At 37.1% G+C, this 72,089-nt stretch overlaps 1 protein-coding gene across 1 annotated transcript; it reads right to left on the bottom strand.

The window, feature by feature from the left end:
* Window positions 1-38,370: 38,370 nt before the first annotated feature.
* GALR1 (galanin receptor 1) lies at window positions 38,371-49,833 on the bottom strand. The gene is made up of 3 exons (XM_013940311.1): window positions 49,132-49,833; window positions 42,211-42,276; window positions 38,371-38,741 (listed from the first exon to the last, which is right to left on the bottom strand). Exons 1-3 carry the CDS (start codon window positions 49,831-49,833, stop codon window positions 38,424-38,426), a joined length of 1,086 nt encoding a protein of 361 aa, XP_013795765.1. The 3' UTR covers window positions 38,371-38,423.
* Window positions 49,834-72,089: the final 22,256 nt, after the last annotated feature.

Here is a 72,089-nt window from a genome sequence, read left to right as displayed (position 1 = left end):
GTTTTCATATGACTTATGAAGCAAGCCATCACCTTAAAATCTTATGCTTTATGTTGCTGCTTTTCAACTGTTTTTTAAATTCAGGATCAATTTTAATTTAATGATGAATATTCAGTTTGATAGCCTCGTTTTTGGAAACAGAGAAGGCACGTTTCACTGGCATTTCTTAATGCTATGTTTTAATTGATTGGTACTGACCCTGGAGGAATGATATACAACAGCGCAAAGCACACAAAGCAATCAGCATACTTCAGATAATGTAGAAGATATCCATGATTTAGGAAGCCAATTACTTTGGGAATCCCGAGGGAGCAATTTATCTCTGTTATGGTCTTTGATATTTAAAGTAGTAAAATTAACTATCATTCAAAACAGATAGCAACGGGTACCGTTGCACATAACAGGTACAGGTTCTATCAAGCGCTATCCTACCAGTATGGCATAGATCTGAGGTACGGTGTTGTAGTTTATATATTGCAAAGTTGTTGAGGTGCTAGACATATGTTGTATTGTGTGGATAGACTGATCTCACCAAGAAAAGCTTATTTCCACCTCATGTGTTTTTGTAGATTGCTTTGAATAAAATGTTGCTTATGATAATTGAAAGCTCAGATCACAGCTATAATGGAGTCATTCAATACAAATTGCCTGACTCCTGAAAATTTAAATGAGCTTAATATTTTTCTGTGAAAACGTCTAATAAAAAAATTATTAATATAAATATATAAGTGTATAAATCATTATAAGAAACTTCTAAATACTTACTGAAACCTAAATACAATACATTTCTGATGGAGGAAGTCTTTACTACAGTTACAGTAAGTACTTGTGGTCAGATTCTGCTTCCAGTTTCATTGAATGACCACTATAAATCTTAAGTAACTAAGAACAAAACTTAGTTCATGAAATATAGTTTCGTTTTCCACACAGAGTTCTAATATTTGGGGACCTCCATAAAAGGATATAATGATTTTAAAAATAGAAGATGTGAAAAGCACTTTTATCTCAGTGGTTTGAAAGACTTTGGCTTAACACTAAACATACTGAACCCAAGTAGGAAGTAAGGTGGAAAAGTAAGTAGAAAATTATATTTAATTTAATTTTAACAAAAGCCAAAAAAGAGAACTAATGTAAAGACAAAAGACTGAGACAGAATAATAGGTAAAGTGGGATAAGATAATCAGATAACAGAGCAAAATGTTTTAAGGCATTTTCATATTGAAGAGGTTCTATTCAAATTAGTTGCTTAAAATATTTGGCAAGGGAACAGATATTGGCCAATAGCATATTCGCATTGTACAACATTGATAATACATATGATTAATAACTTAGAATTTTAATACTGTGGAATTTAAATTTTCAAATATCTTCATTTTTAAGGTGTCAGAGAACAATCATAGCAGATCTTTGATCTGCATCACTGTATACATGAAAGCTCTGTGCTTGCTGACAGGAATGTCCTGTTTTTTCAGTACAAAGGAGCACATCTTTATAATATGTAATTCCAATATTTCAACTTTTAATATTGTTTATAAAAATATAATATATCTTAATTGTGCCAGCATTCTGGTATTAGTTAAGAATAAGGTTAGCTAAGCAATTAGATATAATGTTTTGCAGATTTAGAAAAGTACTTATATTTATGTCTTCAAAAGGTATGTACTTATGAAATAAAATTTAAGATATACACTAGTACTCAAGGTAGTCAGTGTTACAATAGTCATTGCATGACAGGAAATGAATAACCTTTCTCCAGTACTTAGTAAAATAAAAAAACACTTTGATGAACTGTTAATAACGCAATCTCATTTAGCCAAACAAATCCAGGGATACAGGGATTCAGTACATACCATTCTTTTCACAATATGAGAACATTAAGTTTTCAGGTGTTTCAATTTGCATGTTCTTTTATTTCCTTCAAGAGATGGTAGAAGATTTTGGGTAGGACAACAAAAATGCGTCAGCTTGGCTATGAAGAAAAATAGGTTACTAACTCAGTTTTCCAGCTTGCACAGGCACACACAGGCTTTTTAACACTAGTCTTATGGACGAGCTTTCATTAGAGACTCCATTTGCCTACCTACAGCAAACTCAAATAAGTGCACAAGTTTCAACAGCAATGTAAGGGAAACCTAACATAAAACCAAACTTTAGTGAAGCCAGATCTCATAAAAACCTCACTGATTAGATAATCTAAAATATCTGAATATAAACGTCATATTTTCCAATAAGGTTTTTCTGTTCTTGTCATTCAAATACTATTGCAAAGGTCACTTTATTGAAATTTCATGCCTGAAAAATCTATATCCATTTATTCTTGCCAGGTTTTAGAAATGGCCTTCCAGCCACCAAAATCCAGTTAGCTTAAGGTCCCATGCTATCTAAGTGGTAAAATAAATCAAACGAACTGGAAATCTGTTTTGTATTCATTACAAAATACAATAAATATACAATAAAAACACATGGTTGATACCGAATTCAAGCCTTTTGAGTGAATATATTAAAATAGATCAGTGCTTATTGAAAAACAAAATTATTCATTCAAATTGATTTTCCTTCAAAAGACAAATAAATAAATAAATAAATAAATAAATGAGAGTACAGAGTTGGTGCTTTAACTGTGGTCTGAAAATCCACAGACTTGAAATAAATGTGTAGTGGAAACGATCTTACTTCTGTTCCTTTTTCAGGATGAAGGTCAGCAAGCTTGCTCCTACTAGGCCTATTTGTAGCTGTACAGTAGAAACGAGATAACTTCATGCATCCTAGATGGTTAAATGCTCATAGTGATAAAAATGCAGTCTCTGTCTTTTCTAGTGATGCAGTTTAGAGACGATCCAAATGGCAAGGCTGAGAGAGTTTGAAGAAGTCCTTAGTTTGTTGAACAGCTGCCCCGTATATTTTTGTCTGAAAGCAAAAATTAGACAAATGCAATATGCTACTGATCTAGGATCAACAGAATACACATATCAAGATGTTCATTCAGTATTTTCCCACTTGTGTGATGTTGTAACCAACACATTGAACTGGACAATTGTGTGTTGAAATATGGTACTTGCTGCAGCGCACCTGTGCACGCTAGAGCTTTCATAAGCCTAATAAGCCTTGCAGTTTTACAGACCCCATGCACACTGTTTGCCTGAACAGAACTGAATAATGGATCACTAGTTAATGAACATGCTCCCAAAGAGGCTAAACAAATAACTCAGAGGGACTGAATGCTTACTGAGTGCAACAGCAGTGTTAATGGAGAAGAGGAACATGTCCTCTAGGAAGAGTCTTGTACTTTACCACATTTACCTTACCTTTTCTAGAAGTAAAGGGAAACACAGACACTTCCATCTGAACATGAGGAAATACTTTTTCACTGTGAGGGTGACAGAGCACTGGAACAGGTTGCCCAGAGAGGTTGTGGAGTCTCCTTCTCCACAGATATTCAAAACCCGCCTGGATGCAATCCTGTGCAATGTGCTCTAGGTGACCCTGCTTGAGCAGGGGGGTTGGACTAGATGATCTCCAGAGGTCCCTTCCAACCTCAGCAATTCTGTGAGTCTGTGATTCATATCCTTTCTGAGGGTGGATACCTGCTTTCTGAAGGAGTCATTCTGAAGGACTCCAAAGACAGCCACACTTAGGTATCTTCATCAAAGACAACTGTTTGGCTTTTGCACTTTTTTTCCCCTGAAAAGCCACTCATGGACTGGAAAGAGAGGGAAGGGAGAACTCCTCAGTGTTGCCATGATTTTAAAAAGTGATAGACCCAAACCTTTTTCTGCTTGCTAAACAAACCATACAGATTATTAGGCTTCTGAGGAACAAGTATCTTAAATGAGTTAACTTCAAAGTTACATCTGTTTACATCTGCATCATCCTTGGCCAAGAGTCTCCTAGTCAGTGTTTTATGTCTATCACAGTGGGTTTCAGCATATTTTTGGATCCTCTGGTGCTTCCATAGTGAAAGTTCAGCATCTGTCAAAGAGGTATTCAAGGGAGGGAGACTGTTCTGTAAGAGTAACATGGTCAAGAAAGAGCAAAATACATCTCTCAACTCCAGATCTGAAATTGCTACTTACAGTTATGCAGTGGCGCCCTACTACCCCCACTAATAGTTATTTTTTCCTTGATTTCAAAATCTAGGTCCATTCACTATCTCAAGTTTCATGAGTTTCCAAAGGGTCCTATTTTCACCACCCTTAGTGTGCAGTATACGCTATCTTCCTTCATACTGGTTTTTAATCATCTACTGTAACACTAGAAGAAAAGGAAGCAAAATGGCACCTGCATAGTCATACCTGTATTTGATTCACAGGGTAAAAACTCTTCTTACTTTTACCTTACTGATCAAGCAAGAAAAGGCTTCCTAAACGAAAATTAATATAAAGAGAAATCAAGTATATAGGTAGATATAGATATTATACAGATGTAAAAAATATAGATGAGCAAGGTTGAATAGAGATAATATTTCTAGTAAGGCTGAGGAAGATGTTCTCCAAACAAAAGCTAAAAGATATCTAGAGGTTTATAACCAGTTTCTGAAAGAGAAACCAACAAAAAAGATATATTAACTCGTAGTCAGTCAGAAGTGTTAGACAAATGGAATTTCTCCTGAAAACAGAAGTGTTTGGTAGATGTATTTCCAAAGATTATTGATAGTGGAATTGTTTTTCTTGTGCATTGCAGGAAATTGTGCCTAGTTTAACAGAGCAGTAAGGAACTGTTTAACATGTACTGCAGATTCTTCACTGATATTGATGAGCATGCCGAGCTGGAAATGTAACAAATTACTCCCTTTGGACCTAAACAAAGCAGCTTCCTCACCCCTACATATTTTCTTTTCTCCTTTTTCCCTTAAGATTTCAGTTCATCTCTAGGAAATGTCCAAAGAATCCATTAGCCATCTCAGAAGAAATTGTGGTATCATGCAAAAAATGGATTTTTATACAAAAATGTAGGATTCAAAACTTAATTGTGCTAATATAAGCAAAACTCAGTATTTCTAGTCTGTTAGAAGTGTGCAGTCTCAGGGACAGCATCAGGAGGCAACCCTAACACCTTTCTGTGAGCTCTCTGATAACATAGCTTCCTAGCCTCTCTCCACTGCTCCACTTTGGCAAATTATCATATTCATAATAATTATCATATAACTATTATCATAACCATGTTATCATTTTATCACTGATTTCTACCTGGTCATTCTGCAAATGAAAGAGCATGTATGCAGCCCTAAATTTTTGTAAGCTCCTATAATGTTCAAAAATGGCAAAATTAGAACTTACACCTTTCCAAAAGCTAGAATTTTGCTGTAACTGATACCTAGTGCAAAACTTCCAATTATTTCAATGGCAAAGGACAAAGATCAGTTAGTGCATTTTAAAAATACATTTGGAAATTTTTTTGAACTAATTATTTCTCCAAAGCATTAATTCTGACCTCACAGAGAGAAAATCTTTCTGGTACTTACAGTTTCACAGTTTTTATGCCTACTCCAAAAAAAAATATGTATTTGTCTCAGGAAAATCCTATTTGTGTGTTTTTAATGAGCAATCACGTGGACATGTTTGTTTGACACCACTTGTGAAAAGTACATTCAAATGTAGTAAGCCACTCAGGTACTGTCAATGAATACAAGGTATCAGACACTACTTAACTTTTCACTGTCAATATATACATTAAAAATCACATAAATCAGCAATTCCCTGATAAAATCCCTGATTTTTTTTTTATAAGGAAATGCATCTATAGCTGAGGAAATACATCCATAAATACCTAAGGTAATGATACCCTTTGGTGATAAGCAGTGGCAAAAATTGGTTTTGGAAAAGCAAGTACTCCATTAAATTCTGAGTTCTGAGTTTCCCTTTTCAAAATCTGATTAGAAAAAGAACCAGAAATAAAGCTGTGGTTGCCCCCCTCTTTGAAATACTGCTTTTAAATAGATCATGAAAAATGGTCCTATATCTGGGTGAAAACAAATGGTAATAAATCTCACTTTCTTTACAGTGAAATTTTCCCAAGAGATAAACATAGAAATACATTGAGAAACAGTGGATGGAAATGCCTTACACATATCAGAAATCTTTGGATTCATTAAGAACTTCCATCTGCAACACTTTACAGTCCATAGGGATGCTTTACTTCTATAAACCCTAAACACATCATGCATATGATCACCGCAACTATGTGTTTAAAACTGTTGTAAACTTTCTTTGCCGCAGAAGATGTTTCAGATCATCTCACATTCAGATACCAGTGAAAAAATATTATAGCTACACTTTTCCTAGCTTGCCTAGTTTTGAAAAAAGAACTTGTATTTATCAACCTACATATACCTACTAACTGAAAAATTTTGATTGCAAATATTAAATTAAAATATATTCTAACCATTTAAGATGCAAAACATTTACAATCTGGAAATACTGCCTCCAAATATTTGCCTCCAAATATTGGCAGGCAACCTCTACAAAGCTTTTTGCACTGAGATGCCCTTTAAAGAATTGAAATTATGTTTTTATAGGCAATAGTCATTAATCAAGGAATTGTTTCCAGTTCCCAGTTCTTAGCAGATTCTAAATTCTTCATAAGAAAGGAAGGTAAATCTTTGTATGGATAATCTTTTGGGAATGATTCATACGAACATTTTCTTTTAATGTATTAAATGCTCCCATATTTACAGACTAATCAGTCTTAAAATACTAGCAGGACACTATAGTAATGGGATTTCAAGTCTTGTACTGATCATACTGACAGAGAGAAAGTCACAGCAGTGACTGTCAAAATATAAGCCTAAATAAATATATCTGTGAATCCCATGAAAACACTTATCCATACAATTGTAAAAATAATGCTGTTAATGTAAATGGCTGCTAATTAACATCAATATATTCACTTGAGGGCCTTTAAAACTTTCCTTTCAAATGTGACCAGATATGGCTGACCTCACAAATGCAAGCTTTAAATTAAATGTGGGCTATTGTTTTGGGCTTTTTTTTAAATTGTCAGAAAGAATAATAGAAAGCCTATGCCAAAGTCTTCAGCTTTCCATGGAGTAGTGAAATTTGTGCTAAAATTCACATAAATGTGCTGATGTGATCTGCACCACATAACATTATACCACATTAATTGGCAAGAGAAAGGTCATTTTGTATTCCTGTGAGAAGGAATATTGAGTTCACAGCCCATTAAAAATGTGTAAACTAAGATTGTTCAGATGGGCATAATCTACGGTGCACTAACCTGGCAGTCCTCCAGCTGCTATTTCTCACTACTTTGCCTCATACTAACAGGCTGTTTGCCTGTATGCCATTCACTGCTCTGAGGTTATTTTGACCCAGATATCTTCCTTCCTGGTGTGTTCATATGCAGCCAAGATTGGGCATACTCTTGCAATCAGCATCACTACAATAATGTTGGCATTATTAAACTTCCCGTTTTGCTGTATTTCAGGAGTTCAGAGAGCCATTAAGATAATCAAGAACCACAGAAAGAGTACATGAAATTCTCACTAATGGGTTGACCATGGAGAGTCGCACCGGGGACATCCACCTATGCCAGACCTTTGATTCTAGGCAGCTACTGTCTCATGGCTGCCCAAAAGGAAAGATCCCATCCTGTACTTATACTAAAGAGGATGAATGCATGCACAGTTTGACAGATTGACAACTGACAGATTTGCCAGCTACCACCAGGGTTTCTTCTTTTATTTCCATTTCCAGCTTCATCATGGTCACTCACAAAGGCAATCTGCTTAGGCCACCAGATCTTCACAATAACTAACTTCCATTAACTTTCATTCCCTCCATGCACCAGACAAATAAAACCTCACTATTGCAGTAACTATGTTAGAGAATATTGAACTGAAGCTGTTTAGAATTAATTGCTTAGCATAACTTGCTTAGCATTAGTAGCTAAATTTGCTGAAGCCTTAGGCCTCAAGCTGTGAATTTTTACCTAGATAAGTAAAAGGGGGCCCCAGAGCCGGTTCAAGCTGGAGGGATAAAGAAGTTACACGGACAGCAGGAGTAGCAGACCTTGAAGATAAGCAGCAGCCTGCCTAGAGACAATGAAGGGGCCCAGTGAAGAAGGGGAAGACCCCAGACCTAACCATTACTATTGGTCCAAACTATCACTTAAGGGGTGGGGAATTTAGATTGTAAGGGTGTAATTGCCCAGGGATTTCTTTGTTCGGGGTCCCTCTTCGGAGGCACCCAGCTCGAGCTGTAATTACCGCACGTGTATCATTAAATTTTATTTCTCTCCAATCTGACTTCAAACTTCTGCCTCAGCAGGAACCTAGGGTCGGACCCTGTTATGGAGGCCAGCGAGCCTGATTTTCCACAACAATATATGTCATACAAGTTATTTGTCTCAGAGTCTGAACAAGTTTGCATTGTACCAATCATATACAATGATTAGTATAAAATTATTACAAAGAATTCCATCTAGAGATTTTTTATCTATCAAAAACTTCACCTTTCAGAAGTAAATAGATTATTTTGGATACACATGACAGTGCAGAGAGATAGACAATTAGGTGAGGGAAAGAGGGCAGTGCTAGCCCCTAGAACTGCAGTCCATGTGAAACTCAGTGTAGCACATAGTAGCATTTTTGTACCTTGGGTGGAGATAGAAAAAAATCTCATATATCTAATAGAACTGTCTTGTTCCATCTAGCACAGGTACCTACGTATTCAGCAGAGCTTCAGGGAGACCCTTTCTGAAGAACAGACTAAATGATTACTTTACAGAACTTTTATCAACACTTTTAAACAAGTACATTGCTTCCCCAGTCACATAGATAAGCATGTGGTTCAATGGAAGAAGCTTGTACAGGGATTTATGTGAAATTACTAAACTATCCTTAGTATCTGCCCTGGGTCTTCCAGTCATTCAATAAAGTCTGTCTCTCCCCAGCAGCATTTCTGTTAGCCCACTTCTGTGGTATGCAGAACAGTGACAGACTGCTAGATCCTTATGTCTGGCAGCCCTAATGTCTGTGTATTTGCAATTTCCAGATTACAGAGGAGCTAATATCACAAAAGGATTCAGCATAAAAAACACTTACAATCTCTATGGTCTTTCAGTACAAAAACAGTCTGTCAAAACAAGAGAGAAAAAGCCTGAAGACTTGGATGCCATGGAAACTGAACAATTAACAAATGTACTTTTTCGTACTTCAGCCGGAGTTGCATTTGAGCCAGTCTTTTAGCAGAAAACTGCTAAAAACCTCCTGGTGACTTAAGTAGTGGTGGGTGGAGTAGACACAAGATACAAAATAGAAGCATTATTTGGGGAGCATGGAGCAGTGTCGGTAGAAGCAAGGATGAATGACTCAGGAAAGGTTTGGGGGGGCGGTCACGGCTAGAAAAATCAGACAGCTGAGAAGTCAGGGTTTTCACATTGCAAAACAACGTTTGTTATGATTCAGGAGTGTATAGAAAAAGCACACAGAGGAACACGGAGGAAGATGCTAGGGATCATAAATAACCTTTGCTGAAAGGTATTTTTCAGCAAAGGTCACTGTCTCTTCCTTTGGCACAGTACATATACTCTTAAGCAGCTCCCGTTCCACAGACCTCTGAAATAACAAGAACGGGACAGCTTCTTCCCACCAACCCTCTTCAGCTCAGGACTCACTGACAGCAGCTTCTTGGACTGCCTCTTTAAACCTGTAAACTAAACTAAACTAAGGGCTTTCTGCTTTATTTTCCAGCCCTAGTCATGCACCTTATTACTTCAAGATGAAGAAAGCCTGCAACAGTACACAACTCCACGGTACAGGACAACACAGCTTTTGAGTGCCTTTGCACTCTTGAAATTTACTGACAAGTCTGCACTATTATGGTTCATACTGGGGTAGTGCTTTCCTTAGCATTTTGGAGTATAAGAAGAGGGTAAATATGCAGCAACGCATCCCTTTTTTGCTGTCCCTGTTTCTGGTAATCTGCAATGTAGGGACCTCTGGAGGTCCAAAGATTGTATCCTTGTGGGTTTTTTTTTTCTGTTCAGTAGCCTTTGCTGGAATTTGAACAAATACACTGAAAAGAAAATTATTGAGGATTACGAAGTACATGGAAATCACATTCAAATTTGAAGTCTCTGAGCTGAAAATAGGGAGGAGGATGGGAGATTATTGGAAGAAATTACTACATAAACTGTCCTCATTCTTATATTACTTGCTAACCACTCACTTTTGGCATCTGCCAAAGATGGGATACTAGGTTAAACTGGCCCCTGTTCTCACTAAGTCAATCTTCCAAAATCAAAATATAGGTTAGCTGGTGGCGCTGCAGGTGCATTTGTTTGATGGGCCAACCCACAGAGGCAAATATCTCTCCAGAACCACTGTATTTGTACTGATCAGGATGCTACTAAGGAAATGTTCTACCTGTTCTGGAAGGCAATAGTTTGAAAATTGCTCTGGCTAATTAGAAAACTTATGGATGGTCAGGCAGGAGTCATGAAATTTTGTAAGCTTGTCCCCAGCCTCCACAGTGGCTATTAATTCTGGCAGCTTTCCACAGTATATCACAAGGAAAAATTCTATAATCAAGAATTTAATTAAATGTTAGCATCTAAAATCTCAAATACTTCACATATAAAATTTAGCATTGTCCAGATTTTTTATTTTATTTAATAACTAGCTACAATGGAAGTACTTGCATTTCTAAAAATTAGCTTTTTCCTTAGCTGTGAAATACAAAAGAAGTGACAGCATGTATTTTTCTTCCTCCTTGTATTTTCTAGGTTTTCATTATCATGGATGTCAGGCAAGCTGATAAACTTAATACCTTTTCTTCCCCCTCTGCTATCATAAAGGCAACATTTATCTCTGTGGACAAGATCCTCTTCACATCCATCTTATAGAACTACTTTCTAGGAAAGCAGGAGATTGAATGAATCCAATTTATCTCTGTACAATAGTCCCCTTTTACTGTTATTCAAATTCTCTAAATCCTTAAATCTATTTGCATGTTCAAATTAACAGGCAATACATACTGCTTCAGAATTGTTTTTCCCATTTTCAGGAAACAGGTATTACTAGGTCTTTACTCTCCTGTTTAGTACTACTGAATTAATTGAACAGTCTTTTACTACTAGAGAGTTTGGTGCTGCATGTGATAACAAGCACTGTTTCATATCTGTACTACTCAATAAAGCACTATTTTAGATTACCAGCTTAGCTAAAACAATTGTATGCCTACACAGCACGGTATAAGTCTTAGCCCAGCCATTTAAGCAGCCCATATGGCTGTTGCTGCCTCCATTTTCTAGGACTATCTCATTTGAAACTCATTCTGATATTATTCCAGAATTTTGCAGTTTATAGTGTAGACATGGTCTGGATATATTTCTGCCATTACGCAACTAATTATTTAAACACACACTTAACTCTCACTAAATGTTGTATGAGCAGGGACTTATGTCAGCAAATTTTCAGAATTAAGCTTCATATTTATTTTTTATTGCATTCCATAGCAGCACGTTAAAATTACTGTCTTTACATATATATAACTACTTCTGCAAGTAGGCAAGATTGTGTTATCCTCTGCGCTGATAAGAAATGAGGTTACTTGCCAGTTAATTACATTTTATTGTCTCATATAAGAAAATAGCAACAACACATTATATTTTTTTCCACAGCCAAGCTTAATTGTAAATACATCTGTCAAGATCTCAAAATACACTAACGATCTGTTTTGTTTTGTGTATGACTTTTCTCAGTTCCTCTTTCACATCTTTCCCTTCCCTCTGCGACATTTAAAGATTGACTTCCCTCCCCCAAATCTATGTCTGAAAAGCAATCGACTGGTCTTCCAGGAGTCAGACACACACTTTTTTGTACTAGCTGTTAATTTTAAAGATGCTGTGGTTTACAATTGCTTTGACATTTACTCTAGAGGATTTGTGCTCCTGAATATATTTACGTAATTTATTTATCCCCAGTTGTTTTTGAAACTTAGAGAAAGGCCGAGCTGGATTATTACAAGGTATTGGCCTCGAGTGTTTGTTAACTACTTTAAGGATCCCTGTGCTTCTTGCACTGTTTCCACTAATACTACTGCACTTCAGCCATCCCAACAATTTAAGTTAGAATAGCCTCTGATTTGAGAAAGGCCTGAATGCTTAATAAGCTTTAATGAGTTTAAATATATAAATATATATATATATATATGCATGTATACATCAACGATATATTCATTTATTTAATACTGCTCCAGTGTGCTCTAAGATACCTGAAGCATCTGCAAACATTATAGTATAACCAAGTTAAACATGAGAATTTAAAAGAAACAAAAATTTCAACTACCCAGAACAATGTCAGCTGAAGGAAAGTCTGACACAATCATTCGGGTGGATAAGAAGAAAACTGTTTCCAGATTATGCAAACAAAAAGAGTGTGTGAGAAGAGCTGGGGGAAGGGAGACAGGGAAAGAGACTTGGAAAGAGAGAGTGAGTGAGAAAACAAAACCGAAGATTTCTGCAAGTTAAAAGTCTGCAGGCTAGAAATAGGCAAGCAGGGACTGCGCAGCTCCTTTTCTAGTAGAAAACATGCAGACTCAAGCTACCCGCTTTCCTTTAACAGTGCCATGTTTCCAAACCATTTTTTCTCTGAGAAACAGGAAAGCATGGCAACCTCAGAAAAATCCAGCAATGGCATAATAATATCTTAGCTTCAGGCAAAGAAGGATGGAAAACAAACCGAGTACACAAAATATACACTTCAGGATAGATTCACTTAAATGATTACTCAAATCTACAAACAGCAAAACTCAGTTGAAATAATCAATCTCATGTGATCTTATGCAGGAAAATCCTGAAAAATACAGTGCTGAATAATCTGAAATTGCTATTTGAACTACTTAAGGATAACGCTAAACTTCTGTTAAAATGTATAGCTGCTTAAATATATGAATTGATAATAAAAATTTAAAACAAATTAAAACTGAAAATAATTGCTTATATAAATAGACATGTTACAAGTTTTGGGTTTAATTTAGAGCCGAAAAACATAACATAAAGAAGCAAATTATCAATAGTATGCATTTTAAACCAATTAAACTTAGGTTTCATTAATAGATTATATAATTAGATTCTGTTAATGAACTGAGTTTGGGATTTATACATCTAGTCCTACTTGCTACTCCAAAATACTTTAAAACTTCAATACAGTTTGCTTCCAGATATCTAAACAGAGACATGCCCTTGTTCAGTGTACAGGGGCTTTTCTTTAAAAAATGTAGCATTAAATATTTATTGCTAATAAATAGTTTAAAATTTCACAAGAAATTCAGCTTGTTTTAATTTTTCTGCAAGACATTTAAAACTTAGTAAGTTGTCATTTGAATTTTAATATACTAATTTTAAAACAAATTCCAGTATAAATAAAATTGTTCTTTTATTCATTTTATGCATGTTGTTCAAAATGAAGATTGTCACAGAGGATGCTGGAATGTCCTGGTGGGATTTCTTTGGAAATGCGGACAAGGAAAGTTTTTGTATTGGGACTGGGGAGGGAGGTTTGTAACATTCTCTGTGGCTGATACCTCTATAGAGTATCTGAATTAGCCTGTACATTGTACTTACATTTTTACTTTTATAATCTGGATTGTGACAAGATCCAAACTGGATTTGGGAGTAATAGGAAATCTTTCAGTGAACTTTCCATGCTGAGTTAAAAAGTAATTGAACACTCCCGGTGCTTTCTAATACAAGATTTTGCAGAAAGCAAATTAAATTCTCATTGGAGTACCAATCAGCTATACGTACCAAATATCTTCACAACTCCAGCCACAAAGCATACTGCATCTTTACACTTCCCCACATTTTTACTAAGTATTTGATGTTTCAAACTTGCCTCTTCGAAAGCAGTAAAACACAGTAAGACGACGGTAAAAAAAGTGGAGTTTTTTACTTCAGTTTTGTCCATGTTTGTCAAATTTAATACTTCCCCTAGTCAAATAACTCAATAGCTAGGTCATTTAGTTTTACAAAGCCCAAATAAACAGCTTTCAGAAAGGAGGAGAAAAATACAGCCTTTTCCAACAGAATAACAAATAATGGAGAGATATAGCATCTCAATTATCAGAAAACATAACTGCATGAAACATCTGCAGTCTGCTGTGATTAACCTCAAATATCAGTATCAACAGCATACCAATTATTGCATTTGCAGTACACTTAATGCCAGTACTTCTTCTCATCTGATCTAGGAGATCTAAGGTTATTTATAGTCTGTCAGAGGTTCCCAAACTATGGACTGTGACCATTGGTATACTGTCGAGTTGTCCCTAGTTAAGAAGAGAGATTGGGTTAGAGCCTTACATCATTTTACAGATACAGATAAATGCAAAAACAGGCCGGAGATATTATTGCTGAATGTTGGGGAACCCTTGGTCTGAGTATAGCAAAATGTACTGAATTGCCGAAATGGAAATAGATTGGAGCTGGATGGAAATTGCTCTTTCCGCAGCACAGAGGACAGGGCAGGGAAGTAACATAGAACTAATTGTTACTAGAGTTAAATGGGAATGAGATGAGCTATTTTCTTTTAGAAGTTTTAAGGGTTTGAAGACAGAAGCAAAGTGGTCCCTCAAGATGAATAAGGTATAGATTTATTTTCTATATAATATAGATGAGGACAGTAACAAAAAGAAATTGATGACCGAGGAAGATTTAATCATTGCCCTTTCTAGTGAACATTTCTAAGACATCTCTGAAATCTAATAAAGAGCTATAATTTCACAACCACTTTACAATGACATAAAGTGGACACCGCTGTCAAAAGAAACAGTCCCTGTCTCCTGCCTGCAAGCCCTCACTCCCAGCTTAGTGTCACCCCGTGTTTGTGCTGGCACATGTAGCATTCACATAGCTATATGCTAAAGCTCATGGGGGCATCTGATCCAGGTTGTGCCAGCTTAAAGTGATCATGAAACTGCCATTACAATTTTGACCAAGAGTAGAATCTGGTCAGCAACTACAAAAAGAAAATGTATATATGTCTGTAAGAAGTTGTAAAAACAAATCCTTTTTGCTCCATCTTAAATTAGTGAACATCATACAAAGAATGCATAGCTACCATTTTCTTTGGTGTGGCTTTAAATCCATCTGTTCTTCTCTGAAAGGTTCATTTTTCAATCATTTTTTGTGCTGTTGGTATATCTATGTATTCAGTGATCATACACTTTTCTGCAGTTGAAAACACTTGCAATTCTAAAAATGAAGAGAAGGATGAGAGACAGGCCTTTTCAAAAAGATTTGAAATTTATAGGTAATAGAAGATGTTTTCTCTACTGTACATCCTCTTTATCTACTTCACATCTTTTCCTGGTAAAGGCCATTTACATTTTTGCTTTCCTAGTCAAAGGAAAGCAAACATTATCTTTGTTCAAACAAATAATCCCTAGAGAATCCCTGCCTAAAACAGGCATGAACAGGTGAGGTGCTATTGACATCAATAGTACTAGACAGATTTACTGCAGCTGTGAGCCTGCTTCATTATCACTACATAAATTTGAAGCAGAATCTGATATAGAAAATGTTTCTATTTTAGATTTTCTAAGACAACTAATTTCCTAAACACCAGCAGTTGCTTTACCTACAATCTGTCTAAGATTTCAAGATCACAGTAGAAGGTGTCCTCATGTTTAATTGGGAGTGAGAATCATTGATATTTTCATGGGGGTTCTTTAGACTGGCAGAAAAAGGCAAACAAGTCAAACAATGGAAGCAGCAACGAAACATATTTAAACTAGCAATAAAAGGCAAACTGCAAAGGATAAGGTGGATGGTCCATCTTTTGATTTCTTCAAACCAGGGTTGGAGTCCTTTCTGGATGAGTGATTTTAATCGAATACAAAGTTATTGGCCTCAGCAGAAGCAGATGTGAGATACATTCCCAGAGTAAATGAGGGAAAACTACAGCTGCAACCACCTCACATCACTACCCATCTCTGCATATGCTCAGACTTTCTGTCTTTCTCCCATTCCTGCCCTTTCCTTGAGAAACCTGCAGTAGAGAGAGGTGCTAGTGAATGAAAGTCTATGGCTGGTGTCATAAAGGAGATCTGACCATAAAATGTATTCATGTATAATTATCATTATCTTTTTCTAACTGCACATGTTACATCCAATCAAAAAAGTATATTATCTGCTCTGTCTGATATCACACATGCAACTTCAATCATGATTAAAATGCTGGTACACTCCTCATGCCTATTAATAACTGTAGATGGATATTAACATTTTGGTAGTAAACAAAGCTGCTTGTTTCATTGCAAAAACCTCCCACTATCACACAACAGAATAATTAAGAATGTTTGGTTCTAATGGCATCTTGACAAGAAAAGGGGAAAAAAAGGAGCTCTGTCAAAACAAACACAGTTTAAAATATCAAAACTTCAGCATCAACAGCTTGGAAATGAACCAAAAACCCAGATTAGAATTTACTATTATTTCTTTTTTTAATTAGTTCTCAGAGCTGCCATGAGTGTTAATTGTTGTTTTGCAAGGTAATCTCTTTGTAAAAGCAAGATAGAGCCTTAGGAACATATGATGCAAGAGGGCACAGTGGGTAAGTGGCCTATCTAATTGAGGATGCATCACTTTGTCCCTTCATAAACTTACCTACACAGTATTTTACCCACTGTGAACAGTCCACTGAAGTCACTGGAACTAGTGTTAAGCAGACTGAAATGTTAAGCAGATACAACACATTATACAGGCTTAGAGCATTAGCATGCCTTAAGGATGCCATTTATAGAAGAACTGACTCTCGCTTTGTTTGGATTCCTTTTTGTGAACTGTCATGTTGTTGGATCAACCAGGAGGACTAAGTATCAATAGAGATGTTTGGTGTGCAAAGCACATTAGCTTTTACCAGTATTTTACTCAGCAAAGATGTTTTTATTAGATCATATTGTCTTAATTTGCCATTGCTGTCAGTAGAATTTGCAAAGGTCTTTTTTTGCTGTGAGCTTTTCTGGTTGAAGAGGCAAAATTTCTGTCTTCTCTCTCCTGTTACTGTACTCTCTAGTTATGGTTCCTTGATTGTTAGCATTTACCTCTGGGCACCACTCAATCACTCAGCAATACAAGTTTGATCCTGGTTAGATGCGAACATATGACTGCATTTCTGTTGAAATGCTAGAGCACACAGTATGGAGTTTATGTTAGCTTATACTTTTATGTGGGTTTTACACTCTTTGCAGGACAGACAGGACCTTACCAGCATAAAACTGCTAGCAATAAGTTAACCTGTCAACATTTTCTGAAGTAACAAAGTGATTTTATGTCACATCAGCCCTTTGTATCATGTGGCTGTGGATGTTCTGATCTTGGATTATGAGCCTAACACCAGATTTAGTCATCGGATCCCATGACTACCTCGTCAGCTGGCCTTGATTATATCTGTTTTATGCTTATAGTAATATGCAATGTTCCAAATACCTCATTCCAGTTGTAAACAAAATGCATGAGATGAGCTAATATGCATATGAAGAGCAACAAAAATTTAAACCAGTACTGTAACAAAAACACAATTGAAAATGAGTTTTCATATCGCATGTAAATCATCATCTCACATATATATAACAGACATTACCAACCTCACCTGCACCACAGTAGAAGTTAAACAGGAGGCATAACAACCTATTGACTCTCTAGAGCTCTGGCTCTATTAATAATCATATTATTTCTCACCCAAACTGATAAAAGTTGAACCATCCATAATCCTCTCATATTAACCTTATTTAATTTTTATTACTTCCTTTGCTCCTGCTAGGAAACAAACAAAAACATTTTTAAGATGATTAGGCAAATACTTTCCTCAGGAACATGACCTTAGGCTGATCTAATGGATATTGATATAGTCTGGTACACTGTGCAAAAACAGACATCTTTTTACAGTGTCCTTAGATTTATGGAGTACACAATAAATATTTATTATCTTGAATCACATAGTGTATTTTATTTGTTCATTATACACTGCAGTTGTGAGGTTCCAGTCTTCTCATATATTCAACCTGCAGCAACCACCCGTCCTGGCCTCAGCCCAGCCTGGCCTGGCCCCATCCCCATGGTGGTGCCCAACGCTCACTGGGGCTGGGGCTGCCCTGGCTCCCCTGGAGCCCTGCTCCCTTGGGGCCCAGCTCAGCCCCGCCAGCAGCTCCTGACACCAGCCCTGGGAGCCCCCAGCCCCTGCAGTGTCCCAACAATTTAATAGCCTTGTGCTGAAATGCCTGCTCATCTATTAAGAACAAGTATCACTGACTGGTGGGATGCTACCGCTGAAATGGTGACTTAAGATGGAAAGGCCTGGCTTTGAGCAGAATGTCATCCCAAGAAAACCTTCACTCAAACAAACAGAACAATGCATTTACTGAACAATGTTAACATTAGTTGGAGAAGAGGAAAACTAACTTTTATAAAAAGATTTTGACTAATTGTTATCAGAATTTCCTCTCATCACTGAATTTGAAGGCTTGTTTAAGAACCAAGGGAAGCTATTACAAAGTCAACTAGAATGTCAGTCTGTGCTCAATAGCCATTTCACGCTACAGCATCTTTTACATTTTAACTCCCCTCAAGACTGGACTAAACTGAATCATTCAGAGCACATCTACATTAGCAGCTGGTGGAGCACAAAGAGAGAAGGACCAGGGTTTGCCATGCCATGATCTTGCGTAGTTTGCGGATTGCATGTCCACCCTGAGTGCTGAAGTTCACCCCAGTTGCCTACCCTAGGCACATGCGATGGGTCTATCCCTAGCAGGCAATATGAAGTAGATTTCCATACAGCGTCCCACACTTGCTATTAATATTGCCTTGCTATTAATAACAATCTCTCACCGGAGGACCTTGAAGAAGATATGCTTTCCTCCAGAGGACCTTCCGCTCACTTTGCAGGAAGGTGCTCCTGTGCATGCCCCCCGGCACAACCTAAGCTGTGGTCCAACAGGAGGAAAACTGCTTCAACTTCACCTGTGTGTGTTTGAGTGTGTCCTGCATTACAGATGCAAGGCAAATTCACAGCTAAAAAAGAACCCGTCTAGCACTAATGTAGATGCATCGATGGCAAACTGTACGGAGCATAAGAATGTGTCAATTGGAGCTGTAAGGAATAGTTGTTCTATAATATTTCTCCCATCTAAAGGAGAATCTCAGCTTTAACATTAACATATCTTTGTTCATTTAGTTCACTTCAAAAGACAGCTTACAGTCTCAGATCACAACCTGCCCCAAATTGAGCCAAACAGAAAAGCCCAATTCTGTCCAAACCAAGATCTAGCAAGAGGAGTAGGGAGAAGAAATTTCTATTGAATCCTTAAAGGATGTGACTTTGTCATTTTAATTAAAATAAGAGGTTCACAGATATTAGACTAAGAAATGTTATATGTCAATTATTCACATCTTTAGCACAAGGCATTGCCACACAAAAAAAGCCTAAAAATGCTCTAAAAGACAATTTCACAGTTTTCTCTTCTTTCCAGATGACAAAAGCCATGCAAAAAGCTAAGTAGTAAGTTCTATTCATGATCATAACATGGCAAGACTACATCTTTTAAGTTATTAATTCTACCCCAGTGCTCATCACCAAAAAAGAGAGCTACCAGCTCTCTCATGTCAGCTATTTAAAGGTCCAATCTAAGTGAATGAAATTATATTTTGAAATACAGCTGACCCCAAGACTGTTTAGTACTGCCCTAATATATTTTCTTCTTGATTACCAGGTTATCCTTTTAACTGTCTTCCCTGATTTTAGAGCCACTACAATTAGGGTCACAGGAACCGAAGGAGAAGCGAGGTAAGATTAAATACACTGTGATCTATTTGGAAAATCAAAAGGTATATATAAATTAGATTTAAGAAGGAAAGGGTCTGTTTAACTGTCCAAAAGTTTCATACACAATGTCTCAGGAAATATTCTTTTGGGCCTCAGAATTCGTAGAAAACCACTGACATTTTTTCACACTAAGCTGATACTGTCACCAAAAAGATGCTTTATTATTCAAGTGCTCTCCTTTCTACCTACCTTAATCAATCCAGAGCTGTGGATATAGACATTAATTTGAACAGCTCCCTAAGAAGTACATGTCAGGAAGAACATACATTTCCTCTCATCTACTTACTGAAGAGAGTATGAGAACCATAATGATTGGACCATGGTAAACCTACCTTGTTAAAATTAATATGTGTAAGGGGAAGAAAAGGGGCAGCATATTTGTCCAAGTCATTATTTCAGGCTTCAGCTACAGGCCCAAATTTGTTTGTCAGGGAGATATTTTTAGACTGTGGAGTATCCTGAACATCCCCTAGCTATCCAACTCTCAGGATACCATGCCAGTAAATTTTTCAAAGGACATTCCCTTGAGTAATGGCAATTGTGAAGACTTTCAAAAAGAGCGATCTTGAGCAGTGGTCTATAGTGCCAAATTTGGCATTACACAGCAGCTAATTAGGGGTTAGAGCACCTAATTGTCTGTTAGGAAGGGTGTTTCTGGGTGAAATAACTGACAAAGTTTCTATGGCTTTACAACCAGGCAGGCTGCTAAGCAGAAGCTGCATACCCAGGAATGACAAGAAAACAAGTCAACAGGAAAAGAACAGCACAGCTTTTGTCTTCATACAGAATGGAGGTACAGGAGCTTTGTAGGCAGCAGAAGAAAGTGGGCAGAGGGAGTTGGTGGGAAAACAGAGAAGCAGTGAGAGAGACTCGGGCATATAGATTTTCCAGAAAGTAGTCTCTGGCAGGGGTGAGGAGCAAAAGAAGCAAGGTTGAGCAGAGGCAAAAAGGAATACAAGGAAAAGAACAGAAAAAAATATATTTTTGTCTCGCTTTTGATTACTCAAAGCAATGCACACTAGTAAACTATGACTGCTTGTTCCTCCCATGTACAGGATATGTAAACCATCATCTGCCTTTACTTCTAAGCTACCAAGAAATTTTCCCATTGCCTCCAGTGTACCATATATCTGAGAAGGAGTTTCTTTATAAATTGTTCTGTATCTATGTGCATTCATCAAGACTATGCCTGTTAACTCATAAACATCACATTTAAAACTATTTATTGTTTTTAAAAAACATACAATAGCATGTTGAAACAACCTGTGTATATGTAGTAAGAGAACTCTGTGAAAAGAGCATATTTTTTTGCCCTAAGTTTATCTCAGTAGTAACACGTTTATTTAAATGTCAGAAACCTGACCTCTATTCTAATTCTTACCTCATTTTGATTTTTCTCTTCAGCATTCTTCAAACCACACTTTTGCCTCCAAGCCACACTTTTAATCACATATCCCTGACCCTATCACTTAGTTTCTGAGTTCATAATAAACTGCTAACATAGTAAACCAATAAATAACTTTGCATTCGCTGAAAACGTAAAAGGAGTTATTGAAGTATGACTTTATAGTTGTGTTGCTAATCCACTGATTAGTTCTTACCCTAGCTTTCTATACTATGCTGGCTGTTTCTATACTATGCTGCTGTTTTAGGAGGAGTTTGAGAGAGAACATGTTTTTTTCCTCTGAAACTATGGCACCAAGGACAAAGCAAACGTGCTTCTGGGCTTCAGGGATACTACTCCAGTAAAAATAACAGAATAAATTAGACATATTTTTTAGTATGTGCCATGAGCTAAGTTTGTACAGAAAAAAATTTAAAGCACCAAAAATTTTAGACGTCTAGTTTCAGAAAATTTTTTTTTAATTGTGAAATTAAATATCAGAATTTAATATCTCTCCTCTTGAATTTTCTGAGTACATAACCAAGTTATTTAAATGCATAAAGTAATAAAAACAGATTGTTTTATTGACTTCCTCCTCCTTCACCAGTACTGATGAAAAGTTTATTATTTATGCATAAATTCTTCATTTTTACAAATTAGGGCCAATGGATCCCCAAAGTACAGAGACATACAGTCATACGCAGATACTCTCAACATGAGCAGAAGAGGATTTAATGTATAATCTTACCTTTAAAAGGTTTGTATGAGTTCAAGGTTCCTTTTACGAGAAGAAATAGGAGTGACAATGCCATACCCCTAAAGTATTTAGCAAGCGGAAGAAAACTATAGAAAATTAACTAGTCAACAACTGCATTGTCAAGGTTAAGCAATTCTGGGCAAAATGACATTGCTGATCTCCTAATGTGCAGTTATAAAGGATTACTAAGGCACCTTCTTAATAGTGAGTAAGATCACACATCTCTCTCTGGTGCCGCTGATTAAAGTTCAAGTTGCAACTAATAGAAGGGAAATAACAGTGACTCAAATCTCTGTCCAGTGGCTTCAACTCTACCCTACACTGACTAAGCCAGTTCTAAATCCCATGACTACTTTTGCACACAAGGAATGGCTCGTGTCCAGTTGAAGCAGCCATTCAAATGAGTGGTACTCTTTTAGTAATGCCAAGAATCTAGTTTAATTCAGAAAGTAAATTCCAACTTTGAAATAATAGTTACATAAAGACGAATTAAACTGTAGGGACTTAAGCTTGACCTGACAATTGATGGAAAGCCAATGCATTGGTCAGCCTATCGCTAAGGTGGCAAGCTTAACCAGAAGTAATGCTACACCAGCAGGAATCTGGGGCAGAGCAGGCAGAATTGAAATCAAACACTCAGATCCTGGGGCTATGTTCCTTGCAACAACGGGAACACAGCTCCTTGAAGGAAGCAAGCCAGGAAAGCAGCCTGAAAAACTGCCTCAGGCATGATGGCAGCGAGGCGGTAGTGGCCTGATGCCATGGTGCTGGGAGAGATCCGTCACGAACAGACGTTGCCCGCGCTGCTGAATCAGAAGGTGCCATTCCAGTGCCTGTGCCGTGAGATTGCCCAGGACTTCAGCAGTGATCAGTGCTGCCAGAGCTCAGCCACGCAGAGCCTGCCAAGGAGCAGTGAGACACATCTCGTGGGTCTCAGAGGACAGCAACCTCGCGTGGCGGTTACATCAAACGAGGGATTAATTCAGGCGACACATCCTCGCTCCAAAGGTATCCAGATGGTTCACTGCATTAGTTACACCACTGTTTTCTTGCAGTTTTCTCCTACTGAAAGCAATAGGAATACTATCCTTAGCATCAATAAAAGCTAATTTAGGCAAACAATAAGCAGCTAAGATACAAAACAGTAACAAAAGAAAGGAAAAAACTCTGGAAAAAAAAATGAAAGAAAGCTTTCACAGCAGGTACCTGATTTCAACAATTTAACCAAAGCTGACTATCCTGCAACTGCTGTCACAGATCTCTTAGAGGCAAAACCTTGTAACACAATTAACTTCACTAAAAACCTTGTTAGAGGCAGCGAGGATTACGCCTGACCAAGCACAGTAAACAGATGCACAGAGCTACATAATGTTTTAGACACCTACTCCAATCAGCCTGTTCCTGATTTAACAGAACAGAATGTCTCGGAGCTCCTAATGAGATGATAATGCTTGCAAAATGGGAATGTGCTGGTGACATCTGTTTGATGTCTATGGGGGAGCTTTATTTGACTTAGGTTGCTCACTTACATTTGGTTAAACTGGTTTCTCCTCCTTACAGAGGCATACTCTAATACAAGAGCTGGTAACCACTTCTGTAGGATTTAAGTACAGATGTAGTCAAATGTGGTTGATTTACTCTTAATATTGCATTTTTAAAGCATACTTAAATTACAATATAGGTATACCAGACAATGATTAGTTCTGAAAAATTGTGATTTAGGGATTTTTTTTAACAGACTATTACTCATACAAGGAAAGTGAAATAAGAAGAAAGTACAAAGAAGAAAGTAAAACCTGAAGCAATATTAAGATAAATTTTAGATGACAGCGAGAAGAAAACCAATGTCTTTATTTTCTGCAACTAGTATCAAAATGATTCTGCCCAAATGGAGAAACTGAAATCTTACTTATTTCTTTAAATTTGTTTTACTATTATTAATTGCTGTTTCATGATTTTATCTTTTGCTTTCCTTCAGTAAACTCCAGAGTATTAATTTAACAATAACTGATTTTACTCAGGTGATTTATCAGATTAATAGATAAAAAAGGAAGAGCAACAGTCTTTTCATTTACAAGACTGACAAACATATTTTAGCAAGAAAAATTTTAGATGAAAGAAGTAATTTTCCGTAATGGATAAATTATTGCCTCTGGTCATTAAAATGACGGACGTAGAAGATGGTTATAAATGAAAAAGTGTTAAGGGTAAAAAAGAAAAAAAAATCTGTGAAGTTATGCAGTGAAGTATATAGAAGTATCTTCCTCATTAAAAAATCAACTTTCAAATCACTTTAATAAAATGGACACTTAATTTCTGGTAAGATTATTATAAATGATGGAAGTATTCTGCTAGGGTGTAATTTTGTCTCAAGGGTTTTTTCATCTGAGGAAAGACATGTTGCTTCTATGTGTGAAAGGAAATGATATACACTTTTAATACAATACAGCAGCAACAGGAAGTTCATGTAATTTTTGAGCACACAAAGGAATTTAGATGCTTGTAATACAACAGTATGAAATGTTGCACTGAAAGCTCTTTAAAGCATTGGACTAGATTCTCCACCAGTGTAAGCTGCTAGAGCTGGTCATTACTAGCAGTTTTTGGTTTGTTTTAACTTACACTTGAAGTTCTCTCTTTAGAGGTGGTCCCAATGTCTCCATGAACAGAAGTAAAATATACTGGCTGATTCATCACTAAAATCTGCATATACAGTAGTAGCAAAGTGAGATAGTTCACCTGACTTAGTTTTCAGAACTGCATTTGGAAGATTCACATTTTATTAGCTTAATGAGACCAAGAGAATTAAGTGCAACTCTCCAGTTGCATTCTGGGCAACTCTGGCAAAACAGAGCAAAAGGGACAACACTCAGTCCAGGCACTTCTTTGTCAGTTTTGGGAGGCTCCTAAGGCTCTGCTTCATTTCTTTTGCTCACCTTTATTTCTGTAATGTGATATTACACTCACAAAAGCCTTCTCTTCATCCTACAGCTGCTGAGTAAAGGATAGGTAATTCCAAAGTAGTTCATATCAAAATAAAAAAGGAGCAAAGTACATTAGAAGTTATCAATAGAGCTATAACTATAATAGGAGAAACACTGATAATCTCTGTAAGCAGATTTGAAAAGATTCATGGTGATAAAAAAAAGCAGTGTTTAATTGTATGAGGAAAAATAAATATCAGAAAAAAAGTTACTTTATATAAATCAGTACTGAATTCTCATAGATTTGGTCAAGGGAGAAAAGCAAACTGCAAGCTTCGACAATTGTTCAGCTCAAAGTATCCAACTGCAGATATCTCCTACATGTATCTACTATTGAAGTAGTCACGTATTTTAGGAGATTAATCAACAAGAAACCCTGGAATAGAAGGAATTAATTTGTTAAACCAATGATATTCCCATGGAATAACTGACTTGATCAAGTTTCCTGAGAAAACTGGATAGAGGAATAATAATGAAGCATTAGAAAAGTGAAAGAAGACAGTTTTGTGCTAAGTAATATTTCAAGAGTGTCTGAAAAGAAGTCAATAAAGCTCTTAAGAATTTTATAGCTCCTTACATATTAAAATAGTGGAAATTATATTCTTCATTGAAAGCCAGGACTTCATAACCCTTCGTGCACTCATATTTCTAGGAAGATTACAGAAAATCTTTGATCCTACAATCACTCTTGTTTGTGTGTGTATTTAACATTATTACTATGTATAGTCCCTTAAAACAAGTGGAGTTGTTCATACTAATAAAGTTGAGTATGGAGATAAGTGTTTTCCTAAAACCTTGGATCTCTGATGTAGAAAAATGATTTTATGTTCTTAATAAAGTAAAATTCTCTTAGAGTAAGTATGAAATAGAATAATAATTTATTGATACTTTAGTTACATGAAAAGTATTTCATAAGAAATACCATTTTCGCATTCTGCAGTGAAAACAAGGGATGCACTTGACTGTCATGTGCATAAATATGCAGCAGTGATAGATCAGTTCTATCCTTAGCTGTGCATCGCTAATTTACTCTTTGCCTCTCACAATGATGTATAACAAAGTTTTCAAAGTTAGAAATAGCCTTAAAAAGGTTCTCCCTCTTCTTTCTCTATAAACATAATTTTAAAGAAATGCAATTTTCAGTAACAGTGTTATTGTTACAGATTAGAAAAGCAGGACATAAAAGGGCTTTCAGTGCTATGAGCTTTAATTTGATTAATACAAACTTTTTTAGAAATCTGAGTCACCAAGCAAACAGTATGTTCAGTTTGTGTCTTTTTAGCCAGGCAGAATTAAATAGAACAAATATTATGCATACATAAGGCAAAAAGATTGTAGTTACATACTTTAAGTCAAAGTTTCAAAAAGCAAAGTAATGTACGCTGCATAGCTCCTATATCAGCCATGAAACAACCATTTTATTACAATGCTCTTTCACACTAATGGAAGTGCCTTCACTTAAAATATAAAAATCAGCATCTGACAATGAAATGACTTTTAAAAGCAGCTGTTTCTTCTATGAAAGGCCCTTCAGTAGATGAGTATAAAATGGGAGTAAAAGAATATCCATAATTTTGACTTAGTTCCTCATTTTTATTTTCCATATATGTCTTCTTTCTCAGTGAAAAATTTTACCAAGGAAGAGTTCTATATTCTACCTAGCTTAGCACAACTAGTTGAATACAAATTTTGAAACAATCTAGATTTTTATGGTTTTGATATCTGCAAATATAAACAAGACGAAAAATATTTGATGAGTCACATGTAGGCTGCTGAAAGACCAGTCCACAAATCTTGGAGAGAGTATAAATGAAAATTCAAGACTTACATGCATTTCAGAATACCTGTCAAACAAATATCACAACAGCAAAAGCAGTAATGAAGTTTAAGTGTATTTGATTTGTGGTCATTTATTCACTGATATGCTATTCTCATTATTCAATCTCTTTTAATAGTGCATATGTTAACTTTTCATCCTAGTCAGAAACACAAATATCTTCCCCAAAACGACTGAGCTAGAGACATATATTGGAAGAAGAGTATAACACAGATTTGTTTTTTCTTTTTATATTTTTCTTTCATTCAAATTTCAAATCATTAAAATGGTTATTACACTTTCACTGATACACTTTTGTTAAAATCAGTGTTTGTGCATGCACTGATGCATGCATGTGTGTGGGTGTATTATATATCCTACTCCCCCACTGCAGAAAGAGGTGTGTCACTCGCTTGCCGAGTGTACTTTGCCCTGTCACTATGCTTCCATTTTCCCAGAAAAATGGGGATAGTAATGATATCAATCTCCTTGGTAATGTTCTTTGTGATTTAGGAAAAAAGCAATGATATTTAAGAACAAGATATTATTACTATTACACTATGACTTGCAACCTTAGACTCCGGTCTTGACAAGTTGGATAGGAATGGGCAGCATAATGAAATGAGAAAAGTGCCTGCCATACAGTACACAGATTTACCTAGGTAATGGAAGAGATAATAAAAGCAAATTTACATATCATCATTCAGGTTTTCTAAGTGATTTGGAAGATCCTGGTGCGCATAACAGTTTGGAGATGCTATTGTTTATGTTTAGCTTTGGGATTTTTAGAGCTTTGAACCACCACAGATTTCAATGCAATTCGGAAAGCAAATAATGTTGCTAATTTACCTGCCTGGGCTTAATTTTAATTTGCACCTGATTCTGTACTTTGCTTGCTAATATTAACCCTTTCCATTAGTCACATGCATACTTCCTTTCAGCTTCCTGAAAGCTGACTTTCAGCTTTGTAGACCACCTTTAAATAGCCATCATGTTCTTCATAAGAGGTGATCGGGTCTCCTCTTTCAAGTATCAAGTACTTTGGAACTGTTTGAGATAAAAAGATGTGACATAACTGTAGGGCAGTGTTCAGTATTACATTAAAAAAACTGTACATTTCAAGGGAAGATTGGGAGTAATTTTCAGAGAGTAAATGTTACCTAAATTGATATAAATTCTTCATTTTTGAGGATACTCGCTGTTTCTTAATCCAAATGTTTTGCAAAACTGTTTTTGTTTTCTATATTAATAGTAAAGACATAAATAGAAAAGCATGAAAGGATTCTGAATGGTATACTTAACAGTGGCTAAATACTGTAAGACTCAAATTATAATTGAGAAACTCCATTTACTTTCATTTGTACTCAGCTAAAACACTGATAATAATGCTGTCTTATAAAAAAATGGAACAAACTCTTGCTTTCACATGTTAATAGCAACTATTGCATAAATACTTTAAATACAATATTCTGTTCAATTGCAGTTATAGAAAGCTTCTGGATGTGGCAAAATTAGCAAAATACCAAAAAGATATTTTAATGAGGACTCTGTGATTCATAAGTGAGTGATTTTCTAACTTTAGGCTAATGATTATCCTTGGCCTGGAAATACATTATACTTTACAAGTGGCAGAGGGGGCAAAGAAAAGAGGACACCATTTCACAAAGAACAGTGAGCACAAAACATCCTCATATTATTTCATCCATGGCAAACTGGCCATGAGCCTTTTATCTAGACAATTTTTTCTATCCATATTCATGATACAGTTCTGTATTACTTTTAGCCTTGGAATTTTGCTGTCATGGAATCATAGCACAAGTAGTTATTTCAAACAAATTTCAGACATGAACATTAATCAGCTGTAATACTTCAGATGAAATTCTAAGCCCATATTTGGGCCTTCCTGCTTTGTCTCATTTTCCCTCTGAGCATCATTTCAAGTGATACTGGGTTATTTCCCCATGTGTTTAATAGTGATTTATACATAAACTATGCCTTGCCAGCAGGTGTCTGCAGAACTGGAGGTAAAGCAAAATAACCCTTTTTATTTTAAGATCACCACAAAAGTTAAACAGAATATTTAAATCTTCATCCACATGAATGCAAGTCTAGCTAAAAACATACCAATGAGGACAGCTCTGTAGATCGACAAGAGAGAAGGTAATATAAATATGATTCTACAAGGTTTATTATAGACATAAATACATGTAAACATAATGGTCTAACTCCAGAAGGTTCTGCTCGTTCCTTAGACAGACAAATGGCCTACAAACTGCCATGGAAATATTGCAAAGGTAAGGGTTGATTGGTGGAGCCCTAAATATATCCCATTCACAAATACAGTTGTTCTTGAACATTTACTCTCTCTCTGCCCATCCTCTCTTTTCCTTTCCTGGGATTAGGTGCTACTTTTTACCTATTGCATCAGGTCATATTATCAGGATACCATCGAATCTATAGCAATACAGTTTGCCTTTACAGAGAGGGAACTCGGAGATTAATTTATTTAAATAGCTAGAACAAGATGAATGTCACCTAAAGGTGGTAGATGGCAGAAAATGGGAAGGAGAGAGAAAAGGCATTCCCTGTGACTGCTGTGATATTGGAGAATCACAGATTTCAGGGCTGAAAGTAAAGTGGCTTCCTTTGTGCTCAGGATCCCAGTTAGGCCACTTACTTACCATGGACAAAACAGCCTTCTTGTTCTTCTCCTGCAGCACTCAGGGTGCAAAAAAACCCTGCTCTGCATATGGTTTATTAGGGAGTTCCCAGAAGTCATGAAAATGGCAGAGCCTGCTTGTCCATCTGCCTTTCCACCTTATAACCCCATACAAAGCATTGCACGGTAGGTAGGCATGCTGGGAAGCAGCATATCCGAGTGGAAAGAGATGCTGGCCTGTGTGTACGTACCGCATTTGGTAACGCCCAGCTGGTGACAGCAGCGAAGGAAAAACTTCTCCCAAGTGATAGGGAGCTACAATCAGAGCATTTTACAATGATCAGGGTAGGAGAGAATTTGAAGCTCTTATTCCTAAAACTCACAAAAGACAGCCAGAATTAGTCAGGCTTTTTACTATCTAACCAGCCAAGATGTATAAGTCTCCCCAAAATTTGGACTACTCTATCAGAAATGCCATGGCAGATGATGTGTGTTCAATAAAACATTAGTCTTTACAAGGTTTCATTTAAGCTGAACTGAACTGAAAACATTATTGTGAAAGCCTCTAGCCTATAATGATTTCCAATATAATTTCACAACAGGTTGGTAAATGTCTCAACTTTGACTTATAGAGTGAAACACAATTACCATCAGGTGTTTCAAATGTGCCCGGCAACTGTCAGCTCATAATTGTCATGAAAACTATGAATTACTATGCAAAAGTACTGCAGAGTGATTACATTTAGAGTAATTATGGCTAAAAGTAATTAAGCAAAATGAGAAGAACACATAGCACCACTTTACTTCTCTAACAACGGCAATTCATATGCCAGAAATTTTAATCATCTTTCTTAATCATCAGAAGACCTTTTCAGGATGTAGCCCACCTGTGAAATTACTTTATACATATCTTCAGATGACCACTTTTAGACTGACTAATAGCTTGGTTTTATATCAGCATAGCTATCATACTACTAATCACAAAAATAAGGGTAAGAATGCAACCAGACTAAGGCCAGAAGGGGCCACTGTGATCATCAAGTCTAAATACTAACACAAACTGTAGATTGTCTCGTATGAGGCCACATTGTGTGATTTAAATAGATAAAATCTTTTGGAGAAACATCCACTTGATCTGAAGCAACAGAAATATACTGCATTTATTGATTAAGCAGACAATTCCATCTGAACATGAGGAAAAACTTCTTCACTGTGAGGGTGACAGAGCACTGGAACAGGTTGCCCAGAGAGGTTGTGGAGTCTCCTTCTCTGGAGATATTCAAAACCTGCCTGGACACGATCCTGTGCAACGTGCTCTAGGTGACCCTGCTTGAGCAGGGGGATTGGACTAGATGATCTCCAGAGGTCCCTTCCAGCTTCAGCAATTCTGTGATTCTGTAAGCATTCCAGGGTTATTTACACCCACTGCTTAACAAAAAGACGTGCACATTATTCACAGATTTAACTGTTACAGCTTAATTTCACTCTACTGAATCTTGCTAACTCATCCACTCATTTAAGAGCGGCATGACATCAGATATTTCTCTATCTGTATGGATGCAGACATATGTGATATGATCAAGTCACTTCTTAACCACATCCATCTTAGCTAAAATTACTGAAGTTCATCACTTTGGGTTTTTTTAGAACTTCTAGGAAATTGCTCTGCACATGCATCCTTATTTGCAGACACCTGCCTGCAAAGGTGCTTCCAGTGACACAGCCCAAGGTATTGCCATGTTCTGAATTTACAATTCCAGAGGTTATGCCAATTCTTTCAGTTACATAGAGTTGGAGATTATGTTTAATTGACAATTTCAAAACCAGCATTCTTCAGTACAATAATCAATTTTTAAAGTTTGCCTCATATACTTCACTCCTAAACATATGACTTTTCATTTTACTATATTAAAATTAATAGTTTGCTTGTGCTAGATTTGCTGTGAAATTCAATGTAAAGGAACACTGTAAATATATGGCATTATTTATTACACCACCTATAAATGTCACATCTACAAGCCACCAGGAAATATTTTATATTTTCTTTCAGAATATTAGTAATGAACTTAACTGGGTTGATAAATTCTCTACATGTATTACAAAAAATCTATATATCTCAGCTTATTTATTAGTAAAAGATAGGTTTTAGATTTCTCAGCAAATTTTAAATATGGTTAAATGTTTGTCAGGGAATGGAATAACCATGCAAACGTATATGAAGATGGTACAAACTCCTCCAAGGGGAGAAAGCCACCCTTACAGAAATATTTCTATAAATGAGACCTCAGTCTGAGTCCAGCAAATATATTTGCCCAAGGTGGACCCATGCATCTACAAATGTCAAGTACATACGCATATACAAATGACTGTTCAAGAACTGCACATTTGTGTAAAAACGATAAGTGCATTTTAAATATGTGCTGTAACATTTACTTTTGCTTTTAAAAGTACATCTCATTAAGCGTAGAACTGATTATATTCTGGCTTCATACTCATGTGGCTATTTTTACTGTATTGAATAGCCATTGCTCTATGTTAATGCAATTCTACACAAAAATATACATCAATTTGATTGCCCCTTCCAAAAGTGGAGCCAAATACAGGCTTTCAAATAATAAAATAGGCTTCAATGTCACATCTTTTCAGAGTTTTGTTTCTTTTCTTATTCAAATAGATGAATCTGGCTCTGCTTGTCTCCTAAGCAAGACACAAATTTATAGAGATTTAAATTGAGCTTAAATAAGAATTATCACTGATTTCCATCAATTTCAATTGATTTATACCAGCCTGAATTCAAGAAGAATCACACCTCCTGCATTTAAGTACTTGAAAATGACAAAGTTTTTTAAAAGAGTTAAATTTTCATAAAGGTAATTTCAACTCACAATGACATCTTGCCACAAAACTCTACTATAGTGTACACAATTTTTTCTGAAAGTTTATCTGAGGACATTGCTTGCTTTTAAATATTACATAAACATTTTGTAAGAAAATCAGTTTATATTTCAGTACATATTATATAGAGAAGCAGAGATGGTACACATCTATTAAAAATCATTTTAAAATTCATGCAAAGTACAGTATAGCTTAGAATGAGTGCATGTTACTTTACATCCATTATACACTGAAACAAACAGAATTTAATTTTCTCCTCTAACATTTGTACATGTACTGAATACATAATACTAATACAAGCTCTGTAAGGTAGAAACTGTCGTTTTCTCCGCTTTCATCCTTTCTCAAAATACAATATCATTAGGTACAATGTAAGACATCATACTGTGAAGTAGTCATGAAGATCATGTCCAAAATAATACATTCACAAAGCTATTTTATACAAAGATCCATCACTTTCCACACAATGTGGCATTTAAAGGAAAATGTCTTTCACTGTAATATTTAATACACAAAGCTTAATGCTTATCTCTTGGAGATAATGATGTTATTTTTTAAAAAATGAGGCTATAATAGCTTATGAAAGCAATAAGATTAAGCTGTTAAGAAAGCGGTTCAGGTGTACAAAATGAAAGTGAATACAAAGTTTGAAGGATCATAACTTAAAACATTTCATTAAAATACCTTATCTTGCCAAAAATCAAATTATTTTGAAAATATATGTTGTTTTTTCAAAGCTTTAAATTTAGAAAAAACACTTCAGAAGTATTTGCAAATAATCCCCAGGGGATTTCATCATACAAGATATTAAAAGACTGTTAAATTTGCAGACTGTAGAACATAATCACAAAATTAGTTTGCTCCTTACAGTTGTAATCTATTTCACATATTATTTCCATGCAGTTTTGTCACATATTTATAATTCACTGTAGCATATGATTTTGCTACCTATCTTAGACACAAGAAAGAAATATTAGGAAACTCTGCACTTTTGGATACAAGATAGAAAATTTAGGAAATTCCGAATGTGTTTACATTTACATACATTATGTGTTTATCATAAATGTTTAGTAAATACTCTTGACTGAAAACTGTGTAGTTTAATGATTTGCTTAAAAGCAGCCATTAAGCATCAACTTCTTTTTAAACTAAAATTGATTACACTCTTCAGGATAAGTTAAATGGGTGATATAACTACCTATGAAATTAGCAATGCTGAAGGTACAGGCCAGCAAGTCCCTACCACTTTCCAGGGTGTTTTCACTTGATGAATATGTTTTTTAAGGGCTGTTTAATTTTTTTCATTTTGCATATCGATCCTAAATCTGGTTTACATATAGCAGTGCGTACTGCACATATCATTACACACTTATATCCTAGGTGATGAAAAAAATTAAAAGCTGTATTAGTTGAAGAGCACGGTTGTGTAATTTGGTGTTCAGTCGTCAATCTTAATCATTGTTAATGTTAGCTCAAAACTCATACCCACAAATTGCCAGGGTTAATGTTGCACGAATAACCCTGCCACAATCATTTCTAGACCTCTTTGAAGATTAAACTTCACAATTCCCACATTCTATCGATACAGTGTTTAAATGAGATTTCTGCATCTTTTTAAGGCAAAAATGGTAAAACAACAACAACAACAGACATTCTGCAATATAAAAAACAAAATTGACTAGAAACCTCCTGCAATGTCCTAGCACATGTTCCTTCAGAAGATGGAAAGAATTGAACTCATTTCTGCAGCCTGCCAACAAATGCGCAATACAGGAGGCCCTTGCTATTAGCAAGAGACACCACGGAAGTGCAGAAATGCTGCCTCTCTGTGCCTCGCTTAGCCTCTTCCCTTTCGTGCACTCTCCTGAGAAAACTATGGAGAGCAAAGGCTTGTTATCAGTTTCTCTGCTAAAATGCATTTTTAAGACAGACTGAACAACTCCTACTATTTAATCTGATGGGATATACAACTTTATCATCAATATTGAAAGTGCATATATATAGTGCATATTTTAAACTTCTAGAGATATTGTGAAACACTGCACAAAGAGGCAGCATTTTGACAGTGTAAACACAGTAAGTTTTTAGGGAGTTTATAAATAAACATGTGACTAGCAACTTCTATTTGGGAACCCTAATTCACTCAATTTAAGGACCCCAAAAATTTAAGTATGTACCTAATTACACACACATACTTTGCTTTAGTTAGTGAGGAGCTTGAGGAAATGTCCCTTTTGTCTTTTTTTTTTGTACTGAATAATATTTTCTCATTAATACAATAGCATTGAATTCAGTGGGAATATTTATCTTCCTATCAGCAGAGAATTCAGCACTAGCCAGAGAAATAATTTATGTTTTTTACTTCAATGTACACTGAAATTAACATTTCTGGTTACAAACATGTAACAAAGCATATTAGGCAAATAAGAGAGGAGAAACTCTTGCTTCCCCCTCCCACAGCAAACAGGAATCACTGTCAACAAGCTCAGGACTTAAAAGCAGACATCCAGTTGCAAGGGATCATTATACTCAGCCCGATTTCTCTGCCCAAATTAGCCACATTTCTGGCACAACATCTTCCTGTGCAACTGTCCAGCTACTCAAGGATTAGACACAGTTCAGCATATATTAAACACTGTTTTTACGTTAACATCTCTCTGCCACAGCTAGATATGTAAACCCTTGGTGGAGAGACTCATTATAAGAGTTTTAGTGAGGAAACTGAGCCTTGGAGCGGGAGCTTTTTCTTAGAGTTTACAACAAGGATATCCCATGAATATAATGAGCAAGTGAAACAGATTTACCTGCACCTTGAGGCTTCAAACCAATCCTACCATTTTTTACAGCAGTTCCACCTTTCCAAAGAAATCTCCCCATCTGTTTCAGGAGCAGCCATTCTTCTAAGATTCCTCTGAAAAGCGAGGTGGAAGTTTTAGTGATGCTTACGAGCAGCACCGGGTGGTGCCAGAGGCCTTACTATTCCTTTCTGCAGCCCGTCCCCACCCCTTCATCTTTAAAATTTCAAACGGATGAAGCCCCATTACTGACTATCAAGCGTCTGCATTTAAAATCATCCAACACTAAGAAACAAAGCCTTTTCCACATGAAACAGTCAACTTAGCATCTAAACTTTATACAGTTCTGTATTTACGTTATAACTTTTTACTTATAGTAGTAAGACCAGAAGCAATTTTTTAACAGGAGAAAATGTAATTTTCCAAGCTGTAGGATCACCTAATATAAATTATAAATTGAGCTGAAGTCCATCAGTGCTCTAACAATGTTGCTGATCAGTGGTACAAGACCGCATTACATTTACTTGGCACTAAATTTTTTCTGCAGAAATCTATTGTATGTAGATCTCTGAAGTCACTTGTTTTATTTTTTCAGTGAGAAAAAATTAGAGATTAAATGATATCAAAAATATGAAATTTTGGAATTAAGGGTGGCAAGAATTCATGCAGAATTGTCAGATTTTGTATTTTTTTAATTTCATAGCTGATCTGTGAAGACTAAATTTGTATAAGTTCTGAAAAATCTGAAAGCTCAAACAAACTTTAATATTGCTCTATACTGTGTTCCGTAACCTCAAACCTAATCCAGAAAATAGTTTCCTGCACAGATGAGCCCTTCCTCTCCAACTTTCTATTTGAACTTTTTCATGTATTTTGTGTTTGCAGCAATAACATCATACTACTTCATATGAAAGAATGGACAGAAACATCATGCATGAAATAGCATGTATTCAGTATTATTTAAAGTAGATAAGGTTGACATGTGACTAGACATTTTCATGTGAACTAAACCTCAGTAATTTAAGGATTGATTGGATTTCTAAGATAATGTCATAGTTATCTTCTATCAGTCTGAACGTTTTTTTTTAAAGTAAGCCTATGGAGAAAAAGGAATTTGACAGATACTAGCTGACACTATTTAATGTCTTCATCAATGACCTGGACAAGCAGACTGAACACACCCTCAGCAAGTTTGCAGATTACACCAAAATGGGGTGCAGTGGTGGACCCACTGGAGGACAGGGCTACCTTTCAGAGGGGCCTTGATAAACCAGAGGAATGGGACTATAGGTATCTGACAAAGGCCAAAACCAGCAAATCCAAAGTCCTGAAACTTGGATTGGGACTGACCGAGTGCAATTCTGCAGAAAAGTACAAGTTCTGCTTGTAAATAAGAAGTTGAAAATGAGCCAGCAGTGTACCCTTGTAGCAATAAACCACATACAGGGCTGTATGAGCACAAATCAGCCAGCAGGTAAGAACAGTGATTAGTCCTCTCTACTCAGCAGTTGCAAGGCTGAGTAGCTCTTACATCTGGAATACAGCATCCAGTTTTGAACATCCTGGTTCAAGAGAGGGACAATGGATAAGGTGGAGTAAGTCCAGTGGAAGGCCACCATGGTTAGGGGACTGGAGCACAGTACATGAGGAGAGACTGAGGGAACTGCATTTGTTCAGCCTGGAGAAGGCTAAGGGGAGAATTTAATTGCTGTTTTCAGTTATGTCTTGGTTAGTTATAGAGAAGACTGAGATAGACTCTTCTCAGAAGTGCACGGGGAAAGGACAGAAGGCAACGGTCACAAGGTGCACAAGTTGAGGGTAATGAGGCACTGGCACAGGCTGCCCAGAAAAGCTGTGAAATCTCCATCCTTGGAGATTTTCAAAACTTGCCTGGACAAGGAAATCATCTAACTCTGAGGTCAGCCCACCATTGAGATGACCTTGTGGTTCCTTCCAAACTAAATTATTTTGTGATTCTATGAATCTCTTAAAAAAGCCATAAAAACGTAAAAGCATATCTTACTCCAGCTAAGACTAATGGAGACACTCCCTCAACTCAGATGGGAACCACATCAGGTGTTCTCAAAGGTCCTGAAATGCTGTTAACGCATGGGACTGAGTGCCCTTCTGCTATTTCTTTAGAGGTTTACCACTTAAAGATATATTAGGAACTGATAAAGAATTGATGAAACTGCTCATACTATTTAAGAATTTACATAATTGGACCACTTACGTTATATACTGTGCACCGATTTAAATGCATCCTTCTTAATTTTTCCAATTTAGAACTATATGATATCAACCCCCTCTTAGAATTTGATACACAATGCTATTTTTAAACACTTAAACATTGCCTAGAATTTCTTTATGAAACAGAATAGTTTAAAGTATATGTATATATTGCACATTTAAAACTACATCTCTATCTTGAGGTCTATAAAGTAAACAAAACATATACATACACACACACATGTACACAACACCTAAAGGAAACCTTCCCTCAGGGAGACATGAATCTTCATTTGATACAACTATGTACTTAAATAGCGTACACAAAGGTTTTGTGTATGCAGTCAGGTATAGCATGTGAAGGGGAAAAAAGTCCATGATTACTCAGTATGTTACATTAAAAAGGCAGCTAAATAGATTTAAAAAAAAAAAAACAAAAAAACAGCATTTCCTCTCTAAAGCAATTGCCTTAACTTGTACACAAGTTATTTCAATGCAGAATCAGAGCCCATGTTCACTTTAAAAAGATAAAAAGTATTCTCAAAACAAAATCTGAAGAGAGAACAAAAGTTTTAGATTTGATTTGATACTGAATATTCCTCCCTGAAATCACAGTACTACACAATATTTGTTATCTTTAAGACAGAAGATTTAGCTATCTCTTCACTTTTATGGAGTAAGATGTCAGAAGATTCAGTTCAGAACTGCACAACTACTCGTCCATATTAATGCATCTTTCTTCATAGACATGGATGGTGTACGTTGTATTTGAATGTTTATTCACTGTATGCTTAATGAATAAAAATACAGACATATCACCAATGTTTTTTTGGAAATATCTTTCAAAGTTCCAAGAACTTCATTTGATAAAGATATCTAAGACACAAAGGATCAACCCAGTTATCTTTCATATTGGTTTTACAAAGTCTTGCTACAAACACAATTTCAGTAAATTAAATACTAATTATCAAGGTAAAGCTGAAGATAGTGCTCATTGTGCTTTGTTTTCTAGAAGTCTAGTTCACACAAAGGAAAACCCAACATACGGCACTTTTTAAAGTTCACACATGTGTACAGTTGGTAGATGGTGGTGTATCTATCCGACTTTTATTTTCCTTAGCATCATTCAGAGGTGACTCATTACCTATCTGGCATTTGAAGACTTGTTTGTAGGCCTTCCTAAAATTTTCAGAGAGGAATGCGTATATAATCGGGTTCACAGAAGAATTGCTGTAAGCCAGGCAGTGTGCAGTTACTCTGAAGAGGAATGAGGCTTGAGTCAGTGGAAAAATTCCAAATTCAGCCCAGAGATGAATCACATGATGTGGCAGCCAGGATATTCCAAAAACCACTACCACCACCAACACAGTCTGTGCTGTCTGAGACAAGGAAAGAAAACAAAACACAGATAAGCACAGATATAAGCACTTGAAGAACCCGAACTGCTTCAAAACCATTATTTGTGAAAGAGAAAAATACTGAAAGAGAACACACTTTTGAATATTCATTAATGATTTTACTTCAATACTTATATGCACTTTATTTTGTGTAGTGAACTACTTCAAAAAGGATGTAAATCTTGAAAATTCCACAGTAAACAGGAAATGCATAGTTTTGCTCAGAAATAAGGAGTGACATTCCTGATTCCCTGCACAATATCCTAGCCTTTTCTGAGGTGGACGTAAGCTTGACATAATAAAATGACAATATGGATCTTTGGAATATCTAATCCAAATCTAAGGAGCTGTATTTTAATATGGTGCACAGGGATTCCTGGCCAGAATTTAAAGAGGGCTCTATTATACACGAAGGCAGTTAAGCGAAGTAATTCATTCTCTGAAAGAGCTTAAAACAGTCAGACTGATTTTGCTCAAGTGACTAAACAAGGAGCAGAGGCTTTTTTGAAAGTCTCTCTGTTAAGCATAAAATTTCTGTGATGGAGTGATAACGACAACATTTTGGGATGCAACTAGGAAAAATGACAGAAGTTAGGAGCCTGAAATTTTTGGTGATTGCATATTGGTTTTGACAGTCTGGAAATTGAAGTTGGCCACCAAACACTGAATTTAGAAGACTGTAACATAAAGAGTAAAATTTCCTAAATGCTGCCTCCTGACTCCATTCTCATTATTTTCACAAAGAAGGGCCATTCATTTCATTAGATATATTATGACAGCTAGAATATCTGTATAGAAATTTCAGGTCTTGTACATATTTCTCCAAGACACAATGGAGTCAAATTGTCAATGTTTTCTTTAGCTTTCATTCACTTCTTCAGAAAAAGCAGTGCTTTGCAATTACTCAAAAAATTAATACCTATTTCTCTAACAGGTACCCCTTTCAACTAAATCACTCTACCAATATAAGCCTAAGATTAATTCCAAAGCATATTACGTTATTAACTATTATAATTACTATATTAACACTTTACAACATAAGTTGATTTTTCAGATAACTTAGTCCCTTCTTCATAGGCAAAACTAACTCATAATAGTGCCCATGGAGATACCAATTTCAGCACACAGAACGCCTAGATATTTTGCTAGTTTATTGAACCTGGTCTATACTTACTTGAACTGATTAATGCCTGGTGATCGTTCAGACTGACCTATCTAATCACAATATAACTTAACTTCTTACAGAAAAAAGGTTTAATTTCTATGACAGCAGGACAAATAATTGATGACAGATATTGTTCCTGGATAGCTAAATCTCACAACAGAAACCAAAGGACATTACGTCTATTGTAAATATAATTTGTTTAGTCTCAAAAAGCAAAAAAACATTTCTCTGTTTAGCCCTATTCAGTTTAGGCCAGTACCCACTAACGACGAGCCATACAAATATTTTCTCTTTCAGCTCTCATCACAAAAAAACATGCAAACAAGGAAGCATAAACTAAAAGCACTTCATTCTCCGATCCCTTCAATGTATTAATATTCCAACTGAAAAGAGATTACCAGGATACTGCATGAATAGTTATTTCATAAGAAGCGTATTACCTCCATTTGTTCAAAATTTTAAAAATTACACCTGGAAAATCACTGACTTTCAATAGACTGTATAGATGCAACTGAAAGCTGAGGTTGACCATGTGTCTCTTATAGCTATTATGCTTACAGTATATCATACCTGCAGAATAAGTAATTATGCATAACGAACTGAAAATCCTTGCAACATCTGTTTTATTCCATTATTGCCCCTGAGCCTAATTTCAGAGCTTACCTTTACATCATCATCACTATAACTTGCAACCAAGGTAACATTAAAGGGCAACTCTTGTTTACCTAATGAGACCTTGCTTAGGGTTTCTTATTAGCAAATGAAAACCACCTGAAATAAGATTTCAGCAATTATGATTTTTACATCGATATTTTATGTGACTAAAAAGCACAAAAAACCCCAGCATTTAAGCACATTTGTATTTTTCATTAACTTTTTTCAAACATACGAAAAATTCATTTCAAGATTCTACTCTTGAAATTTTTACACAGGTTTGAATAAAGTTAGAAATGAAGAATTAGGCCTGAAATGCAGAACAAATTATATATTCTTAGGAAAACAGTGGAAGGAGAAACATACAGTAACCAGCGAACATACACTAATGAAAACAGACTTGCTTTAAAAAACATGAATTAGGCCTTAGGATCAGGAACTTACTTATTAAATAAAAAAAGTTTTGTGCTTCTTTTTGTTTAGTTTCTGAACCAGGTATGCCCCAGCAGTCTTGTACATACTTGTAATGCTTTCCTCTGCAATATGCAAGCCAGTTCAGAAGCTAGATCTGACTTTTATTTGCAATTTCAATATTTAGCACTTAAAGAAATGCAAAGATATTTCCAGTTTGACAATAACTCACCTGAGAGGAGAGATGGCAATATACTGACCACCTTTAAAAACTACACTTTCGTCCTTGATGAGATTAATCGCATATACATATATGTTAAACATTCTGCTGAATCAGGGATATACTGCTTTTAATTCTAGGGATTAAAATCTATTTTTTTTCCAAAAATTAGAGAATGCATAAATAATAGATTACATATTTGCTGATGAGTCCACGTATATCTCATTTACACTGCAGAGAGTCTTCATGGCCATATGGTAATAGTGATCAGATCAAATGAAGAGCTATAGCCTTAAGGGTTTTTCTGACTCTGTGTTCATAAACTGAGAAGTCAGTCAAATGATTATTGTGGTCAAATCTCCTCAAAAGTCAGACCCATAATATATTATCTGACAAATTCACTATATAAACACATATTTCAAATATTATTCTAAATTGCAAAGCTAATGTTCTGCTTTAAAGACCTTTCACAATTCTGCTTGTACCCAAGACTTAAGTCTTGAACATGAGAGAATAAAAAAAGGGTATAATGGAAAATAGTAGAAGAATTGCAGAGTCATGAAAGTCTCTTATTAGACTCCTATCATGATGTATGATAATCCTTATTTGGAAGTCGCAGCATATAAGCTAGAAATTCTTCACAAAACATAAAAAATAACTAGATAAAAAAAACATTTACAAGGTAAGGGAAAAACGCTGGTGAGCAAAAAGAAAATAAGATTTATATTAGAGACAGGCAGTCTCTCAATGTCTAAATTTCAGATGCTCCAAAGTCCAGAACACCTGCATTTCAGGTAATGGCTTTACCCACTGGGATGGAAAATTCAGATCAGAAAAGATTCCAATTCTGCTAGTTCAGGGAGACAGAGTATGTCATTAAATACATCGTTTCAAATCCTCCTCTTCTTTACATCTTTGGCAACAAACAATATAGTACCAAATTAGCATACCCATAAAACTAAAATATAAACAAATAGGAATTGGTAATGAAAACGATCTACCTTTTTCTTGGATGCTTCTGACTTCTTTGACATGTTTCTCAACTTTTTATGCAGATGATTAAGAACCTGAAAAGATTAATTTGCATCTTGTATTTCACCATTTTCTAGAATTCATAAAACATATTTTTAGAGTATGTCTCCAGTACTGCACGGGTTGCTTACAAACACTGATGATCCAATTTACACATATCAAACATGCATGGTATAAGATCCAAAGGAATTACATATGTGAATCTATATGAATTAACAAACACGGAGCACACCACCATTTAATTCTTATATAAAAATACAAATGTATCACATAACAAATATATATTACAATGAACAAGGCAATAAATGGAAACCTATCCTGCAGCTAGAATTAGCAATCATTCTTCTTCCATAAAAATGTCAGTGCTTATTAATTTAGATTGACCTTTATTACATGTAACATAAAAAGTGTATGTTTTGAGTCAGAGCTTTTCTGAGTCACCTGCATAATTTGCTTTCTTCAGATGGGTGTTTGGTTAACATAATCAGGATGTTAGTCCTATTTGATCTTCAAAAAGAAGCCTGGGCTTTTAAAAATAATTTATACTACGAAACATTTCACATGAGGTATGACCTTTATCAAGAGTTTGAAGTTACTTGTCATGTACACTTCGTAGGTCTTTTTTTTTTTTTTTTTAAATATGGCAAAGTTACCTGTCATCCAACAATAGGGTCCAAATTTTAATGTAAACTTAGGATTTTGGAGAGTGGATATCAGGAATGTGCTCTGCTTTATCTGCAGCTATCATTAACTGAATTTAATATACAAATGGCATGACTTGCAGGTACAAAGGGGTGGAGAATATGCTCTTCAGCTGAATGTGTTTAACAAGTTGCAAACCATCCAGTATTAAAAACTGAGATACTGAATTAAACACAAGGGTTTAATTAAAATCTGGTAAAAGGAAATTTTTTATGTATAATGTAGAGTCAGATTACAGAGCTCAAATTTACATGATGATGATGTTAGTCACACTTTGCATAGCTCAGAAATGAATTGAGAACAATTAATAAATAAGATCATCCAGAACTAAAGCAAATATGCATTTAAAAGATTTTTGAAGGAATATAACACTAAATTTTAGGGCTTAGAGGGAGACTTCATGAGGTGGGGAAGAAGGCAGAAATTCTCTTTCATCATTCAGGGAAGTTTTCTCTGTTTTTTTTGGAATGCCTGGCTAACCACTATCAGGACAGGATACCAGCTAAGATAACCTACAGATTTGATCCCATGTGGCATTCATAAGTCTTAGGAACATACATAATGTGTGAAAATAAAACAGGATGGTATTTGTGAATGATTGTGGCTCACCAGTTGATTCTGTTTTTAAGTGACTGCTCTTATCTACCAGAGAATCACAAATAAAAATAAATAGCTAGCTTACTTCTAACTTAGCTTAATTAGAAACGTAGTTCATTTGTGCACATCTGTGTACTGACATGTGCATGTGTGAAAGACTCAGGCCTGCATACATAATACCGTTCTCTATTCTGAAACACTAGCCAGGCTGCTACCTGGCAAACCTGAACTGGTTTCCTCTGAGAAGGTCTAGCTTTGACTGGAACCCTTCTTCCTTGTCCATGAGGAAGCAGACCAGAATGAAAGGGCAGAAGAGCCCCCAAGATCCAGCAGAGGACCAGGAATACGATCCTCTGGCTCTGAGACTCTTCATTCTCCTGCTGTCACCGTGTCAACGACAGCTGAATTGCTTAGCCCATGAGTGAAAATGTAGAAACGAAAAAGAGCATGGAAGAAAGACAGTGAAATTCTCTTCCCATCACTGCTGCTTCACCTAACATACATACCCCACCTCACATAACTTAAAAGGAAAGGCTGTTTCTACTGGACTTCTCCAAAACCTGTCTCCTGCCATGCTCTCAACTGTACTGTGATTTTTACTCAAAGTCCAATACTAAAGTGAGATAAACTTTTCCCAGAAGTCAGAACTGCAAAATCCCCTTTTAAAGTTATAAGCATTCTTTTGTTGTTGTTCTGAAACTTTTGTCACAAACTTTTGCACGGCATCTCTCTCTCTTTCCAGTCCAAAGGAAGATGCAGTAGTCAAAGCTGTTATTTTGGATATTTTGTGGGGTTGTGAAGATTTAGATGATAACCTTCCAATGAATCCTTCTCAACTTTCCCTCTTTTGGGTTATATGCATATTTCATAAAATAAATACGTGCAGCCTCTACAGTGAAAACATTCTAGCTCTGTATGGTAGTGTACCAGATGGTATGCAAACCAGCAGCAAGAAACATAGGCAGAATTTAATTACCTATCAACAGCAGTGGAACAGTACTCAGAGACCAACAGAAAAGCTGCGGAAGAATATTAAGGGTTTGTGTACAAACACTACAAGGCCAATCAAAGACCCCTCTGCTCACAGCCCTGTTAGAATTATTTCTTCTCTGGGACAATGAATAAACTAGTGTTTCTCCAGTAGCCATTGTCACTTCACCTGAATGAATAACAATTCTGTATTTCTATACGTGCCGCTTTTTCTTGTCTCAGGCTGTTCCCCAAAAGAACATGTAACTCACAGAATGAAATACTCACCTTGCCAAAATATAAGTCCACAATCTTTTCTAATAAGGTCTTATATCTTAAAAGAATTCAGCTCTGTGGAAAAATTAACTCTTTACATGAAGCTTTTCTAACTACACCTTTCATATACCTGTTGATGAGAGATCATATTTGGCTTTGAGAAGGAATAGCTTTTCTTTTTTCCGGAGATGAGGATGAGGTTCTGTGGGAAGAGAGTTACACTCTTGTGAAAGAAGATGTAAGAAGACTTGTATGATTATAGAAATAAAAGAAGTTCCATGCTCATGCGGAATGCACTACCAAAACTACCACTGATGACATTTGGGAGGATTTTCATTTTGCCTACAACAGGACTGTTATCTATTTGGAGGTTTTTTGCAGTTGCTGGGGACTACCTTCAGATGGTTTGAGGATTACAAATAGGCCCCAGAGCAAACACTGAGGGACTATGACCAAATCAGGATGAAAAGGGGATTTTTCAATAAGGGAGGCAAGAAGAAGAAGAAGAAGAAAAAAAAAAGAAAAAAAAACCAAAAAACCCCTTAAAGCATCTGTATCTATTCATGCTTGAAGTATCTGTACTTATTCCTATATGTCAGTCAAACAATATAAAAGTTTGAAATCTGCCCTGTTTCAAAGCATATTTCCTATCTGATTATATATAATCATTCCACTGGCTACACCTTCATTATTCATTAGTTTATCCATTTAAAATCATGCATCAGGAAAGCCGGCCCAAGCTCATTATCTAATAAGAACAAACTGCTTGTTCAACAGAGCCATAATGTGAGCATTACATTCTGAACTGTATTTTATAATATGAACCTGATTTAAATTCAAGTGCCATTGCCTGCAATCCATTTGTTAAAGTAATGCTGCTACTTCTATTGTCACAACAGATCTTTCACCCTCCTCCATCTAATAGTGTCTCTAATGTGTCATAGCCTTTTTCTTTTCAGTGTAGATGAGCACTCTCCATTAAAATTTTCCCTCACAGCAAAATTTAAGATATAATATCTTAAGCCAAGAACTATATAAGCTTGTATTTATGTTGAGGCTCCAGCTTTTCATGACTTATTTTTAACCAACTCTATAAATCATACATAATTTTCTTGAATTCAGAATGTTAAGAATGATTGGTAGTAATGGAAGCAAATTTTCTCTAGTATTTCTTAAGATAAAAAAAAAACACCCTATGAAGTTTTTAACATTATACATCTATAAAAGGAAATTATCTTCACTATATAACTATTCTCAGAATTTTCGAAGCTAACTAATGATTTTAGGTGCCCAACCTACAGGCTTGAAACAGGCTGGACTTTCAAGGAGTGAAGCCTCATAGCCGGGAACTCAAAAGCAGAGACACCCCAAATCAGTTGTCACCTTGCACTACTCCGGCAGATGACAACTGTTAGAAGCTCACTGTGAATCTTTTATCACTTTGGTCTTTAAAAATGGATTACTGAACGTTACAGCAATGTTACAAAACACACACAAAAAACAAATAAGAATTAAAAAAAATATTGAGTATCATGACAAGCCATTTCAGCCTGTCTGTGGTATGCGGTGTTGTGAGTAACTCAATAATCACTGTTCCTCTGGCTGGAGAAGTAATCTTCTTTAAAGAGCAGTTCTGTGAGCACTCAGGCCAGTGAAAGGTGTTTTCCTATAGATTTGTGTTTTCTTGACTATATTTTCCCAAAATGAAGTTTCTTCTACCCAAGCAGACAATACATAAAACCCCTTCCTGTGTGGATTGCCTGATGTTTAGTAACACTGATTCTCCTTAAAGGAAAAAGAAGACAGATAGTATCTTTTCACACAGTTGGGGAAATATCATTCCTTCTGATATTTCCATTCCTTTGTCAAATTTGGTTGAAACTGATCCATAGTTATTTGTGGTAGAGAGGAAACGGATAGCTGTAAACACCTGATACAGAGCATGAGCTCATAAACCTCTGCCTTAAGAATGCATCACATGAGACTACCAGCTCTGCTTTTGTAGGAGGACAGTTCTTCCAAATACTTATCACTATTTCAGGATTTCCCTAATTTGTAACGCTATTGTTGTCTACTGCCGAGAGATCCCAGTAAAACATGAATCTCTCCTAACATAATTTAAACAAAGAGAGAGAGAAAAGGAACTCAGCTCCCTATTAGAGTGCCTAAAAAAAGGGACTTTCAGAACTGAAAGTTCAATTTCAGTTTGCTTATACAGAAAAAAAGAACTGCCTTTAAAGAGTCTGGAAAAGGCAATATACTCAAACAGAGAACTGCATCTCTCCTTTGTCTAAATCTACTTTATCAGAAGATTGTTATTTAGCAGACCCACAGTTCATGAAAAATCAGTCAAGTCCCTAAGAAACTAATGCATTTATCTTTATAATACTTCTGAGGCTATTACACAGCAGCTATGCTTTAACCCTCTGTGCACTGAGCAGTCAAAATATCTAGTATACTTTATAGTATTTTAGCAACATCGATAAAAGCTCCAGGTGACCACTTTGACGGCGACCTCCAATAGAAGCAATGGCTTTGGCAAATTCAAAACTCCAACTCTGATTTTCGATTGCCATCATCCTTAATTTCTCCCTCACTCTGCCCAACATGCCAAAATATTGCAGCTGGAGATTTGCCAGCAGCTCTTAATGAGGGCAGGAATGAGCCTTTATGATGCAGCATACGAATACCTTCAAGGCACTACATTACTACAGATTACCTACAAGGCACAACATTTTTCAGTTTTATTGACCCACAGGGTCCTAGAATTCATCCTGTTAGGTTAGATCCTTCAGCAAGCAGGACCATACGTACAAACTCAAAACCTGTCAATCCTTAGACCAAACAGGGGTGAGATCCTAGTCTGGCAGCAAATTAAGAATGAGATTTTAGTGCAACTTATATTGACCTTGATCTTATTAACTTGTTCTGGACATGTATTTCACATTTGGGATTTTTGTTAAATTACACATTCATATTAATAAGAAAATATCTATTTTTCTATGAGTGCACTGTAAGAACATGGTGTGTGCTGTTTACTAAGTTTATATTTTGTTTAAGCATATTTAAATAAATCTTTACTTTTTCTATACTATGCAAGACAGTCATAATTTTGAAAGACTTGTTTTCAATTTTCTTTCATGTATCTATATTTTAAAGGCTGTGAAAATGAAGATGTTTTGGTTTTTAAAAATATAAATAGTAATTCTTAATGCTTGAAAAGCCTTCTCTTCCCACATTCAGTAACAGTTTCAATATTTTCTTAAAACACTGTGATGATCTACATCTACAGTAACAGCCTCTTCCCCCACACTGCTCACAGCCATATTCACTACTGTAGATGAGAAGCCTGTTTCTTTGTCCAGAGGAACTGGAATTCCATTTATATAGGAAAACTGGATTTCCCCCCTCCCTCCCTTTGCCAGGTTGCTCTCGTTTCATTAGAAACGTTAGAAATGTTGTGCTTTGAATTCTGCATAACTCAAAGTTTTAGCAATATAGTTATATGCCATTCTAGCCTTAATTTCTATATCACATTTAAATTGACATTTGAACAGAACTTAAAATTATTCATACAAATTAAATACTAAACTATTACTAAACAAATTAAAGCTATTTAATTTGCTAACTGAAGAACTGACTTCTCAACACCTAAGTAGTCCTTATGTAGCTTCGTTCAGGCATTCTTACTTACTGCTTTTTCCTGCCAGGGTCACTGCTTCCTCTCACTACCCACCCTTGCTGGAGGCAGAGGTGAACCTCCCATCCACTTCACCTGGGGCAAGATGGAGCTCACAGAGACAAGGCAGCATGGTGTGCTTGTTGCTCTTAACAGCTTTACTGGATTAGCCCAAATTGCTGGGTTCATACTACTTTAAGCGCATTGCATTTTAAAGAATCACAACGCTTTGTCTGAAGCCTGAACAACTTGTTGCTTGGCTGCACTTTACTTGAGTTTAACTCCTTATACACGACAGCAAGAAAGTGAGAGTTGTGTTCACAAAGAAAGCAGCAGGACACTGGGGCTTCTTAACGCTTTGCGCCACGGAAATCTGGCAGAGGGTAGCCGAGCATTTGCCCACACAACCCTTCCCCCAGTGCAATCCCTGTCCTCACCGTTCTGTCCCCCGCAACACACACGTACCCGCAACCATCCCTTGGCTGTAAGACCTGCTCTCACCCCTTGCACCACAAACTCCCCCCTGTCCTGCTGCATCACACCACTGTTGGCATCTGACAGCACCCTGTCCCTCCACATCCCCAGAGATGTCCCCACATCCAGACTGGGCTCCATGGACACCCACAACCATGGCCCCCCACTGCCACCCCTACCCGCCTCACCCCACCTTGGCGTAGCAGAAGGAAATGAGCAGCAGCGGGAGCAGGTAGCCAAAGACAAATGTGCAAACCACGTAGACCTTCTTGTGGCGTGGGTTGGGCCACTGCTCCCAGCAGAAGGTCTGGTTGCTGGCATCGCGGTGAAAGAGGTGCTGGTGGTGCGCCACAGGCGAGGCCATGGCGAAGGAGAGCGCCCAGATGAGCCCCACACCCAGCAGTGCGTTGCGGGAGACGCGCAAGGCCGAGGAGCGTCGGGAGTGCACGATGGCCACGTAGCGGTCCACAGACATGGCCGAGAGTGTGAAGATGCTCACCAGCATGGAGACAGTGAAGAAGTAGTGGATGAACTTGCAGATGAAGGCGCCCAGCACCCAGGTGGGCAGCACATAGACTGTGGATTGGAAGGGGATGCAGAAGAGCAGGTAGGCCAGATCAGCGATGCTCAGGTTGAGGATGAAGATGTTGGTGGTGCTGCGAGGCTTGCCTGGCTTGCTCCGCGCCAGCACCGTGATCACCAGTGAGTTGCCCAGCACCCCCAGGGCGAAGATCAAGCCGAAGACGATCAAGGTGATGAAGTTTTCAATGCCGATCCCGAAGAGGGGCTTGCCCTCCGCCTCCGGCAGCCCGGAGAGGTTGAACTCCCCGCGGGGCGGCTCTGCCCCGGCGCCGGAGCGGTTGAGGGGCGCCGCCGCCGGCTCCCGCAGCTCCATGCCGCCCCTGCCAAAGTTTGCGGAGGCGGAAAGCGGGACGCCGGTCCCGGGCACCGGGCACCGGCCGCGCCGCGGGGGCGGCCGCCGCCCGCTCCGGGGCGCCGCGGCCCCGCGCAGGCTCCGCGCGCCGCTCGCAGCGGCCCCGGCCGCCCCCTCGCAGGCAGCGCGCACCGCTCGGCTCCGCGCCGCTCCGCTGGCGACGGGCTCGTCCCTCCGCGCCCGCCGCCGCCGCCGGCCGGGGGAGGCGCTCCGGCCGCGCCGCCGGGGCCGGGGCCGCCGCCACCACCGCCCCCGGCCCGCCCCGCGCGGCGGCGGCGCCTCCGCGGCTGCCCCCGCGCTGCTTGCGTGGGGGGAGGCGAGCGGGGTGGCGGGTTTCTTTTTTTTTCCTCCCCCCCCCCCCGGCGTTGCTGTTAGACGCTTCCGCGGGGCCCCGCGGCGCGGCCCGGCCGCCGCCCGAGTCCCGCTGTAATGGGCGATTCAGCTCCGCCGAGATGGATCCGCTCGAGGAGGCGCGTGCTTACCCCTGCGCGGGTGCTCCGAGCAGGTGGCCGGCCGTGAGAGCCAGTCCTGAACTAACGGCTTCCTATTCTCGCTGTTTGCACCTTGCTCACAGATTTTTATTAATTATTTCATAATGCACCTTAGTTCACAGGACAAAAAGAGGTGGAAGTTGTTGCTCCTTGAGAAAAAAAAAACAAAGAGAAAAAAGTCTGGCCGCTTTTCACGTTCAAATCGCTAGTACATGTTTCAAAACACTGTTACTGTGTTATTGCAGGTCACTTTATAGCTGAGGAATTCAGACTCAGAAAGCTGCAGGGAATTCTTCAAGGTGCCAAAATCTGAGCTGCTGAAAAGTTACTCTTTTCAGAACTGGATGAAACAGCCCGTTCTGCAGAATATGGACATGAGTTCACATACATATTCACATACACATATGCCTTGTCAATGAAACAGAATTTTTTGATAGTTCTTTTTTTGTTTTCAAATTATCAATCAGTGAGCCACATCTGATTATACTGTTATTTTATCTCTCTTCTCTAGGCATTATCTTTACTGCTAATTGTTAAAAATACTTTCCGTCCATGATGAGGAGTGCACGCTGAGCAGACTGGCAAAAGTTAAAGCTAGGAGAAAATAGGTTTTTTTTCAGATAGCCTCTTTTACATTTCCTATTTACTGAAGAGCTCAAAGCTACTTTACAGCAATTTTAGTGTGAGAGCAGCAGGGACAAACAGACCTGTTCAGATGTGCTTTTCAAGGCAATGAGCTTTTGTTAGCTTATTTTGCAGTCCACAGTTTGAAAGTTTTTGCCTATGTTTCTTTATACTACTTACTTAGAGACTTCTTAGCTGCTGTAAATCAGCTGACTCTAGAGTGATTGACTTCTGCAGATCTAGACATGAATTAAACCTACAGATGATCTGGTCCATTAGGTCCAAAGTAAAAAAAATATGGGAAAACACAATTCAGTTCCTATAGATTTCAGGAACTTTTATTTGGTTTGAACTGTTTTCTATATCTGTTGTAACTCAGTTTAGAAGATAAAAACATATTAAGTAAAAATAAAGCAGTAAAGACTCCTAAAAGACTTGAGGGGTGGGTGGTTTTTTTTTTTTTAATGTGTGCATAATTTATCTTTATATTGACATGTTAAATTATTGTGTAAACCTACTAGCACATACTTCTGCTCCTGCAGAGGACTCGAGAACGGACATTGCTAAACGTTTCTAGAACACATCAGATATTGCAGACATTTGGAAGTACTTTGAGTAGATTGTCAAAATAAACAGAAGTCTATATACATTTCTTTAGTGTTGCTGATGCCTGTGTCTGCTGCTATGAATTCCTTCACATGATGATATATAAGAAATGGCCACTGCTGTGTGGCTTTTGAATCGTCTCTTGCTGCCAGCCGTGAGTCTTAGGTAGGGGAGCGAAACCCTAGCTTTGCTGGGATCAATGACAACATTGCACTGATTGCAATTCTCCATCTGACACACTGTATTAGTTCTCTTTGCCTATGCTTCTTTTCATTCTCTCTCTCTGAAGAAATACTATCTTTTGAATAGTATAGCCTGCAAAGTGACCAAAGAATATTAGCGTTTTGCAGGCAACTAAGCAGGAAAAGTGGGTACAGAAATAAAATAGGTTTTAAGAGAAAGCAACTTAAAAATCGCCTTTTATGTTTGGCTAGGAAAGCTGGCTCTGTCACAGTTTTCTTAGATGTTTTATCGACAGATTTGCAGCTCAAGCTTTGCTTTTCCTGATATACATATATTGTAACATATATAGTACTTAACAGACTGCCCTTGAGCATTAGAAAAAAAATCCAGAGGGCACAAATGTGTTGTAACTTTTCCATCATAGGAAAAGAAGCTGACAGAACTACAGATTTAAGCTTTTACATCAAGAAAGGAAAGCATACATGCTGACAGCACTCAGGATCCCTGCTAAGAGTGATGTACAAACCAGGTGTTGACATTTTAATCCACTGTTCTTATTATCTAGAGTGAGCAAAAAGCTAAAATTTTCTTACAGTGAAAAGTTCCAAAGGAAGGTTCCTACGAATTTGTTACAAATAACTGTATAAGTATATAAATTATCTGAAAAAGTGGAAGAAAAGCAGAATCAAATTTACGTCACATTTTAGGAAAATAAATTTCATCTCCTAATGAAGAAGATCTCTTTAGCACCTTCCTTAAGTATTTCTTTGAATATGATGTTTTACTGAATCTAGTCCTGAAAAAAGAACACCGAAAGATCGACTTTTGTCAAAACTAGAATGGCCTATGAACTTCAGAAAGAGCAAAACTGGATGTGTCGGGCAGACGATGGCAAATTAAATGCAATCAATTTTTTTCTGTCTGTGGCAAGGATCCACAGCCCACCTCCAACAAAGTATTTTGGCTCTCAATTTTCCATAGCAATAAATGGGAGCTGGTGGACGTTATTGCTAAGCCACTCTCCATCATCTTTGAAAGGTCCTGGAGAACAGGAGAGGTGCCTGACGACTGGAAGAAAGCCAGTGTCACCCCAGTCTTCAAAAAGGGCAAGAAGGAGGACCCAGGGAACTACAGGCCAGTCAGCCTCACCTGCATCCCTGGAAAGGTGATGGAGCAGCTCATCCTGGAGGCCATCTCCAAGCATGTGGAGGACAAGAAAGTGATCAGGAGTAGTCAGCATGGCTTCACCAAGGGGAAATCATGCTTAACCAATCTGATAGCCTTCTATGATGGAATGACTGGCTGGGTAGATGAGGGGAGAGCAGTGGATGTTGTCTACCTAGACTTCAGCAAGGCTTTTGACACTGTCTCCCATAACATCCTCATAGGCAAGCTCAGGAAGTGTCATTTAGATGAGTGGATGGTGAGGTGGATTGAGAACTGGCTGAATGGCAGAGCTCAGAGGGTTGTGATCAGCGACGCAGAGTCTAGTTGGAGGCCTGTAGCTAGCAGTGTCCCCCAGGGGTCAGTACTGGGTCCAGTCTTGTTCAACTTCTTCATCAATGACCTGGATGAAGGCACAGAGTGCACCCTCAGCAAGTTTGCTGACGATACCAAACTGGGAGGAGTGGCGGATACACCAGAGGGCTGTGCTGCCATTCAGAGAGACCTGGACAGGCTGGAGAGGTGGGCAGAGAGGAACCTCATGAAGTTCAACAAAGGCAAGTGCAGGGTCCTGCACCTGGGGAGGAATAACCCCAGGCACCAGTACAGGTTGGGGGTTGACCTGCTGGAAAGCAGCTCTGCGGAGAAGGACCTGGGAGTGCTGGTGGACACCAAGTTAAGCATGAGGCAGCAATGTGCCCTTGTGGCCAAGAAGGCCAATGGTATGCTGGGCTGCATCAGGAAGAGTGTTGCCAGCAGGTCGAGGGAGGTGATTCTCCCCCTCTCCTCAGCCCTGCTGAGGCCACATCTGGAGTACTGCGTCCAGTTCTGGGCTCCCCAGTACAAGAGGGATGTGGCACTACTGGAGCAAGTCCAGCGAAGGGCTACAAAGATGATTAGGGGACTGGAGCATCTCTCTTATGAGGAAAGGCTGAGAGAGCTTGGCCTGTTTAGCCTGGAGAAGAGAAGGCTGAGAGGAGATCTTATCAACGTGTACAAGTATCTGAAGGGAGGGTGTCGAGAGGATGGGACCGGACTCTTTTCAGTGGTGCCGAGCGACAGGACGCGAGGCAACGGGCACAAACTGAAACACAGGAAGTTCCATCTGAACATGAGGAAAAACTTCTTCACTGTGAGGGTGACAGAGCACTGGCACAGGTTGCCCAGAGAGGTTGTGGAGTCTCCTTCTCCAGAGATATTCAAAAGCCGCCTGGACGCGATCCTGTGCAACATGCTCTAGGTGACCCTGCTTGAGCAGGGGGGTTGGACTAGATGATCTCCAGAGGTCCCTTCCAACCTCAACCATTCTGTAATTCTGTGATTCTGTGAAATGTGAAAAATAATGTGAGAAATCTAAAAAGGAGCTGAAAACCTAAATACCCTGTTCAGTCTGGACCTACATACTTATGCCTGATTGGCTTAATCAGGAAGAAAGTACTGAGAGAAAACGTTGTAAACTGTCTTTCTTTTGTTGACTTCAGTGGTTGGGTTGGGTACATTACATTTATGTGGTTCCAGTGATAAAAATATTTGAGTTATGCTGGTAAATTCAGAGAAACAATTCATTATTTAATGATCCAACAAATTGATTTAAAATATAAATTAAATTGTAAATGCCTTTATTACTATGCAATGGATTGGTAATAATGTATATAATAAAAGTAATGTCACTAAAATGCATTTATACTTAGCAATGAGCTTTTACTTAATGCCTCAGAAATAATAAATACACTGCCTATATTAGTACGCCGTTTATTTTAGGAAAGTTTTTAGTTATAGTCCCATTTTTCATTTCTAAGATATACTGAATAAGTGGAGCACAAAAATCGGAGCCTGATTATACACACACACATATATGTCTTTATACAGTGTATCATGCTACAGGAGTAAAATGCTTATAATAGGGCATACAAAATTCCTTCAGAAAAGTGTTTCTGTAAAATCTATTTCCTCCTGTATAAATTTTCTTTTTTTTTTTCCTGGAGTGAAGATGAAGCTGGAGTTAGGGTTCAAGACTCTAAACTGCACCCCAGTGTCAGTACAGTGAAACAGTTTAAAACATATTTAAGCATATTAGTAGCCCAGAAAATTCCAGAAATATTTTAACAACTCAGCCCTTAGCTGATTCACCAGATTTCTTTGCTGCAAAAATATTGCCCAGCTTCAATCATATTCTGTTTATAAAACACAAGGTTGAAAATTGGCTGATTTTCAAGACCAAATTTGTTTCTTTTTGCTTGTGAAAAAAGATCAAGCATAACAGTCCTATCAACTGTACTTCATTATTTGTGTTTGCCAAAGTTCCTGGAGTGGAAATTCACATTTTCAAGGCAGATGTGAACTCTAAATATCATTCAGAAGCTAAACTAAAAGTTCATAATTCATAACCCACCTTTGACTTACCTGCTATAAAATTATTAGTATGGAAAAAGTCAAGTATTTATAGACATTAACTTGTCTTCTATCTATATTCTTGGGAATAATGTAACATTCAGGTCATAGATGTCAATACTTTAAAATTTCCACAGTGGAGAAGTATCACTAATAAACTCTGAAGTTTATTGCTCCTTGCTGACATTTAGAAAGAAGTAAACATCTGCTGCTATTCATCTGAGAGACATTGCCATTACATCTTAAAATCTGTACTGACTTTTCTCTCCTAGTTCTCAATTCAACTTCTTAAATATCAGTTCTAAAACAGCCCTTAAAATACAGGCAATCGAATGCAGAGGACTAACTTTGAAGCTGTAGTTTCCAAAACTCTGTCCATTTTTGACAAATTGTGACCTAATTTTTTTCTTTCGAATCAGTATTTTAAACATACAGCTTTACAAATTAAATTTATTCAATGCCGGCAATTTTCTCTGTAAAAATGACAAATGTTAATTTTGCCATGTTCTAGCAAATGCTCTTGTTTTATAGTTGTTGAAAACTCGTTACTTATTTCTCTTTATTTGATATGTGACATTTGTACCATGGGATGGTTTTTAATAATGGCTGCAGAAGCAACTTCCATGTGCACAAAAGCACGACTGTGTTTTATTTAAAGCAGACAGAATTAACACCTGAGTTTCCTTGAAATAACAGAATCAAGAGTATTCTAATGAACACTTGCAATAAGTGTTTATATATATATATACACACACACACACACACACACACATGTATATATGCATACACACACATACATTTGCTATCTATATAATATGTATAGCGCAATAGAACAGGTCCTACAAAATTCAGGAGAGTGCAACAAGCCTCCAAGCTGTGAGCGCTGGTTCTGCAGAAGTCATTTAAAAGGACACTTATACTACCTTCCAGCAGCTTCACAAAATGGGCACCTGACTGGTGACAGCGGACGAAGAGCAAGAAGCAAGTCCTGCGAAATGAACTTAGTATTCCTAGGTATCTTCGAATTTTAACATCTCTAAGAAAAAAACAGAAATACAAGCTAGAAATGATAACCAGGTGGGAAACGTCAAAATTACCTATGCTAAAAGAAATGTTCAGGGGAAGGAGCAACTCGGGAAGCACAGCTGCTGCTGGAACAGGTGCGTGCTGATGGTAAAGCAACCAAGATTTGCAGGTTGCTTTATGCAGGGCCAGCGCTAGACATGGGAAAAATAAATAGTTGCCACGGGCAGCAAACAAGCTGACATCTGCGAAACGGCCATGGCCCTGCGGCCCAGACCTAGAAAACGTGGATGCTGTGGTTGTTTTTTGTGCAAAAGGAGAAAATGGGTGCGTGGGAGCACAGCGACTGCCCGAGAGTGGAAGGGGGTAGGAGGTTGCCACCAGCAGCCGCTGCCCCTGCCCTCCCCGCGCTCCTGGCGGCAGCAAACGCGGCTTCCTACAGCTCCCCACAGTCAGCAGCACCCTGGCCCCCAGCTCAGTCCTGGGGGGGGCAAAATCCCCTTTGCCCACGCTGCTGAGGAGCCTTGAGATGACTCCACACACAGCTGTGCGAGACAGAATAGGAGAGAATTGCCACTTTTCTGCAGGCATCGTGTCACAAAGAAAGTGTGAATTATCTGATTTTGATTGCTAACATCAAAAATTGTTATATGGATGCCTACAGGGTGATAGTGAAGAGTTTTATGTTTTCTAGGAAAGTGTTACAATTACGCTCTTGTAACAACACAATGGCATTGTGCTGATGCAGAGCAGGCTTTCCGTAGACAAAACCTGCTGGGGCCTTCACTATTTCTATTAATTTTATTTGGCAGACTGTCATATAAAATGTTGGGCAGGAAGAGAAAACCCTAAGATTTAATAGCCTCCATTAGAATTACTATACGAATTACCAACAGACCCTGACTGCTTTACAAAACATGTTTCCTGTCTTCTAGTTAAATAGCCTGACAAAATTAATTTCTGTTACGGAGTCTACAGAGAGCTAGAAGTTTATTTTATTTCAGAGGTTTGTATTCTTCCCATCACCTTACTACTGTTATGACTTTGGTTATGTCAGAATTAAAGGAAAGGATATTAAAATACAGATATCAAAATGAAAAATTCAACGCAGAAAAGTTAGAAGTCCATAGTTACCATAAATCTTAGCTAAAGTTCTTGCAGAAGCCAGTTTTCAAAGCAGCTGTCAGCTTTCAGGGTTTTTGCACATCCTTTTCCTAGCTCTTGTTGTTTTTCTGATTGAACAAAGAAACTATTTGCTTTTTCAGGTAATTAGTGAGACTTTTTCTCACTTTTGCAGTGGATGGAGGCAGCTTGAGCTTGATTTTGTTTTGAGCCAGACTTTTGTGCTTTATTGATTTTGGTAACTACCTGTGCTGGTGCTTATTGATTTAGGCTCAGCTGTACAGTATTTTAATTTGTTCTGGGGTAGAGCTTGGTTCAGAGTCCAGAGTATTAGACTGATTCTATTTTATTTTGTTCTGGGTGTTCATCGGCGATAATATTACTTAGATTTTATTTGGCATTTACAGTAAACAAAGGTGAGATTCTCTTCCTCTCCTTCATCTCAGTGCAATCACTGGGTATAGGCAGAGCAACATGAAAGAGTTTTGCCGGGGGAATTTCTAATCTAAGTTGCCTAAATTTCAGAAGAAGGCAGACAGAAATCAGAGCGAAGAAAGATGGATCATATATAATCAATCTTCACAGATACCTATCTATTTATGCTTAAAAACTCTGATGGTGGAAACTCCGCCACCTTTGTAGACAATCTGTTTTATTGTTCAGCCATCATTTACTATTATAAAGCTGTCCACTGTTATTAATTTGTATTTCTGCTGCTGCAATTTAAGCGTGCTTCCTTCTGATCTGTGGGTATGGAAAACAGTTTCTCTTCCCTTTTGCAGACCCCTTTTAATATTGCAGCCTCGCAGCCCTTGGTGGGGACAGTTGGGGTTCCCAGGGGTCTGTCCAGCAGAGGGATTCAAGGGAGGGAGATTGCCCAGAACAACCCAGATTGCTTATGCTTGTGCTTCTGGAAGGGAAACTACAACTTCTTCATAGCAGCGAGGCCTCTTGACATACAGTGATCATTTTTAGAGAATTCAGAGGATCAAATCAGCTGTCGCGAGGAAGCTTTGGAGGTGTAGGGGTCCTGCTTCTCCTTTCTCCTGGGCACAGCCTTCTGCCTGCGTCGCCATCCCAAACACAGCGCGAGAGATGCTGCACCTGCTCTGGATTGTCAAAACCACAAAATATGAATGCCTTTAAGATAACTCTAATGCTGTTTCCTGCATAAGCAATGAATTGTGCAATGATTCTGAAAGCCCAATACTTTGAAAGAGGTTTCATTAACAACAGTAGTGCACTTTGTTTAACATCTGAAAATGCTTTTAAGTCCCCCTCACTTCAAGTATCCCTGAAAAAAACATTTATTTTCCTTTGATATTGAACAATTATTCTAACTGGCAGATCATATAAATAGTGTGATTAACCTATTAACTGGGAGAGAAGAGCTGGCATATATGAGAAGATTAAAAGAATCAACATCTGGCTCTTTCAGAACATCCTTAAAGAAAGTATGTCTCTAATATCTAGCGTAATGGTATTTAATATATTTTCCCCAATTTTTCTTCTGGCTGAGCCTTTCAGAACCTTTGTCTAGAAAGGTGGGAAATGATACCTAATATTTTCCCTTTATTTTTAACCAAGAAACAATAAAACTTAATGATACTGATAGAAACTGACAGAATTCAAAAGAACACTAGCATGTAGGCAATAAGATATATCTTGAATTTAAAAGTAATGTTTAAGAAAAATATATTTTATTCAATTATTATTATTATTTTCATATCTTAGGTATTTACTGTAGTGATGAACTCTGTGCATCTGTCAGGAGATAAATGTTTACTGTATTTTCTTTAGTATTTCTAATATACTCATTTTCCTTTGAGTTTTAATTTGTTTTTGTTATAAAGAAGACAAATTAACTCATTTTAGACTCAGCTTCCTGGCTTGTTGATATCCCTTTTGTTCCCCTCTTTTTAAAATGTTTTTGAAGTCAGCCTTTGAACCTTTTATGTTTGAATAAAAAGTTCAATTTTTGACTGCTAATTACCTTCAGTTTCCACTGATGACTCAGTAAGTAAGCAGTGCTCAGCAGCTCTTAAGTGGATCACAGCACCTGGTCAGTAGATTATTGAATTTGTATAACTTTATGAATCTGTTTTTATTTGTTCAGTAGCATTTGACCCCGAGGTTTGTTGAGGCTGAAATCCATTATTGACATAATTTGGTATGGCTCAGTTGGCTGAGATGATGCCATGCCAGTTTGTACTTATTTTGTATGAGTCATGCCTTTTATAAAAAGTCATTTATTAAAAAAAAAAAATCTGAAACTCTGTTTACATATTCATTTAAGAATTTAATAAAATTATAGTGGTTAAAATGCAAACTATTTAGTTTTGTTATGGTAACCAGTGTTCAACATTTCTTTCTATTTAAAAGCATAATTAAAATACTAAAAAGAATGATAAAAGTATGGATATAGAAACTAAGCAATTAAAGTAATTTTCACTGACTCCAATCTTATTTCTCATATTATATTATTTGTACCTTTCTCTTAAAGACTTTTAAAAGAAAAATATTTAAAAGATGCACATAGAATGTATCAGTAGCTCCCTTTATGTTGAGGTTCATCAAACTGTTTCTCTAATAAAAGCATAATTTAGTTCTTGAAATATCCTCTTTTAAAAAAATCATGTATGAGTTGGGGCCATCAAGCTATTAGTTGCAGTAGTTAAAACATTTCATTAATGTGAATTTTGTGAATTAATGTGAATGTGGTTTGTATCTGTCATTTGCAGTCGATTTCAGGAGATTTAAATTTAACTCTTCTGAATTTTTCAAAGCAGAAAACTTAAATGATAAATAAAACAAATATCTCTTCTGAGATCCAGAGAATCCAGAGTAGTGTTACTTAAACCCTCGCTAGAGCTTACCCAAGACTTGTATATATGTACCTAGACACATGGTCATTAGACTATCTAGAGTTTTATATTATTATCATGGAATAATGAGTTGAGGAAAGAATATCTTAGGGATATTCATTTATAAAACCATTAACTTATTTTGTTTTTTAAAAAAAAGAGGGGGTAGAAGATATGATATGATTAGTGGTATCCCTACAAGTTACAGAGCAGAAAGGAGAAAATATCCTTTAACAGTTTTCTGTATCCCAACTGTGCTCAGATACAGCAGGAATTCAAGGGTTTTTGTTTTTTGTTTCTTTCTGCACAGTAAAAAAAAAACAATTGCAAATTGCTTTTGTAAAAGTCCTTCTGTTACTCCGTATCTAATATAAGAAGTGTCAACACAAGAAAAACAAAAGTTTTCTGTATAATTTAATTCATCATGTAATTATTTATGATTTGGAATAGTAATAAGAAATATGTATTGATTGCTCAATCTGTGTGTTTTTATTAGCTCTGTACTTGACTGGTTCTTGAAAATGAAATACCGGTATTTTTGCCATGCAAAGTTCTGAAGAGGCAAAAAGTGTGTGCGTGTATCTGTGTGTATATGTATATACATATGTGTGTGTGTGTGTGTATATATATATATATATAAATTTACATGTCAGAAGCTTGTCCTCAGTGAGAAATTGTTTGTCTTAATTCTGTTCATCTGAAAAGATGATGCAGATAAGACAGACTTGTCAAGCGTATGACCTGTGGTCTGAGGCTGGCTTGTGCAAGGTTTCTTGTGGTTTTCATATTTCAGATCATGCTGATTTAATAAAAAGATTCACCATATAAAAATGATCAATACTGACATTTTAATTTAAAAACAGGCAGCTTCTTCTTCTTGTGGCTTTAGAGTTGGCTTTCCATGGTGTCAATCATGGAAAGACTTTTAGAGCTTTTAAAAGTAAATGTTAATATTAAAGTTGGTGCACTATCAGCTCAGAAGAGGGCCATTCCTTCCAAGATTCCAGCCCAAAACACTCCCATGCTAGTCCACAACATCTATGGGGCCAGGAGAATATCCACATCCACACTGCATTTCAGGTGGGAGTGGATGAGGGAGATCTCCTTCTCTTCGGGTAGGAGAAGAGATTGTCAGCTGAGAGAGAGGTGATATAATGCTCCCAGAATATCAGAGGATTTTGCTAAATGAAGACCAATATTAAAGGTTGCTTCACTGCAGTTATAGATTTAGATGTTCTGTCTGGATTATTAGTACAGATATTACACGATATTAACCTACCAGTTAGTTATGTTATCTAGTTCTCACTTTCCAACCCCCCAAAGGATTTAAAAAAAAAAAAACAAACTAATGGCTTGTGGTCTAGATTAAAAAACTAATGGCTTATGGTCTAGATTAAAGAACAGTAGACTACATAAAGCCTCATACATCAATAAATTTATCATTATTATTATTAAAGCAAGGAAATGCTAGCAAAATCTGTTTTTTTGTATAAAATGTGGCCTTGAGAGGAACAATGTTGTTGTTCAGGTAACCACCAGAGGGAGCCTGGTTAGTCTGTGAAGAGAAAGACCAATGTACAAAAGTGGCAACTCAAAGACTGTGTTTTGAAAAAAGATATAGAGCGCTAATCTTGCCTTTCATTTCTATGCAAGAGGCTTTCACACAAGCTGATGTTTCCATTGGTTTCAATAGTGAAATGGGTATGGCTGAATGGTGTCCTCCTGAAAGAGGGCAGTGAAGATTACATGATGCATCCTCACTTCTTCAAAGGGCAAGTATAGATTTTTTTTTCTTTTCTAAATTAAAGAGTTGATAGTGTTTTTTATACACAGTAGCTGAAATGTTTCCTTTTAAAAAATGATTAACTTCCCTAACTTCTCCTAAGGGCTATCTCTAATTCAACGTATATAGCAAAGTAAGACATTAGATTTGAAAACTCCAAAATGTGTTTTTTTCTTCTGGTACTGGTAATATCCCTTTGATATCACAATAGTAACTAGAGAAACTGAAGTGGCATAGCTGTATAAATGAAAAAACAACATACATAGGTGAAAACTTATTTCTGAATATGGTTTTCCAGTTTATCAATGGTTCAACGACAAAACCATCTGTTGAATAGAATGAGATAACTGCAAAAAGCTGTAGTTCGGTCATGTATTAATTTTAGCAGTGGTCTGGAGTGTAAAATAAAGAGCATACTTATGAAATTTGTAGACAACACTATTGTCAATACATTCAAAAACAGGCTTAGAATTTGAAATGGTCTTGAAAAACTGAGCATCAATGTACCTCCTTTGTGGAAGAGTAATAGCTACACAAATATAGATGCCGAAGAGCAGTCTAGGAAGTGATGTTGCTGAAATCCACAGTAGTCCCTAGATCTTTTTCAAGATGGACCATGAGTAAACAACATATTATTGTGAAAAAGGCAAATACATACCGGAATATGTAAATAAAGCTGTCTCCTAAAATTCTGGGCTGAAATAAAATAAAATGTTATTTGACTATTTTACCTTGTGCTTTATGAACTGCTGAACACACATTAATAGAAGAAGTTAACATTTGATGAAAGTTTATAAATTTCTTTAGGTAAAACAGGAAGCAAAAGCTGCTTTATTTTGTTGCACTTAAAAGAAAAAGTTATGGATAAAAAATTTTAAATGAGTGCTAATATCAAAATGTATACCAGAACAGACAGAGAATTTGTCTTTTGGAAGCACTTAAACCAAACACCTTTATTAAATTTTGAAGCTGAACTATTTTAGAGTCTGAAGGTTTCATCAGTGTATGTGGGTACCTATTTTTTGAATACAAAGAACTAGGAGCTGCATGCGCAAAACGGGATTTACATTTCTAGATGTAAAGGGCAGTGACCTGCCATAATTTTCTTAACAGTTTTCTCAAAGTAATAGGTGAAATGTGGGACCATAATTGGAAGAAATATTCCTTTTAAGAGATGATTGTTTAACCTGATGAGGTTTGGGAGGGTTTTTTTGTTTGTTTGTTTTTTGAGAAACTATTTCATGAAGAAGAATTCAGCAATATCCCTGCAGCAAATCCAGATTCTTCTGTGCAAGGGTATGAGCTCCCTTCACAGTGAGTTGAAGGAAGTGGTTCTCTAATGTATGCCAGAATTTTAGTGGCTGGGATTGAAATTGCTAATGAAGAGACAAGTTAGCCTTCAGCAACTCCAAATCTTTTCAGAGTGGTAGGCTGGTCAGTTGTTATGGATGATGGACCATCCCTTTAGTGTCAGGCTCTTCCTTCAAAGTAGCTCTCCACAAACTGGGAAAGTGGAAGCTTATTATAATATTAAAACATGTTTTATTTTCAGTAGGCTTTTATACAATTGTATTCTGAATTAGACAATATGCAGCCAGGTGAGTGAATCTCTGCTCCCTTGCAGAGCGACACTAACACGGCCAGACCGAGTTTGGGCGCAGCTAGTCACCTCCTCCACAGCCCAGCGCAGCGCTGCTCTGTGGGAATGTGGCGCCGCTGATGCTGCTTAGCTCAGGGAGCTCAGCAAGGCACCCCATGCGCTGCCCAGCCTTTCAAGGCTACAAGAAAGGAGTCTGCTAGAGACTCCTCTTCCTCGTTGAAAGTATTCCCATGGAGCTCTGGAGAGGTTTCGGTTTTTCATTCCATCACTCGGCACAATAGATACCACAATTCTAATGCTGTCTCATAAAATTAATGCTGTGCTTTTCTGTATTTTGTAAGTTTGGGGGGAACTGAGTTTTTCTACTTCATCGATTTTAAATACATGTCTAAGGAAAAGGAGAAATCTTTAACTTTATTTCCATATCCCCATTAATCATAGAATTTGTACAGAAATATGTTTGCTTTTCTCATTTCAATTGTTTAGCAGTGCCATCTTGATGTAGTATTACAAAATCTTTTAATTGCATGTTAGCTGATCTCACAAAACTGGTATTTGAGATAATTGCTTTAAGAATTTGATTATAATACTATTTAACAGTAGGTCAAATAGTACTATAATTATAGTTGTAGCTAATCCAGTGAAAATACCCTACAAGAGCATTCAATGATTTATGAGAGTATGTTATGGCATTTTGACTGCCACTCAATAGCTGGACTTCATAAAACTCGTAATGACTGCATAGTATGAGAAATATGATTGCATTTTATCAGAAGAATTGTATTTTCCCCTCACAGATAAAAATTGCTTTTTATGTAATATTATATCCTCAGTTCCTAATATCTGAATGAACGTTTACACCTTACTCTCTGAAAAGTACAGGAAAGGTAAAGTATACAGTGTTATTTGTGTGACTGCTTATCATCAGCTATTTCTCTGAGAGACAGTTGGTACTGAATAAAGAGGAAGGCACTTAAAAACCCTTGAAAACTCCAAGGAAGAAATAGAGCTTCCATTTGACAAGCCTTATGTTCTCTGTATTATGGTACAGTCTCTCTGAGTCACAAGTTGTTTCATGATGTGACAAGATCCAGTTCTAAAGAACGACAGATTGGGCTGAGAACAGAAGGGAAGGAATGTTTATCTTTGGTTAGAGTTTCTGCATTTTTGGTAAGAAACAATAAAAACAGTAGGACCTCTCTTTGTTTGCACTCTCTGTTCCTGACCAGAATTTCAAGCTGGGTGAGAGATGGAAAAAAACAGCCTGTTTCGCGTATTAGCACTGTCCCATAAGACTCTCATATCACATTTTGTATCGTGATGTATTGTTTGACTTCTTAATCAGGGCAGGATGGACTGATTCTTCAGCTTTAATTATGTTTGTAAGTGAGAAAAAGGAACCAGCTACACTGCGGGAAAGGGCTCGCAGCTGGAAGACCAGGTCTGCCAGATGTGGACTCAGTTGCTTCCTTCTATGGCAGCTTTTTATGCCATACTGAGGAAGTAATCAGTATCTGTGGTTTTTGTCCTCTGCAGATAGTAAATTCCCAGGGAGTTTTTCAAGTGCTCAGATACCTTGCTGGTCAGAGATATATGAATACCTAATGTAGAAAAGATTAGTTACACTATACTTTTTCTTTCCATGCCTGACAGAAAGAAGTGGACTGTATATCAGTTCCCTGCTCATGCTTGTGAGTTATAATTTCTCTAAAAGTGAACAAGCAAAAAGAACAGTTTCTTTGTCTGTTCTCACAAAGAAAAAGTGAGCTGATTTTAAAATAGTAATAATAACTGCCTCCCAAGCTCCAGCTTGAAATTGCAGCCTCCTTTAAACATGAAGCTGTCTGATCTTCCCCCAGAATTGCCTCTTTTTAGTGATTCTAAAATATCTTCTGGAATTTATTTATCCTAAAAATGAGATATCCTTCAACTTAAAATTGCTTTAACTATTCTTAACATTTTTGACAAGTCTCTGTGATCAAACAATACTTAATTACTTCATACTTTTTAAAAACAAATATTCAATTGTTACTTGAATAGTCATGAAAAAAAAAAACCTGTACGTATAGGTAGTTCCTCTATCATGGGATATCTTACTAATTTCAGTAGAACTAACAGAATAGCTAATCAGGTATATAAGTGTTAGTATCACCAAACCTTGGAGAATATTTTGTTAAAGCATTCCCAGGTCCTAATTTCCAAAGCTAAATAAGAGGCCCTTAATGTGAAGAGGTTTTAATTCTCTTTTTCCTTTCCTTCCAAACAATTTACTATAAACAGCATTCTATCCCTACCAAAAAAAGTTTCCTTTCAATCAGCACACTTTTATCGCTAACAACAGTCAAACCACTGGAACTGGAGTGGAAAAATGACTTGTCACTTTGGAAGATTTATAAAAGAGCACTTGTTGCCTTTTGTGATTGGGAGAGCAAAATCGTTATGGCCCACTTCACAGAGGAAGACTGGGCTGAGGTCTGCTCTTACAGAAGTGAGCATTAGTTGTCTGCATTGCATATGACATTACAACCTGTCAGATCAAAGAAAAAAAATACACAGAGATGTGACCAGAAGCAAGAGACACCAGGGAACAACTCACTTACAGCTGCATATTAACATCCTGAAACCCTTTCAACAAAGGGAAAATTTAGGGTTGATTAAAAAATTAAGGAAGTCCTACGCAAATCCCTTTGCTGCAATTCTTCATTAAAATCCTGAAACATGAATGTGAACTGGTAGTGGAATAAACTTCAGGTAAATATGAACTCGAGGATCATAAGCAATATAAAATACAGTAATAAGGAAAGAAACAGTACCCCAAAAATAAGTGTCAGTGAAAATGAACAAAGCATCATTTAATAGAACAAGCTCCAGTTTATCAGTTTCCCTGAACCTTTTTCATAAGATTAATACAGGAGATATTGCTTATATAAATAACCAATCAGTACTGCAAAAAGAAAAGTCACTTGATTCTGCAGCATTAAAGTCAAAGGGAATTTTTCCATCAAGTTGCTTAGAAACAGGATCAAATGCCAAATCATTGCCATTTGGTTTATTATGGTTTCCACATTTTCTGAAAATGAAACCTAAATAATACTAGACAGGCATGATGTATTGTAGGGCTGATACAGCTGATATATTTTTAGTGGCTGATTTGAACACATGAGCTGCTCTTTGTGCTCAAACTCAAAACATTGGTCAAGGAAGACATGTTGTAGCAGAAATTATTTCTTGAGAAAATTCTAATTTTAAGGTAATATTCCTGTAAATGTTTATTTCTGTAAGGGTTTCTGCTATTCATATAAATAAAATTGCTGCATTGCTTCTCTTGGATAATGTTTTTCTAATCACTAATTATTCAGAGGAGATTATGTTTATGTTGGAAAAGAAGTATCACTGATTATTATTTCAAAGGCAACATTACATTTGAAGAAAAAGCAACAAGAACTCCGGAAAGACAAGGGAAACTGGTTTAAAATATTGATTCTGTAGTGATATTAAGCATCTTAGTGGTATTAACTATTTGGTGTGATGAAGGGATGCATGAACAGGCAGGAGTGAGTTCTGTAACAACAGCAGATGAAATCAGGCTGCAAGCTGCAAAGCTAGATGCATGAGAAAGGGAACTAGCAGGCATAACAGCAGTTATAACAACTTTTGCATTTTGGATTCTTCACAGTACTTTGAACCACCATGACCAAGAACAAATCTACGTGCTTTCAGAAGAAGAGCCTTTTTGCTCGAAGAACCCATCTGCTTCCACATCGGTGACTGGCTGAGATATAGCAGTCGCCTGTTAAGATCTAACTGTGCTTTGCCCGCATGTGTATGTAGGAATTCATGCCAGGGAGTCAGGGCCAGCTCCGGTCCACAGGCAAGTTTATTAGATATCTGTTAATTCAAGAGTAGTATCCTTATGCCAGCCTTCCTCATTAGCATGTACCTCCTCAAGGCCATAGACACAGAATGCACAGAAATACAAGGAATATTGGCAATAATCATCATACTGTAGCTAATGCAAAACTTGACAGTATCTCAAAAAATTTCAGGCAATGAATCAAATCCTTCTTTCAGACCAATGCCAATCCACTGAATTAAATGCCAAACTGGGCCCTAAAATCCGCGTTAGAAATATTTATTCTCCTCATGAACCATATGAGGAACAGGTGAAAGTTTCAAAAACTTTTTTATTTGCAAATGCAATTAGAATTAATATTAATAGTTTAAGAAATATCACACAATTAATGAGTGTCTTACTTTAGGCATCTTCCGATTTTGTGAATTTTCATCTCAGAACATGCTTCAGTTTTTGGATAAAGCAAGACTAAATGATATTGAACTCTGTCAGGTTCAGGCCAATACAAAAATACTTGGAGGATAAAATGACATTGCTTAATTAATTATCATTATTCAGCAGGGGGGAAGATTTGTTATTTTTCACCATAAATGAAAAGGCAGAAAATCACCAACTGACTTCCTCTACATTTCAATATATTTTTGAAGCTTCACACACTGAGTTCCTTCCATGCTGGCCATACTGTAGAACCAGTAGAACCCAGATGCTCTGAGACATCCGAATTCAAATCTGCTGAATTAAATTTCTCTCATATACACCAGGAATGAATTAGCTTCAACTGTGCTAAACCCTAAAGCCATTAACCTGAGCAGAAATATCAGTGCAGATCAATACAGAATTGTCAAAATCCCTGCACAATAAATTGCCTTTGGTATTTATTTTAAAGGCTAATATTGCCTTAAATGGCAGCTAGAAGCTAATCTGTTGGAAGGGCAAACCAGTGAGTTCAATAGAAATAAGAAATTTTTATCCTTAAAGAATTATGTGCGAAGAATAAAAAATCCTGCAGTAGGGGAAGGTAATGTGTCCAGATACCTTTGGATAAGGTTATTCACCCTAAAGATATGGGCCAAGTTTAGTCACAGATTTGAGCCTGCATAAATTAGGCTTTGCAGATTTACTCCCGATAATTCTTGCCTAAATTATTATTAAGAAGGAAACCTAGGGAGTTGCTTAGGGTGTATTGACATTAGCATTTTAATTTGGAACAAAAGCATGCTTTTGAAGCAAATCCCTGGGGCTATACCTATTTACTCCATGTTGGTTGTCCACCCTGGGACTTTCTCAGCGTGCACAAAGGGGTTTTGTCTCAGCTGAAACTATGCTGGAAGGTATGCTCCCTTGTGTACTGGGAAGGCTGATGGATAGTCGCTGTGTGGGACCAGACTAGAGACAGGTATCGGTAAAACCCCTGGAAATGTGTGCACTGTGGAGTTTGGGTTCCCAGTATTAAGGGTTTGGCTTGATAGATCGGCTCCCCCACTGCGGCACATTCGGGTAACACGGATGCAGCCATAATCCAACCTCTACCTGAAGGCAGGGTCAAAAGTGTCTTTCCTCACACTTAGAGCAGTAATTATTCTGAATCACAGGTTAAGTAATGTATTGAAACTGGGACTAAGTTAGGGTCCTTAGGAAAAACATGAATACATTTCATACTCAGTACTACCTAGAATAATTGCAACAGTTTTTGTTTCTTGTGAATAAGAGTGTTCATTGTGAACAAGTATTAAGAGAGTCACTTAACCAGCAGTCGTTCAAGACTGACATTTCATCAGCCTGAGCATCGCTCCTGAGCAGGTTTGCTTAGAGTACGAGTGTCACACTCAGCAGTGATCTGCCCCTGTATTTCCTTAACTGAGAGTAATGAGAAACAGTAAAATAAAATTTGAAAATAAAGGAGCAGTTGCACAAACATTTTGTAATTTGCATCCTTATCCAGTTGATGACACTACTATTTGACATGTAAAAAATAACAATAATCAGACAGTTATCTTGGCCCATTCTAGTCTTTCATAACAAAAGCAGTTTTATAAGACTAATCTTAGAGAGATTTACAGTGGTGTTCAGAAGCAAGTTCATAAGAAAAACAGATTTGAGCAGTGCTTGCCTGAGTACCCCTATTAATCATGCCTGTTGAAATCCGCTTAAGCTTCTCTGATAAAGAAACATATCTCAGTGGGAAATAATGATGTTTAGCTTCTTGCATTGCTAGAATCACTTAATGAGTTGTTAAAAGTCAGGGCCTTTTATATTGAATGTTATTATTTACATAAAATATAGAAACAGCAATAAACCCAGATACTATTTACTTCAAACTCATAATGGCTTACAATAAACTTAGTTCATCTGTGAAAATTAATAATCAACTGCAGCTGTGGGTCTGTTTTAAAAAAATTCTGAATGTTTTCCCTTTTCTACACATACGTCATACAAATGCTGTAAAGATGCTTAGAAATAATGAACAGAATTGAAGATGATTCAAATTCATTTCTTTGTCAGCAATATATGGAAATTCTAGAAAGTCTGGGTCTAGAAACGACCTCCTAGGTCAGTGCATTACAGGAAATCACTGCGGAAATATAAAGTACATTCATCTTTTGGTATCATGGAGCAGCAGCAATTTCATCATTATTACCAAAGTATTGCTTCCTTGAAAACATCTAGTTTTCACCCTTTCCCTTTTGTGTGGCCCATTGTTCTGCACACTTAAAGCATCTAAATATGGTGTGACAAGTCAGTTCTATGATTCTCTACCTAACCTTTGAAACTTCTGGTTTTAAACATTTCATTTCCTGACTAATATTTTGGGGATGGAGAGCTGTGTGTGCACAAACCTATTTTTCAGCCCAGGAAATGGAAATGTTTCAGATCACATTAAGCTCAATGACACAAAAATGTTAATAAGTATAAGATGCTAGGGAATATAAAATCAAATTCATATTAAAAAAAACTGTTGAAAAATAAATCTGAGGAACCAAAACCAACAGAGATTTCTCAACCCAGAACAGAGGCTTTACTCACACCCAGAATTCAATCACCAAGTGCAAACTTCAGTCAGTACTTACCTTACTTAGCAGCTACCCACTAGTCTAGACACCACCTGCGTAATTTTCCTAATTAATTAATACAGCAATTCTGCATTTTTATGGCTTCAGTTTTACAAATTGAAGACCTCTGAACCAAAATTTGATCAGTTCAGGCATCCATTCTGGTATTTTCCAAGCTCTATTTAATATAATTCTTCCAATTTCTTATATCATCTTGTCTTTGCTTCTAGACCAATTTGAATACTGACCCTTGAGGAGCTTCCTTTGTATCCAAAGGAGACATATAATCAGCAGCAAAGGATCCCATTCCTTATACATCACACCAAAACTCACATCAGTCAATCTAACAGGTAAAATTGATTAGAAAAGCAAACATTTTCAAGATATATATTTGAAATAGCTTCCCAGTAATTTAAATGAATAGGGATATTCTGACAAAAGATATTCATACGTATAAGGCTAAGTTCCCTAACTCACTCTTTGTGTGATGCACTCATTAAAAATATGGTGGCCAGGTAAAGCTGCTTAAAAGCTCTTGCTGGCTTGCTCACTATGACAGGAAAAGATTAAAAGAAAATTCTGACCAAGATCTGCACTTACTTATGAGATCAATAGGCACCACTGAAATTTTAATGAGGCAGCTTTTTTTTTTTTTTTTTTTTAATGCTCAGAGACTACCTAATTCAGGTGCCTGCCCTAGAGATCTAAGCTTCATACGTAATCAACAGAGAAAGAGAAGCTTCGGTACTCTAAAATGTTCTCCAGAGGTCAACTCTCTCTGCTGACTGTCCAGGAGAACTAGACCTCTCTCCTATGCTAGGTCCTTCCAGCAGTGGATGGTATGCACTGTACTGAGAAGAAAAGAGAAAAGTAAAAAAAGACGCTGTCAAATTCCCCTAGGTTAAAAACATTGAATGCTCAACCCAGTTGCTCTCACATACGTCAAAAGGCAGTGACAACTTGTTACAAATACACCATCTATCAGAAAGGTGATGTAGAAATGATAATTAGAGTGCCTTACACTCATAGATTCTAGACTGCTTTTCTAGTCTGTATGCTTGCCTCATGTAAGGAGATTCTGAAAATTAACCTAGCCGTCTTTAATATGAGCCTTTCTGCTTGATTTACCAGCAGAACTTATCTGTGGATGGTAACTACAAAATACTAAAACCAAATAATGATTTATTTTTGTCCTGTGAGAACTTACCTACACGTTGCCAATGTATTTATTAAAATAACCTGCTTTCAGTTTTTTAGCCAACCCTCGCAGAGTCATGCTGAGATATGTGGTAGATATTTTACAAATACTACAGTGAAGTGGTCAGTGCACTATAAAACCAGGAAAAAATCCCCCTCTACTCCCTGCCAAATTCATAATTATCTCTTCATATTTTGACATATCCTTTTATTTCTATGCTATCACAAAGAACTTAATGTTTTTACAGACAACCAACTGCTGTTTT

This window comes from Apteryx mantelli, chromosome 2 (assembly GCF_036417845.1).
Source record: "Apteryx mantelli isolate bAptMan1 chromosome 2, bAptMan1.hap1, whole genome shotgun sequence".
In the NCBI taxonomy this organism is placed as follows: Eukaryota; Metazoa; Chordata; class Aves; order Apterygiformes; family Apterygidae; genus Apteryx; species Apteryx mantelli.
The sequence above is the reverse complement of the archived record's forward strand: the minus strand, read 5'-3'. Positions and strand labels throughout refer to the sequence as shown.

Excerpts from the sequence above, each read along its gene's own strand:
- GALR1 (XM_013940311.1), bottom strand. The coding sequence starts at position 49,833 with ATGGAGCTGCGGGAGCCGGCGGCGGCGCCCCTCAACCGCTCCGGCGCC. Across the intron at positions 42,277-49,131 it reads TTTCCTTCTGCTACGCCAAG|GTTCTTAATCATCTGCATAA; the intron begins GTGGGGTGAGGC and ends TAATCTTTTCAG. Across the intron at positions 38,742-42,210 it reads CAGAAGCATCCAAGAAAAAG|ACAGCACAGACTGTGTTGGT; the intron begins GTAGATCGTTTT and ends TCCTTGTCTCAG.